Below are 72,089 nucleotides of genomic sequence, written 5' to 3' on the forward strand. Positions count from 1 at the left end.
CGAGACACTCAAGCTGTTTTTTTTTATGTAAAAAAGGCAAAAAGGTGGATTACACCCAGATTTGAACCGTGGAAGACGAAAACCACAGTTCTATTTCTCTGGCCTACACCAGAATCTTTTAAACAGATATATTTGTGTCTGAACACTCACAGACACCCTCAATTTTTTTTGGGGGGGGGAATACCAAAAGGTTAATAAGACGGGTATTTGTACAGTCTGACTGAGGGAAAAAAAAAAAGAGGATTTAGATGAAAAAAAGGATTTTTCCTGGTCCCTGAAACCTGGCGCTATGTCTATCAATTTGAGAAGCAGCACCGAGCACTGTAATGCAGTGTTTGTTTGTATAACCACTGTGTCTCATATACAGCCTGCCTGCCTGATATCTGGGATGGATATTAGTCCTCAGAAGGACTGTTTGTTTGATTTTGCAGGCTTTAGAGACCCTACTCTACCTATTTTGCAGTATAAATCTCTCCCTAGCTCAGCAGCACTCTCCCTAAACTGTCTGATCCGGAGCGACTGTGTCCAAGATGGCGGCGCCCGGTTTTAAATACTCGAGGTGACGCTGCGCGGCCAGCCAATCACTGTAATGCCCACAAACAACATGGCTGCGGCATTACAGTGACTGGCTTGCAATCCCTGCATGTTCATTGACTCTGTAAAGAGGGCCAAACATGCAGGGCGGAGACCCGAGCTCCCGCCCGATAAACCCGAAAATGCTCGGTGCTCGCCGAGCATCCCGAGTAGAGAGATGCTCGGGGGAGTACCGAGCAGTTTCGAGCATGCTCACTCAACACTAGATATTACTTAACATGCCATCCAACTCACATTTTTGACATGCAATAACTAAAGATACTAGTAGAGATGAGCGGTGTTCGACTAGAACTGTTCGCCAATCTCAAATTCGAGCTGTTTTGGGCGGTGTTCGAGTTGTTCGACGAACCCGAACGATTTGCAAAAAATTCGGCTGTTCGAGGTTATGTTCGATAACTGTTCGTGCACCAAAAGCGTGTCCTGCATGTCTGGCGCTATTTAGAGCACCAATCATGCAGGGATTGTCTGCCACTCACTGTAATGCCACAGCCATGGTGGTTGTGGCATTACAGTGATTGCCCAAATCGATGGGAACAGTGCTCACAGTGAAACATGAAAAGCCGGCAATTCAGCAGCGGCATACACCGGTACCCGACAATTTAGAACAGAAAGAATAGAGAATCACACATAGATTAGATAGATAGAAACATGTCAGTCACACATATAAGAAGCACAGTGACAGTGTTGCTTACTGTACTTGTCATTTAGTGTAAAGGATTTATCAAAAAAAATAATAGTGTTTTCATGCACCGTCTCTTTAAAAAAGCCGGCCGGCAATTCAGCATCTGTACCCGACAATTTAGAATAGAAGGAATAGAGAATCACACATAGATTAGATAGATAGAAACATGTCAGCCACATATATACGAAGTACAGTGACAGTGTTGCTTACTGTACTTGTCATTTACTGCAAAGGATTTATTAAAAAAAATAATAGTGTTTTCATGCACCATCTCTTTAAAAAAGCCGGCCGGCAATTCAGCATCTGTACCCGACAATTTATAACAGACAGAATAGAGCTTCACACATAGATTAGATAGATAGAAACATGTCAGTCACATATATAATAAGTACAGTGACAGTGTTGGTTACTGTACTTGTCATTTAGTATTAAAATAAAGAATTTATTATTAAAAAAAATTGGCGTGGGGTTCCCCGTAATTTTAGTCTCTAGCGGAGGTTAAGCAGACAGCTGGGGCAGATGTTTGAAGCCTGGGAAGGGGGTAATACCCACGGAGCTTCCCAGGCTACTAATATCAGCCCCCAGCTGAATACCTAGCCTTTACTAGCTATTAAAATGGAGGACCCCCCCCAAAAAAATGACGTGGGGGTCCCCCCTAATTTAATAGCTAGCAAAGGCTAGGCAGACAGCTGGGGGCTGATATTAATAGCCCAGGAAGGGAACCATGAATATTGGCCCCCTCCCAGGCTAGAAACACCAGCCGTCAGCCGCCCCAGAAATGGCGCATCCATAGGATGCGCCAATTCTGGCACTTAGCCTCGCTCTTCCACGCTGCCCTGGTGCGGTGGCAGGGGGTAATAGGGTTGGGGTTGATGTCAGCTTATAATGCCAGCTGACATCAAGCCCAGGTTAGTAATGGAGAGGCGTCTATAAGACACCCCCATTACTAACCCCATAGTCAAAGTTAAAAGAAAACACAAACACCCAGAATAAAGTCCTTTAATTGAAATAAAGACACATTCCTTTATTGTTCTAAATTAAACCATACTTACCATCACGCCCATTCCAGCTGAAGCCAACGATCTCCTGCAATAAAAGAAAAATAATAAAGCAACCTCATCCTTACCTTTCCATGGTTACCACGACAGCTTCAGCTCTGCTACATCGAGATGACAGGCTGGACCGCAGCAGAACGCTGCCATCCAGCCTGTCATCCCGCAGACACTGAGAAGCGCAGGCATGCTTGCGCTCTGCAGTGTCTGGCTGTGACGGGATAAAGATGAGACGAGTTCATGTCCAATGAACTCGGCGCACCTCATGCACGTCACTGACAGCGTGGGAGAATTCTCCTGCACTCAGCACTTCAGCGTGAGAATTCTCCCACGCTGTCAGTGACGTGATGAGGTCAGCTGAGTTCATTGGACATGAATGAGCTCACCTCATGCACGTCACTGACAGCGTGGGAGAAATCTCACCCTGTAGCGCTGAGTGCAGGAGAATTTTCCCACGCTGTCAGTGACGTGCATGAGGTGAGCTGAGATCATTGGACATGAATGAGCTCACCTCATGCACGTCACTGACAGCGTGGGAAAATTCTCCTGCACTCAGCGCTTCAGCGTGAGAATTTTCCCACGCTGTCAGTGACGTGCATGAGGTGAGCTCATTCATGTCCAAAGAACTCAGCTGACCTCATGTACGTCACTGACAGCGTGGGAGAATTTTCACGCTGAAGTGCTGAGTGCAGGAGAATTCTCCCACGCTGTCAGTGACGTGCATGAGGTGCGCCGAGTTCATTGGACATGAGCTTGTCTCATCTTTATGCCGTCACAGCGAGACACTGAGGAGCGCAAGCATGCCTGCGCTTCTGAGTGTCCGCGGGATGACAGGCTGGATGGCAGCGTTCTGCTGCGGTCCAGCCTGTCATCTCGATGTAGCAGAGCTGAAGCTGTCGTGGGAACCATGGAAAGGTAAGGATGAGGTTGCTTTATTATTTTACTTTTATTGCAGTAGACATTGGCTTCAGCTGGAATGGGCGTGACGGTAAGTATGGTTTAATTTAGAACAATAAAGAATTGTGTGTTTATTTCAATTAAAGGACTTTATTCTGGGTGTTGTGTTTTTTTAAATACTTTACTAGAAATTCATGGTGGTCATGTCTAATATTGGCGTGACCCCATGAATTTCGGGCTTAGGGCCAGCTGATAATGCCAAGCTGGCCTTAACCCCTTTATTACCCAGTGAGCCACCGCACCAGGGCCCTGGATGAGTTGGGTACAGCGCCAGAAGATGGCGCTTCTATGAACGCGCCATTTTCTGGGGCGGCTGCGGACTGCAATATGCAGCGGGTGGGGTCCAGAAAGCTTGGGCCTCCCTGCGCTGCAGATTCCAGCCCCCAGCTGCCTAGTTGTATCTGGCTGGGCACAAAAATAGGGCGAAGCCCCACGCATTTTTTTTTAAATTATTTCATGAAATTCATGGAATAATTAAGAAAAAAAGGGCTTCCCTATATTGTTGTGTCCAACCAGGTACAAATAGGCAGCTGCTGGTTGGGGGCAGCCCGTCCCTGCCTGCTGTACCTGGCTGGACACAAATATAGTGCGAAGCCCCACGTCAATTTTTTTTTCATTATTTCATGAAATTCATGAAATAATGAAAAAAAAATTGATGTGGGGCTTCGCCCTATATTTGTGTCCAGTCAGGTACAGCAGGCAGGAACGGGCTGCTCCCAACCACCAGCTGCCTATTTGTACCTAGTCGGACACAACAATATAGGGAAGCCCTTTTTTTCTTAATTATTCCATGAATTTCATGAATTTAAAAAAAAAATACGTGGAGCTTCGCCCTATTTTTGTGTCCAGCCAGGTACAACTAGGCAGCTGGGGGCTGGAATCTGCAGCGCAGGGAGGCCCAAGCTTTCTGGGCCCCACCCGCTGCAAATTGCAGTCCGCAGCCGCCCCGGAAAATGGCGCGTTCATAGAAGCGCCATCTTCTGGCGCTGTACCCAACTCATCCAGGGCCCTGGTGCGGTGGCTCACTGGGTAATAAAGGGGTTAAGGCCAGCTTGGCATTATCAGCTGGCCCTAAGCCCGAAATTCATGGGGTCACGCCAATATTAGACATGACCACCATGAATTTCTAGTAAAGTATTTAAAAAAAACACAAACACCCAGAAAAAAGTCCTTTAATTGAAATAAACACACAATTCTTTATTGTTCTAAATTAAACCATACTTACCGCCACGCCCATTCCAGCTGAAGCCAATGATCTCCTGCAATAAAAGTAAAATAATAAAGCAACATCATCCTTACCTTTCCATGGCTCCCACGACAGCTTCAGCTCTGCTACATCGAGATGACAGGCTGGACCGCAGCAGAACGCTGCCATCCAGCCTGTCATCCCGCAGACACTGAGAAGCGCAGGCATGCTTGCGCTACTCAGTGTCTGGCTGTGACGGCATCCAGATGAGCCGAGGTCATGTCCAATGAACTCGGCTCACCTCATGCACGTCACTGACAGCGTGGGAAAATTCTCACGCTGAAGCGCTGAGTGCAGGAGAATTTTCCCACGCTGTCAGTGACGTACATGAGGTGAGCCGAGTTCATTGTCGGCTCATCTGGATGCCGTCACAGTCAGACACTGAGGAGCGCAAGCATGCCTGCGCTTCTCAGTGTGTGCGGCATGGCAAGCTGGATGGCAGCGTTCTGCTGCGGTCCAGCCTGTCATCTCGATGTAGCAGAGCTGGAGCTGTCCTGGGAACCATGGAAAGGTAAGGATGAGGTTGCTTTATTATTTTTCTTTTATTGCAGGAGATTGTTGGCTTCAGCTGGAATGGGCGTGATGGTAAGTATGGTTTAATTTAGAACAATAAAGAATTGTGTCTTTATTTCAATTAAAGGACTTTATTCTGGGTGTTTGTGTTTTTTTTTTAACTTTGACTATGGGGTTAGTAATGGGGGTGTCTTATAGATGCCTCTCCATTACTAACCTGGGCTTGATGTCAGCTGGCATTATAAGCTGACATCAACCCCAACCCTATTACCCCCTGCCACCGCACCAGGGCAGCGTGGAAGAGCGAGGCTAAGTGCCAGAATTGGCGCATCCTATGGATGCGCCATTTCTGGGGCGGCTGAGGGCTGGTGTTTCTAGCCTGGGAGGGGGCCAATATTCATGGCTCCCTTCCTGGGCTATTAATATCAGCCCCCAGCTGTCTGCCTAGCCTTTGCTAGCTATTAAATTAGGGGGGACCCCACGTCATTTTTTTGGGGGGGTCCTCCATTTTAATAGCTAGTAAAGGCTAGGTATTCAGCTGGGGGCTGATATTAGTAGCCTGGGAAGCTCCGTGGGTATTACCCCCTTCCCAGGCTTCAAACATCTGCCCCAGCTGTCTGCTTAACCTCCGCTAGAGACTAAAATTACGGGGAACCCCACGCCAATTTTTTTTAATAATAAATCCTTTATTTTAATACTAAATGACAAGTACAGTAACCAACACTGTCACTGTACTTATTATATATGTGACTGACATGTTTCTATCTATCTAATCTATGTGTGAAGCTCTATTCTGTCTGTTATAAATTGTCGGGTACAGATGCTGAATTGCCGGCCGGCTTTTTTAAAGAGACGGTGCATGAAAACACTATTATTTTTTTTAATAAATCCTTTGCAGTAAATGACAAGTACAGTAAGCAACACTGTCACAGTACTTCATATATATGTGACTGACATGTTTCTATCTATGTAATCTATGTGTGAAGCTCTATTCTGTCTGTTATAAATTGTCGAGTACAGATGCTGAATTGCCGGCGGCTTTTTTAAAGAGACGGTGCACGAAAACACTATTATATTTTTTAATAAATCCTTTACACTAAATGACAAGTACAGTAAGCAACACTGTCACTGTACTTCGTATATATGTGGCTGACATGTTTCTATCTATCTAATCTATGTGTGATTCTCTATTCCTTCTATTCTAAATTGTCGGGTACAGATGCTGAATTACCAGCCGGCTTTTTTAAAGAGACGGTGCATGAAAACACTATTATTTTTTTTAATAAATTCTTTGCAGTAAATGACAAGTACAGTAAGCAACACTGTCACAGTACTTCATATATATGTGACTGACATGTTTCTATCTATCTAATCTATGTGTGAAGCTCTATTCTGTCTGTCATAAATTGTCGGGTACCGCTGCTGAATTGCCGGCCGGCTTTTTTAAAGAGACGGTGCACGAAAACACTATTATATTTTTTAATAAATCCTTTACACTAAATGACAAGTACAGTAAGCAACACTGTCACTGTACTTCATATATATGTGACTGACATGTTTCTATCTATCTAATCTATGTGTGATGCTCTATTCCTTCATGTCTAAATTGTCGGGTACCGGTGTATGCCGCTGCTGAAATGCCGGCCGGCTTTTTTAAAGAAAGCGTCTTCTGAGCAGTTTGTCAGCTTTTGGACACCTTTGAAGGTGTTTTCTATGTGTTCCTATGTGTTTTTGTTTGCCTGCCATTGGTTTTAACGGTGTTCGACGGTGTTCTAAGGTGTTCGACGAACAGTTCGACGAACAGTTCCTCGAACATCCCGGTGTTCGACGAACCGAACCGAACCCGAACACTACGGGGGTGGCTCAACACTAGATACTAGTCTGAAACCCGGTTGCTTTTATTTCTAATTTTTTCAGTGTTGAAGTTGCGACATTGATGGGTTTTTAAAACTTCTTTTTGACAATAAAACCATGGCTTCTAACAGAGAAATATGATGCTGTATACCTAGTTTTTAATTAAAAACTATGACTTATCCCACAAAAAAACCCTTGTACATTTATGTTGATGGAAAAAATGAAAAAGTTATGGCTCTGAAAAGAAAGGGAGGAAAAAACTAAAATGCATGAACAGAAAATCGCCCAGACAGAGAGTGGTAAAACCACATCTATTTCTGATAGCCCATGCACGTTTGTGAAGTTTGCTGAAAAACATGTATTACCTTTTAGTGCAAACCATGAAACCCATGAAAAACAGTTTTCATTCCAAAGTTAAGCCACAATTTTTTGTGCATGTATTTAAGTAAATCAACCCCATTCTAAGCCAAACGGCTCAATTCTTTTTGCGCTGTCAATCACTGGCTTGCCTTTCTTGATCTTAAGCATTGTTCGAAAGCAGAGAAAATCTAGTTAGAATGTACAGTACAGACCAAAAGTTTGGATACACCTTCTCATTTAAAGATTTTTCTGTATTTTCATGACTTTGAAAATTGTACATTCACACTGAAGGCATCAAAACTATGAATTAACACATGTGAAATTATATACTTAACAAAAAAGTGTGAAACAACTGAAAATATGTCTTATATTCTAGGTTCTTCAAAGTAGCCTCCTTTTGCTTTGATGACTGCTTTGCACACTCTTGGCATTCTCTTGATGAGCTTCAAGAGGTAGTCACCGGAAATGGTTTTCACTTCACAGGTGTGCCCTATCAGGTTTAATAAGTGGGATTTCTTGCCTTATAAATGGGGTTGGGACCATCAGTTGTGTTGTGCCAAAGTCAGGTGGATACACAGCTGATAGTCCTACTGAATAGACTCTTAGAATTTGTATTATGGCAAGACAAAAGCAGCTAAGTAAAGAAAAACAAGTGGCCATTATTACTTTAAGAAATGAAGGTCAGTCGGTCCGAAAAAATTGGGCAAACTTTAAATGTGTCCCCAAGTGCAGTTGCAAAAACCATCAAGCGCTACAAAGAAACTGGCTCACATGAGGACCACCCCAGGAAAGAAAAACAAAGAGTCACCTTTGCTTCTGAGGATAAGTTTATTTGAGTCACCAGCCTCAGAAATCGCAGGTAAACAGCAGCTCAGATTAGAGACCAGGTCAATGCCACACAGAGTTCTAGCAGCAGACACAGCTCTACAACAACTGTTAAGAGGAGACTTTGTGCAGCAGGCCTTCATGGTAAAATAGCTGCTAGGAAACCGCTGATAAGGACAGGCAACAAGCAGAAGAGACTTGTTTGGGCTAAAGAACACAAGGAATGGACATTAGACCAGTGGAAATCTGTGCTTTGATCTGATGAGTCCAAATTTGAGATCTTTGGTTCCAACCACCGTGTCTTTGTGCGGAGCAGAATAGGTGAACGGATGGACTCTACATGCCTGGTTCCCACCGTGAAGCATGGAGGGGGAGGTGTGATGGTGTGGGGGTGCTTTGCTGGTGACACTGTTGGGGATTTATTCAAAATTGAAGGCATACTGAACCAGCATGGCTACCACAGCATCTTGCAGCGGCATGCTATTCCATCCAGTTTGCGTTTAGTTGGACCATCATTTATTTTTCAACAGGTCAATGACCCCAACACACTTCCAGGCTGTGTAAGGGCTATTTGACCAAAAAGGAGAGTGATGGGGTGCTACGCCAGATGACCTGGCCTCCACAGTCACCAGACCTGAACCCAATCGAGATGGTTTGGGGTGAGTTGGACCGCAGAGTGAAGGCAAAAGGGCCAACAAGTGCTAAGCATCTCTGGGAACTCCTTCAAGATTGTTGGAAGACCATTTCCGGTGACTACCTCTTGAAGCTCATCAAGAGAATGCCAAGAGTGTGCAAAGCAGTCATCAAAGCAAAAGGTGGCTACTTTGAAGAGCCTAGAATATAAGACATATTTTCAGTTGTTTCACACTTTTTTGTTAAGTATATAATTAGTATAATTACTATAAAATAGTTTTGATGCCTTCAGTGTGAATGTACAATTTTCAAAGTCATGAAAATACAGAAAAATCTTTAAATGAGAAGGTGTGTCCAAACTTTTGGTCTATACTGTACATGTAATTTGGCCTGGAAGTGCATTGAAGCCATGCTGATGCGTGGCTAAAGCTTTGATCTGCTACATTTATTTCATGTAGCAAGTGTTAGATTGACATCTCTTTGTTGCAACTATGTCTTCTATTGCCCACAGTACTTCCTTTTCTTTGCACCAGACATTAGTGATGTATTGCACATGTGTTGGACTACTCATGAACACCTTATGCACATGATTTCGCATGCAATATATGTGCTGCAGTGACAGCAACAATATGTCAATTTTGCATTTAGGCTGGGAAGAATGAGCAGTCTGCCCAGCCTAGTTTACATATAATTTTACTTGGTGGTCAGACGGCCGTATGTTCTTTCATGTGCGAGAATCTGGCCGATTATGCTAATGAAACTTTGTCAGAGTTTAGCTGAGTGTCATCTCACAGCAATTTGATTCTCTCACATGAGAGAATTGCAGCACAGGAGTGGAATAAATAGAGAACTTAATTTCTCCATCTTCTCCCTTGTCTCTGTCCCCGTAAGTCGGACTGCACTTGCATAACATCTGAGTGCAGTTTGATGTTTTACTTGTAGACTTGTATGGGTGTGCATGGTCCAACTATCGGATGCACTCGCAACATGCTGCGACTTTTTTCTCTTGCTGAGTCAGCATAAGAAAAAAAGCGCTAGTCTGCACTGCCCCATAGTATAACATTGGGCCGAGTGCTGTCCCATAAAACATCGGCTAGCACTCAGCCGTGTTATAAGCTCATGTGAACGAGCCATCAAAGTGGATTTTCTCTTTAATGTAACGTTAATTTGGAGAAAGAAAGGTAAGCTGAAACTTGTCTGTTAATGCAATGTATCTATTCTTTATAAATCTAGAGACAAATTCCCTTTACACAAAAAAGTGTATTGGGCGATGAAATCCGCTCTCTTCCTTACGCTATAAGAACTTTGAAGCAGCTGTTTCGTTTTGCCTCTTCAGAGCTGTACTCCTAATGACTGGAATGTGTTATGAATATTTTAGCATACTTTGATATATTTTTTTAATTAAACATTACATTTTTACATTCTAAATGTTACAGCTTTTGTATTCTATTCTACAAGTACACAACTTTTAGACTATAGAGTAAAAAATAAAGCGACATTATACATTTGTAATGTATAGAAAATTTTATTATACGTTTGCCACAGTGTAAGTAAGACAAAAATCTGCATGATTGATCATTTCAATAATGTTTGAAAAATGTAAGGCTTGTAAAGGATGTAGAATACATTCAAAAGCAATTGACTTTAATTGTATCGTTGGGACTACTTTGTTGAGCTTGCAGCTGTTTTCTAGCATGAAAAAAGGCAAAGTCCGTGATACACCCTTCAATAATTGCTGAAATTGTAAAATCATTCCATGACTAATCTTCAACTGCTGAATAATTTTATGCTGCTTAAAGCTATGATTTGTATTATTCAACAACCAAGAGACTTTTTATTGCAATGCCTCACTAGGTTTAATTGTTTTCGAAAAAGATATAGAGTGCAAAGAAATTCTGAAACCATAGCATTTTAAGTGATTGCAAGCACAGTAAAACTAATAACAGGCTTTAATACATATCTAGTTTTATACCTTTTCCATTGTATCATATCTACACTATGGTAAAGCCTTCAGAAAGGAGAAGAAACTCAATTGTTGATGCTATAATGGAGCAATGATGCTCGTTCTCTATATTTTTAATAGACTGTATTTCCATTTTGTACAACCTTTTGTTTAATCATCCAGGAATATGACTTGCAATCCTATAATAAACAGCTATAAAAATTGATAAAGCCACTAAATGGTTAGATTAATGGATGGTAACACACAAGGTTTTAGATCATTCATACATGATATAGCATATAACAGAGCTATTCTGTGCCAGAAGCCATACTTTTAAAGTTTAATGCACCCATAATATGGCATTCCATGTAGCCAGAATTATGTCTTTTTGGATTAATTTTGTATCCTTGGAGCTTCATGTAGTTTATGCCAGTTTTCTAGCATAAAACTGTTTGAAATGTAAAATGCACATTTTTTACAACTTTTGTGATTTTTACACCAGTCTTGGCCAGCCCTGCCAACTTTTTGAAAAATAGTCGGAGCTTAGCTTTGAGGGGGCATGTCCGAGTGTGACCGAAAAAGTCATCATCATAATAATTATTTATAGTTATTTATAATTATAACAGAAAAAAACACATGACAGGCGCACATTTCTTGCCATGGCACACTGCAGCTGACAGATGCACCAAATTCACTCCTCTTAATGAATTTGATGCATCTCACTCTAGAGCATCGTTCATCTGGACTAGTTTACAAAATGTCAGTCTTGAGAAATTTTGGTCTTGGGAGTTAAATTGATGACATTGGAATTTGGAGCAACGGTATTCAAAGTGAATTTGGCACATTGAACATACCATTCAGTCCATCAGCAGGATGTTTAAGTGCAGGAGAACGTGAACAGGTTGATATATACCGGTGTATCTCACTAAATTAGAATATCATCAAAAAGTTAATTTATTTCAGTTTTTCAATACAAAAAGTGAAACTCATATATTATATAGAGTCATTACAGAGTGATCTATCAAGTGTTTATTTCTGTTAATGTTGATGATTATGGCCTACAGCCAATGAAAAGTCATTATCTCAGTAAATTAAAATAATTTACAAAAAACACCTGCAAAGGCATCCTAAGTGTTTAAAAAGGTCCCTTAGTCTATTTCAGTAGGCTCCATAATCATGGGGAAGACTGTTGACTTCACAGATGTCCAGAAGGCAGTCATTGACACACTCCACAAGGTCCCAGAGTTCCAATTTTCATTTGGAAATCAAGGTCCCAGAGTCTGGAGGAAGAGTGCTTGAGGTCTAGTGTGAAGTTTCCACAATCAGTGATGGTTTGGGGAGCCATATCATCTGCTGGTGTAGATCCACTGTGTTTTATCAAGACCAAAGTCAGCGCAGCCATCTACCAGGAAATTTAAGAGCACTTCATGCTTACCTCTGCTGACAAGCTTTTTGGAGATGGAAATGTCATTCTCCAGCAGGACTTGGCACCTGTCCACACTGCCAAAAGTACCAATACCTGGTTTAAAAACAACAGAATCACTGTGCTTGATTGGCCAGCAAACTCACCTGACCTTAACCCCATAGAGAATCTATGGAGTATTGTCAAGAGGAAGATGAGAGACAGCAGACCCAACAATGTGTAACATCCCTGGCAGCGTGCTGGCATGGCTTACCATCTCCGACCATGCAAGACCACCAACTTACGTATCAGTCCTGGCTGCACACTCTGCTCCATTATTTGTTTTGTGCATGTCTCTTGTCTGATTGCTTAGGGCGGCAGCGCTGTTACTTCCTGATTCTTAAAGTTACAGTGTGAGCAGTCCTAATGCATCCCGAGCATATTGCTGTGAGTCACTGGATACTTAAACCCCCTCCACCCAGTAAGAGGTGCCTGAGCAACCCTTTTTTTTCAGTGTGTTCTGTGCAACTGAGTTGCCAGGTCTTGTCCTGTATCTTGTCTGCTTCCGCCACCCTGGGGGCTGAGTACCCAGGCCCATTACCTGTATCTGTGACTTCTAGTCAGTTTCCGCAACCCTGGGGGCTGAGTACCCAGGCTCGTTCCTGTATCTTGTTCCAGGTTCAGTTCCTGTCTGAACTGTGTCCTTGCCCGTTACCTGTTTGTCTCTATGTCCGATTCTTCCCTTTTCCTGCAGTGTCTAAACCTGTACCTAACTCTAACTCGTTGTCTCTGTACTTCTGCTTGTGAGTTTTGTGTCCACTCGCTACTTCATTGCAAGTATCTTGTGTGTATTTGGTTCTGCTTGTCCCGTTTCCCTGCCTCCATATCTACCTCCTGTGTTCTAGCTATCTTCCTGTGTTTCCCAGTCTGTTCCATGTGAACAGAGCCCTGTCCTGTCTGCCTGCACCTGTGGTTCCGCTCTGCTCTGCTTCGCTTGTCCTCCGCGCCTGCGGTTCCGCTCTGCTCTGCTCCTCTTGTCCTCCGGCACCTGCGGTTCCACTCTGCTCTGCTCCACTTGTCCTTTGCGCCTGCGGTTCTGCTCTGCTCCACTTGTCCTCTGCGCCTGCGGTTCTGCTCTGCTCCGCTTGTCCTCTTCACCTGCGGTTCCGCTCTGCTTTGCTTGTCCTCCATGCCTGCGGTTCTGCTTTGCTCTGCTTGTCCTCCATGCCTGCAGCTCTGCTCTGCTTGTCCACCACACCTGCAGCTCTGTTCCTGTATCCCAGTCTATACTGGTGCCTGTTTACCTACCTACCAGTACCCGTCTGTCTGTATACCAGCCGTGCCGGCCAGTACCCACCTGTCTGCATACCAGCCGTGCCTGCCAGTACCCGCCTGTCTGCATACCAGCCAAACCTGCTCGTTCCTGCATTCCCCGGTGTGGGTCAACAGCTGTGACCGGGGTCTGACCTGGAGTAGCACTTGGGCCACCTCCCACGTCCCTCCTCGGACCACGGAGTAGATTAAGCCGCCGTGTGTTCGTGGTCGGATCTGGCGAGGCCCCTAGTCATGCCCCTCCAGGCACTCCTCAGTTTGTGGCCCAGTGGGACCACTAACCAAGCTCACGCCAGTCCGTCCGGGCGTTAGCGTAACAGTTTGCTCAGGCCATGGTCCCCGTTGAGCCCCACGGCCCTTCGCTCTCGGAGACATTTGAATCCTTGTCTGGCGAATACGTGCACCAAGGAAAAAAAATTTTTCAAGCTGAGGTCCAGGCGATTTACGCACCAGCCCAAATGGAGCTATCAGCACTCATTCCTGTGGATCCACCACGGTACTATGGGGGATCCAAAACAAAGCCGTGCGTTTGTGGAGCAATGCATGCTGCATTTAATAATAATAATCTTTTTATTTATATAGTGCCAACACATTCCGCAGCGCTTTACAATTCAGACAATTTTACAGACATTAAGGGCACTGTCCCCACTGGGGCTCACAATCTACATTCCCTATCAGTATGGCTTTGGAGTGTGGGAGGAAAACGGAGAACCCGGAGGAAACCCACGCAAACACGGGTAGAACATACAGACTCCTTGCAGATGTTGTCCTTGGTGGGATTTGAACCCAGGACCCCAGCGCTGCAAGGCTGCAGTGCTAACCACTGAGCCACCATGCCGCCAAATTCTATGCTCACTATTTTCCCATGGATCGGGTTAAAGTAGCATTTCTGATGTCCTACCTAGCGGGTGATGCCTTGAATTGGATCACCCCCTATGGGAAGCATGGGATCCTATCGTCTCTGACCCGCAGGCCTTCCTGGTGGCCTTTCTAATGGTCTTTGATGACCCTAACCCTGCTAAACTTCCCTTCCCAATGTCCTGGAGTAGTCCCGATGGGTGATGCGTGTAGGTAGCCCACCAGTTCCCCAGCCTGAAGAGGCTGCTGCCCACGTAGAATCCACACAGGATGAAAATGCTCCGCAGAATACTTCTCTTCCCACCCTTAAGAGGCAGTCCAGACGTGCAAGGCGTAGAGGTAAACCGTCACGTCAGGTTCTGTCCTCCCAAAGACCTCCTGTTCCCCAGCCTGTAGAAGCAGCTATCCGCATAGAATCCATGAAGGTTGACCATGTTCGTCAGGCAAAGCAGAGGCCGGAACTCAGTCATAGAACCGGATTGTGGACCCGCTGCAGTTGTTTGGGACAGCTTGACGGCCTTTTCCAGCAAAGGTTGGAGAGTTCCAAGACATTAGGCCTGTAGGAAAGGCTTCCCTTGGCATTAGCTTTTCCTCTCCACAGATAGAGTCTCCTGGCACGCCATATATTATTCTCTTAAAAAGCTTGGGGTAGGGGTCTAGGGGACCCTTTTATAGCCAAAATCACGGCCCTGTATTGCAATACGTCAGCTAGGCTGAAGATAAATGGAACATTTTCATCACCTTTCATAATCACCAATGGGACAAGGCAGGGATGTCCTCTGTCCCCTCTCTTATACATCCTAGTGACGGAGCACTTGCTCTCATCAATTCGCCAAAACCCCAATATTAGGTGGATTGAGGTGGGAGGCACCGAGTACAAGTGCTCTGCATTTGCTGATGATGTCCTAGTATATATCACTCAATCACATATATCCATCCCTGCTGTTATGGCTGAAATAGATCACTTTGTGACATGGTCAAATTTTAAAATCAATGCAGCGGAGTCTGAGGCCCTCGATTTCTCCCTCCCCAAATCCATACAGGATTCCATCCAGTCCAACTTTCCCTTTGGCTGGCCCTCACAGGGTATCAAATACTTTGGAATTCGTATTCATATAGACCTCTCCCGGCTATGTTATCTTAATTTTGGGCCCTTTATTGAACAACTCCATACAGACCACGGTTGGCAAGTTAGAACTGTAAGATTCACTACGTGAACCACTGGTGTTTTGTGGAAAAGCACATGTACACTGTGTTCCAAATTATTATGCAAAAAGTGTTTAGGAGTGATAAGGGAAGAATTTGTTTGTTTGTCAGTTAAACTCATTGATGTTGATGTGTGTCAGGACTCTTTATATCACTGTAAGCAATTGCAGACACCTGTGCTAATTAGTTTGGCAGGTGTGTCCAATGAAAGGCAAGACTACTTAAGAAGGCTGTCCCACATTATTAAGCAGCCTACATTTTCTGCCAAAATGGGAAAGAAAACGGATGTGTCGGCTGCTGAGAAGCAACAAATTGTGAAGTGTTTAGGTCAAGGCATGACTACAATCAACATTGCCAAGACACTTCATCCTGATCATCGCACAATCAAGAAGTATGTAGCTGATTCACAGTACACACGTGTGCGTGCTGATAAGGGAAAATTGAGGACTCTTTTCTACAGTCAATTACGTCAGGTTAAAAGAGCAGCGGCAAAAAAGCCTTGTCATAGCAGCAGACAAGTTTTTGAAGCTGCTGGTGCCTCCAACGTCCCCTGAACAACAAGAAGCAGGGTCCTTCAGAGGTTTGCAGCTGTGCGTAAGCCATCCTGTCGACCTCCTCTATCCACTGTACACAAGCAGAAACGGCTCCAGTGGGCCAAACAATACATGAAGACTGCGCCAACAAGGAAGAGGTGGAGTAATGTTTTGGGCTGGAATCATGGGGAGAGAGATTGTCCGCCCCTTTAGGATCCCTGAAGCGGTAAAGATGTTCGGTGTGAGAGACATGAGGCCTATTTCCCATGTGTGTGGGACACCGTTCTGCCTAGTGAGGCTGAGTGAAGCCTGGCAGCCTGAAAGGCTGAGACTGGATCCTGTGAGTGGATGCTAGTGGCCTTGGAAGGCAGCGACTTGGTGAAGAGTCCGGAAAGGCGCAGACTGGATGTGTGTGAGTGAAACATTCCATTAGCCTTAGATGGGACGACGGCTAGAGACCCCTACCTGGGAAGCCACAAAGCCTTAGTGGTGGCGGATTAAAGGGACGGCAGCAACTAAACCCGGCAAAGGAAGGGGAGGAGGCCTGACAGGAAGTGGTGGAGGCGGAGCCTGCCGTGTGCTGCAAGAGTTGTGCTGTGTGTGGAGAGAGCTCCTGGGAAGGGAGGAGAGCCAGGCGGAGGTGACCGAGCGGACGGGGAGGACCAGTAGGAGGCGACCGGAGGGACGAGCGCAAGAGAGCGCTGTGGCAGCGTGCAGTGCCGGCCAGCGGAGGGTGCCAGGTGGTGGTGACCAGGAGGTGATCAGGAGGACCGGTAAGAGGCGACCGGAGGGACAAGCGCGCTGTGATAGCGTGCAGCGTCCCTAGAGGAGGTGAGTGAGGGGCAGGAGGCCGCGATAAGCGGCCCTACTGAACCCAAGTGTGTACTGTACTGTATTGTATTTGTATCTGTATTGTAATTGTATTGTATTCCCTAGTCCATATTTAATTGATTACCCCCCGTCCATATTTAATTGATCACCCCCGTCCATATTTAAATTGATTCCCCTGAACACCCCCATCCATATTTAACTGATCCCTCTGACCACATTAAATTGACCCCCCGTCCTCATTTAATTGATCCCCGACCACCCCCATCCATATTAAAGTGATCCCCCTGACCACATTTAAATGATTGACCCCCCCAGCCCATAATTGAGTGATCCCCCTTGTCCTATTTAATAGATTCCCCTTGTCCACTTTTACTCATCCCCAGTCCCTATCTATTTGCCTTATCCCCCACCATATTTAATTAACCCCTGTCCATAATTAATTGATTGATTCCCCAGACCACAATTAATTATTTCCCCAGTCCATATTTATTGATATTATTGATACTTATTGATCCCCAGTCCTTAGTTAATTGACCCACCGTCCATACCTATTTATTTGCTTTACCCCCCATCCTATTTAATTAAACCCCCTGTCCATAATTATTTGATTGATTCCCTAGTCCACAATTAATTATTTCCCCAGTTCATACTTATTGATCCCAGTCCATAGTTAATTGACACACCGTCCATACTTAATTAATCCACCTGACCCACTCAGCTGATCCCCCGTCCATACTTAATTGATACTTAATTGATCCCCCGTCCATACTTAACTGATCCCGCGCCGATATCTAATCGATACACTTGCACATCCCTAATTGATCCCCGTCCATACACCTATATATAAATAATTGTGTTTTGTACTTGTACATATATACTGACTGTATCCCCATATTTAGAATGACGTCCATGTTGGCCGGAGCCGTGCAGTGTACATCTTGCGCAATGTATGCATTCCCTGAGCTACCGCTCGAGGATCCATACTGCTGCGAGAGATGTGAGCATATCGTGCACTTGGAAGCCCAAATCCTGGATCTAAGTGCTCAGATAGCGGTACTGAGGAGCATCGACAACATGGAACGGAGTTTGCTGCTCACCGAGCAGACACTCAATGGGTCAACACTGGGGGTGGAGCTTAGTGTGGAAGCGCAGGCTGAACAGGCAGGGAGCTGGGTAACAGTTAGAAGGGATAGAGGGAAGAAGTATAGGAAGGCTGGTTCAGAACCGGCATTATTGGAGCACGACAGATCCTCTGACCGCCGGGGGAGTGTATGCTCCAGTAATGAGGGGGAGGGGGGAAGTGTAGGGCAGGCTAGACAGGTCCTGGTAGTGGGTGACTCTATTATTAGGGGGACAGATAGGGCAATCTGTCACAAAGACCGGGATCGCCGAACGGTGTGCTGCCTCCCTGGCGCTCGAGTCCGGCACATCGCGGATCGGGTTGACAGGTTACTGGGTGGGGCTGGCGAAGACCCAGCGGTCATGGTCCACATTGGCACCAATGACAAAGTGAGTGGTAGATGGAGGGTCCTTAAAAATGATTTCAGGGATCTAGGTAGGAAGCTTAGGGCAAGGACCTCCAAGGTAGTTTTCTCAGAAATACTACCAATCCCGCGAGCCACACAGGAGCGCCAACGGGAGGTTAGGGAGGTGAATAAGTGGCTAAAGAGTTGGTGCAAGGCAGAAGGGTTTGGGTTCATGGAGAACTGGGCCGACTTCGCTGTCGGCTACAGGCTCTACCGTAGGGACGGGCTGCACCTCAATGGGGAGGGTGCAGCGGTGCTGGGGAAGAAGATGGCTAATAGGTTGGAGGAGTTTTTAAACTAGAGACGGGGGGGAAACCAAGGAAATAGGTGGGATGCGAGGCAAGAAAGGGGGAAGGGGAGAAGTGAATATAATGAGGGTGGAGAGGGGGGTGGGGATAGTACAGTTAGATCATTAGAGAAGAATAGGATGCTAAATAACCCCAAAGTTTTATCTTGCATGCTGACCAACGCAAGAAGCCTGACCAATAAGGCGGATGAGCTGCAGGCGCTTATGTCGGAGGAGAGGTATGACATCGTAGGTATAACAGAGACTTGGCTAGACGATAGCTACGACTGGGCGGTAAATTTAACAGATTATAGTTTATTTAGAAGGGACCGGAAACAGGGGAAGGGCGGAGGAGTCTGCTTATATGTAAAGTCACGTCTAAAGCCCAGACTAAGGGAAGATATAGGAGAGGGAGAAGAGGGGGTCGAGTCCATGTGGGTAGAGATAGAGGGGGCAAAAAATAATAATAAAATATTACTGGGGGTCTGCTATAAGCCACCCAATATAACAGAGGAGAATGAGAAACTGCTATTAGGACAAATAGACAAAGTAGCAAAACATAATGAGGTGATTGTAATGGGGGACTTCAACTACCTGGATATTGACTGGGAAACAGAAACCTGTAGATCGCAGAAAGGAAAAAGGTTCTTGACAAATATCAAGGATAATTATCTCTCCCAACTAGTGCAGGAACCAACGAGAGGGAAGGCCGTGTTGGACTTAATATTGACTAATAGGCCTGATAGAATAACTGAGGTACAGATAGGGGGGCACCTAGGTAATAGTGATCATAATATTATCAATTTCAAAATGCCCTTCAGTAGGGTTATCAATAAGGGAACAACTAAAACATTAAACTTTAGGAGGGCGAAGTTTGATCAGCTGAAAGAAAACCTTCAACTTATAGACTGGGACAAAGTTCTTAATCAAGGAAATACGAATAGTAAATGGGAAACCTTCAAAAGAATTCTGAATACTCAGTGCGAGAGGTATATACCGTATGGGAATAAAAGGGCCAGAAATAAGAGGAAACCAATATGGTTGAACAAGAACGTAAAAGGGGCGTTAAATAGCAAAAAAGAGGCATTCAAGAGATTAAAACAGGAAAACAGCAAGGAGGCACTAATGTGTTACAAGGAAAAAACGAGAACCTGCAAAAAACAAATAAAAATAGCAAAGGAGGAAACAGAGAGACGTATTGCTAGGGAAAGTAGATCAAATCCCAAACTGTTCTTTACGTATATAAATAGTAAAAGGATTAAATCGAATAATATTGGACCGATAAAAAGTGATGAAGGCAAAATCATAGAGAAAGATGAGGATAAAGCTAATCTATTAAATAAATTTTTTTCGTCAACTTTCACAAAGGAAAAAGAACTAACAGGCGAAATGAGAAGTGACAAACTTAATCCTCCACTAAGTATGACAAATCTAACCCAAGCTGGGGTACAGAAACGCCTCAGTAACATTAAAATAAACAAATCACCAGGACCTGATGGCATACACCCACGGGTACTAAGGGAACTAAGTAATGTGATAGACAGACCCTTATATCTTATATTTAAGGACTCTGTTGAGACTGGGTCTGTGCCACTTGATTGGCGACAGGCGAATGTAGTGCCAATATTCAAAAAGGGAGCGAAAAGTGACGCCGGAAACTATCGGCCGGTGAGTCTGACGTCCGTTGTGGGCAAAATTTTTGAAAGCTTCATTAAAGAGGCAATTACGGAGCATCTTGATGCTAATAATCTTTTAATCCCGAACCAACATGGATTCATGAGGAATCGCTCCTACCAAACAAACCTGATTGACTTCTATGAGGAGGTTAGCTCTCGAGTAGATCAGGGGGAACCAGTGGATGTCGTGCATCTCGACTTCTCAAAAGCGTTCGATAGCGTGCCACATAATAGGTTGGCATACAAAATGAGAATGTTGGGGCTGGGGGAAAATGTCTGCAAGTGGGTAGCTAACTGGCTAAAGGATAGAAGGCAGAGGGTGGTTATAAATGGAATATACTCAGATTGGGTAAGCGTCACTAGTGGGGTACCACAGGGGTCTGTACTAGGCCCAATGTTATTTAATATCTTTATTAACGACATAGTCAACGGGATAAATAGTAAAATATCAATATTTGCAGATGACACAAAGTTATGTAAAACAATTAATACAAAAGAGGACAGTGCAGACCTACAGAGGGATTTGGATAAGCTGGGTAGGTGGAGCATTAAATGGCAAATGAGGTTTAACGAGGAGAAATGTAAGGTCATACATATGGGAAGGAAAAATGGAAGTCACCAGTACTCACTGAATGGGAAACCATTGGGGAATTCAGAGATGGAGAAGGACTTGGGCATCTTGATTGATAGCAAACTAAATTGGAGTGCCCAAAGTCAGGCGGCTGCTGTAAGGGCAAACAGGGTAATGGGATGTATCAGAAGAGGTATAGCTGCAAAGGATGAGAACATTGTTCTTCCACTGTACAAAGCACTGGTCAGACCACACTTGGAATACTGTGCTCAGTTTTGGGCCCCACTATATAGAAAGGATATAAATGAGCTTGAAAAGGTACAAAGGAGGGCAACAAAATTAATAAAGGGAATGGAGGGACTGCAATACCCAGAGAGGTTGGCAAAACTACGACTATTCAGCCTGGAAAAGAGAAGGTTGAGGGGGGACATAATAAATGTGTACAAATATGTTAGGGGACAGTATAGAGACCTTGGCCGGGATTTGTTCAAAAGGAGGGATATTACGGTAACAAGAGGGCATTCACTAAGACTGGAAGAGAAAAGGTTTCAGCACCAGCATAGGAAGGGGTTCTTTACGGTAAGAGCAGTGAGAATATGGAATTCACTGAGTGAGGAGACGGTAATGTCGGATTCACTAAACCAGTTCAAGCGGGGACTGGATGCATTTCTAGATACCAGGCAGATTTCTGCATATACTTAAAAATAAAATAAAATAGTAGGTTGATACTCTGGTTTCAGAGTCGGGAGGGAATTTTTCCTCAGGTGAAGATTGGCTAAATCATTTGGGGTTTTTGCCCTCCTCTGGATCAACTTTAGCAATTACAGAACTAACAGGTCGAACTTGATGGACGCAAGTCTTTATTCGGCTTTACTAACTATGTACTATGTAACTCAATAATGAATGTGGAGTTTCTCAAACAGCACTTCCTGTCATCGTTCAAGAAGAAGAACCATGTATTCCGCAGCAAGATCATTTTCATGCATGATAATGCACCGTCTCATGCTGCACATAACACATCTGCATCTCTGGCTGATATGGGCATAAATGGGGACAAACTTATGGTGTGACCCCCATGCTCCCCTGACCTCAACCCCATTGAGAACCTCTGGAGCATCATCAAAAGGAGTGTCTATGATGGCGGGAGGCAGTTCACATCTAAGCAACAGCTCTGGGAGGGTATTCTGTCCTCATGCAAAACAATTGAAGCAGAAACCATCCAAAACCTGACAAATTCAATGGATGAGAGAGTTCAGAAGCTCCTTTTGAACAAGGGGTCCTATGTGCAAATGTAACATCACCTAGAATTAAGCTTTGAGTTGAAAACTGTTTGATTTCAGTTTCTAATAACCTGCTAATGCTTATAATTTCAAAAATGACCATTTTTTTGTTCTTTATTAAAATGAAAAGGTTGATCGAAGAGTATGGGGGATCTAAGAGTGTGGCAACCCAGTAGTCAGGATTATTTCGAATTCTGACAATCTGAGGGTCATGTTGCAGGTAGTGTAGCAAGAAGGCACTCATGTGTCTTGCGCATCTAGGAGCCCCAAAATTATTTTCCGGGCTAGATGCAGCTAAAAATTATTATTAATTTGAAAGCTGGTGGAGCTTAGTATAGATGGCCTAAAATAATCTGTACTGCAAACTGCTACAAGGCCCAAATTATTTTCCAGCCAAGATACAGATAAACATGATTAGTAATTTTAAATCTGGTGGAGTTTAGTATAGATGGCCTAATAGAATTAGTACTGCAAACTGCTACAAGGCCCAAATTATTTTCCAGCCAAGATACAGATAAACATGATTAGTAATTTGAAAGCTTAAAACGGTTGGTGAGGTGATTTTAACAAATCATCAAGCTTTTACTCTCCCCAGGATGACACAGGGGTAGAAAAGTCCTTTCGGATCCATGATTTGTTCATCTTTATGAACGTGAGTCTGTATACATTATCAGTGGAGAGCCGCGTGAGCTTATCTGTCAGCACACCATCAGAAGCGCTGAACACACGTTCAGACAGAACGCTGGCTGCGGGGCACGACAAGATCTCCAAGGCATAAGTGGAGAGCTCCGGCCATTTATTCAGATTGGAAGCCCAAAAAGAACAAGGGTCCAGTGACACAGTCATGGCTTCAATGTTTACTTGGAGATACTCCTGTACCATCGTCTCTAGGCGTTGACTATGTGTCAGACTTCTTGTCTCCTGTGGCCTTGCAAAGGATGGGCTAAAAAAGAGGTGAAATGATTCCGCAAAATTGATGTTACCAGCAGATACAGTGTCTTTTACGTTTTGAGTGCTGAACACTCGACGGTCCCACGGTTGGCAAGTTGGAACTGTGAGATTCACTACGTGCACCACTGGTGTTTTGTGGAAAAGCACATGTAAGATTCTGCAACAGTCTCTGCTGATACTCCTGCATGCGTGCATCTCTTTCTATGGCAAGAATAATTTCTGCAAATTTACTTTTGTACCGGGGATCTAACAGTGTGGCAACCGAGTAGTCAGGATTATTTCTAATTCTCACAATTCGAAGGTCATGTTGCAGGTAGTGCAGCAAGAAGGCAGTCATGTGTCTTGCTCATCCAGGAGCACCAAGTCCCTGTTGTGTTGGTGGCGAGGTAACAATCATGCTTCCTTCCTCTGTCCTCTCCCCCCAACCTCGCAAAACAGAAATGTGATCAAGGTCTCCCTCATCTGATGAGTCTTCCATCAGTTCGTCCACCACTTCTTCCTGGGCTCCTGCACCTTCCTCACTAGTTTGGCTGCTACCTTGCGCCCTGGTAAAACCATCTCCCCCACCGTCATATGCCTGCCGCCTTGGTGCTGCCGACCATCTGGACCTTGCAGATGTTAGCCCTTCCGCATACAACTGCTCCTCCTCTTCTTCCTCCACCTCCTCTTGTGCCACCACCTGACTCCGAATTCAGTTTAACATGTGCTCTAGCATGTAAATCACCGGAATAGTCATGCTGATAATGGCATCGTCAGCTCTAAACATCTTCGTCGCCATTTCAAAACTGTGCAGAAGGGTGCATAGGTCCCTGATCTGAGACCACTCCTCCAGCATGATTTGCCCCACCTCTGGATCTCGTTGGCCCATGCTATACGTCAGAACATATTGCACCAGGGCTTGTCGGTGCTGCCACAGTCGCTGCAACATGTGCAGAGTTGAATTCCACCGGGTAGGCACATCGCATTTTAGCCGGTGAAGTATCAGGCCCAACGACTTCTGTAGAGATGTAAGTCGCTGAGCTGCGGGATGCGAACGGCGGAAGTGAGCACACAGAGACCATGCCCTCTGCAGAAGGCCATCTAGTCCGGGATAGTGGGCTAAAAATTGCTGGACAACCAGGTTGAACACGTGAGCCATACAAGGCACGTTTGTGATGTTGCCCCGGCGAAGGGCCGCACCCAGGTTTGCAGCATTGTCGCACACGTCCTTCCCTGGTTTCAGGTCCAGTGGAGACAACCATTCATGAAACTGGTTCTCCAGAGCTGACCACAACTACTCAGCTGTGTGACTCACATTTCCCAGACATTTCAAAGTAAAAACCGCCTGATGACGTTGAGCCCTGCTGCCAGCATAGTAAGGAGGTGTGCAGGATCCCTTCTGCGCAGTTAGAAAGTTTGTGGCATGACCAGACAGGCTTTGGGTGCAGTGGGAATAACCGAGACATGGTTAGATGGAAGCTATGACTGGGCAGTTAACTTACAGGGATACAGTCTGTTTAGAAGGGATCGAAGAAGTCGGAAAGGGGGTGGAGTCTGTCTATATGTAAAGACGTGTCTAAAGCCTACAATATGAGAGGATGTATGGGAGGGAAATTAGGAGGTCGAGTCCTTATGGGTGGAGATACATGGGGCAAAAAACAATAATAAAATTATCATAGGAGTCTGTTATAAACCACCAAATATAGCAGAAGCCACGGAAAGTCTATTAATGAGACAAATAGACGAAGTAGCAAAAAATAACGAGGTGATTATTATGGGGGACTTCAACTACCCCGATATAGACTGGGAAACCGAAAGCTGTAGATCTCAGAAAGGAAACAGTTTTCTGTCAATTATCAAAGACAATTATTTGTCACAACTTGTGCAGGAACCAACTAGAGGGACGGCACTTTTAGACTTAATATTAACTAACAGGCCAGACAGAATAACTGAGGTGCAGGTCGGGGGGCACCTGGGAAATAGTGACCACAACATTATACAATTCCACATGTGCTTCAGTAGGGTGCCCAGCAAGGGAGTCACAAAAACACTGAACTTCAGGAGGGCAAAGTTTGATCAGCTAAGAGATGCCCTTCACCTTATAGACTGGGATAGTATCTTTAGTAATAGGAGCACGGATAGAAAATGGGAAATTTTCAAAACAGTCCTACATAGTCACTGTAGAAGGTACTTACCTTATGGGAATAAAAGGGCTAGGAATAGGAGGAAGCCAATGTGGCTAAATAAGGAAGTCAAGAGGGCAATGAAAAACAAAAAAAAGGGCTTTCGGTAAACTTAACCAAGAAGGCAGCGAGGAAGCGCTAATATCTTATAGGGAAAAAAACAAAATCTGTAAGAAACAAATAAGAATAGCAAAAGAGGAGACAGAGAGACTAATTGCCAAGGAAAGTAAAACGAATCCCAAACTGTTCTTTAACTATATAAACAGTAAAAGGATTAAAACTGATGGAGTTGGCCCATTGAAAAATAACCTGGGTAAAATCATAGAGGGCGATGAGGGTAAAGCAAACCTACTCAATAGCTTCTTCTCCACTGTTTTCACAAAAGAAAACAATTTATCGGAGGAAATGCAGAGTGATAAAGTAAACCTTCCGCTAAATATCACCCACCTAACCCAGGAGGAAGTTCAGAAACGCCTAAATAATATCAAAATAGACAAGTCACCAGGCCCAGATGGCATACACCCCCGGGAACTAAAAGAATTAAGTAATGTGATAGACAGACCGCTGTATCTTATATTCAAGCACTCTTTATGGACAGGGACGGTCCCACTAGACTGGCGCCAAGCAAATGTGGTACAAATATTCAAAAAGGGGTCTAAAAGTGACCCTGGGAACTATAGACCAGTCAGCTTAACGTCTGTTGTGGGTAAATTGTTTGAAGGATTTCTTAGAGATGCTATTGTAGAATATCTTAATGACAATAACTGTCTAACTCCATATCAACATGGATTCATGAGGGATCGCTCCTGCCAAACAAACCTGATCGCCTTCTACGAGGAGGTGAGCTCACAGCTGGACCGGGGAGAGTCAGTGGATGTTGTATACCTTGACTTCTCCAAAGCGTTTGATACCGTGCCACACAAAAGGTTGGTATATAAAATGAGAATGCTTGGTCTGGGGGATAATGTGTGCAAGTGGGTAAATAGCTGGCTGAGTGATAGAAAGCAGAGGGTGGTTATCAATGGAGTAAGCTCAGGGTGTGTCAGGGTTACTAGCGGGGTGCCTCAAGGGTCTGTCTTGGGCCCTATATTATTTAATATATTTATTAATTATCTAGTGGAAGGGTTGCATAGTAAAATAGCAATATTTGCAGATGATACTAAACTTTGTAAAGTAGTTAATACAGATGAGGATAGGGCACAGCTACAGGAGGATTTAGATAAATTGGGGAGTTGGGCCAAAAAATGGCAAATGGGGTTCAATGCCGATAAATGTAAGGTCATGCACAGGGGAAAGAAAAACAGCAGTCACCCATACATATTAAATGGGAAACCGTTGGGGAAATCTGACATGGAGAAGGACCAGGGCGTCTTGGTTAATAGGAAATTAAATTGGAGTGCCCAGTGTCAGGCAGCAGCTGCGAAGGCAAATAGAGTCATGGCATGCATCAGAAGAGGAATAGGGGAATATGATGAGGACATTGTTCTTCCTCTGTATAAAGCGCTGGTAAGGCCGCACTTAGAATATTGTGCACAGTTCTGGGCTCCGGTGCTCAGGAAAGACATATTGGAGCTAGAGAGGGTACAAAGGAGGGCGACTAAGGTAATAATGGGAATGGAGGGACTAGAATACCCAGAGAGGTTGTCAAAATTAGGCCTATTTACGTTGGAAAAGAGAAGGCTTAGGGGAGACCTCATAAACATGTATAAATACATCAGGGGGCAGTACAGAGATCTCTCCCATGACCTGTTTATACCAAGGATGGTGACAAAGACGAGGGGGCACACTATGCATCTGGAGGAAAGGAGGTTCCTGCACCAGCATAGAAGGGGATTCTTTACGGTCAGAGCCGTGAGACTCTGGAACTCTCTGGGAGAGGAAGTGGTGATGTCCAACTCACTTAATGAGTTCAAGAGAGGCCTGGACGCCTTTCTTGAGAACAATAAAATTACATCTTATGCTTAGTTAATTAATCCAGGGATTTAATCTGACTGCCAGATTGGTGTCGGGAAGTGAATTTTTCCTCAATGATGTAAATTGGCCTATACTGCATGTTTTTTTTTTGCCTTCCCCTGGATCAACGCTGCGGAATAGCTGCGGTGCACAAGAAATAGGCTGAACTGGATGGACGCTTGTCTTTTTTCGGCCTTATAAACTATGGAGGACCGAGAGGAGGTTGAGGAGGCAGAAGCAGTGGAGGAACTTTGAGATAAAGAGCATTGACGCACAACTCGTGGGGACAGCAAGACTTGGACAGCAACCCCTTGTCCTGCTGTCACCATAGTTACCGAGTGCCCAGTCAGCGACATGTAACGCCCCTGTCCATGCCTACTCGTCCAAGTGTCTGTGGTGAAATGCACCCTGTCACACACAGAGTTTCTCAAAGAAGCGGTGATGTTGTGTGCGACATGCTGGTGGAGCGCAGGCACACCTTTCTTTGAGAAGTAGTGCCGACTGGGCATCTGGTACTGGGGCACTGCGACGGACATAAGGTCTCAAAAATCCTCTGTGTCCACTAGGCGGAAAGGCAGCATTTCTGTAGCCAAGAGCTGGCAGATGGTGAAATTCAACCTCTTAGCTTTCTCATGGCTAGGAGGAAATGGTCTTTTACTTGTCCACATCTGAGGGCCCGAGGGCTGGCTGTTGTGCTTAGACGGGGTTGAGAAGGGTGTGCCCGGCAAACTGCTGTTCTGTGAGGAAGATGCAGGCGGACATGATAGGTTGCCTTGATCCAAAGGTGGTGCTATCGATGTCGGACAGCGCTGAACACCAGCTGGTGGTTCCACCTCCAAAGAAAATGATGACCTGCCAATCATGATGGCTGTTGAGGGTAAAGAGGTGCCAGGTCTGCGTCCCAAAACAGGTGTGACCGCTGTCCCCCCAGTCACAGAGGATGAAGAGGCCATAGATGCACAAGATGTGGCAGACGGTGGTTGGTCCGGCCGGCTAGGCCGCATTGTAGCACAATAAGCTTCCCACTGCAACCTATTCTTCATATCCATGTGCCGGTTCATGCATGAAGTACTCAAACTATGTATTTTTTGGCTTCTACTTAGATTTTGCTGACAAATGTTACAGATAACATGAGTTGGGTCATCTTTATCAAAAAAATGCCCAGGCTATGCAAGGCTTAGCACCCATGCGACCTGAAGAGCCACTACGACTTGTGGTCAGAGGCAGAGTTGTGTTTGAGGATGCAGTTGTTGACGTGCTTCCAGTACTACGTCTCTGTCCAGGAAGGCACAACCTGACCACGTCATCACTAGCATCCTCCTCCACCTCCTCTGCTGACCTCATCTCTTGGCTGACTGTGAGTTGACAGTAAGTGAGATCTACAACCTCATCATCATCACCCTGTGTGTTATCACACCCGTCGTCCTCAGAGCCAACCTGTTCCTGCCCTGACAGAAAACTAAAGTTGTTGCTCCAATCAGGTATTTGAGTCTCATCATCGTCTTCCTCATTGTCTCCACCAACAGGAGTTACAGTTTGGGAACGAGGGTCTACATTATGGTCAGAACCTTCTGCGTCTGGTCCTGGATCCGACTCATAAAGATTCTGGGCATCAGTGCAGATTATTTCCTCGTCTGGATTCACAGAAGCTCTGGAGCCGACCTCTGATTCCCAGTCTATAGTATGAGTAAACAGCTCTGCAGACTCAACCATCCGTTCTACCCCATACTCAGACGGGCAGCTGGAGACTTGGGAGCTGTGAGGAAGCAAGTGCGATTGGGGTGACACCTCTGAGGACTGGAGTATTTGTGATGTTGAAGTTGAGGTGGAGGAGAGCCCACTTAAAGGAGCACTTGATATCCGTTGAAGCACCTGCTGTTTTTGCGCCTCATCTGGAATTTGTAGCGATTGGCGTGGCCGTAAGAAAGGGATCTTATCACATTGTCCGCTAAAAGAAGTAGACATCTTAGTTTGTCTGGAAGATGGTCTTTCTTCTGAAGATGTTACTGTTGCTTTAACACCTACCCCATGGACACAACCTTTTTTTCCCTTCGCAACACGCCTTTTTCCCTTTCCACCAGCAGCAGGCCTTTTTCCACTCATTTTGGTGGTTAACTAATTGACAACTCTGGAGTTGTTTGCACAAAAAACAATGGATGGGAACCGAGCAGAGCTGAGTGGCCAAATTGTGGTATTAGCCCAAAAGTATTGGCTGGGTTAGATGTAGAAAAAAATTATATTGAATTTGCAACCTGATGGAGGTCAGTATAGATGGACTAATAGAACAAGTCCCACACACTGCTACAAGCCCAAATATTTTTTCAGAGCTAGATGCAGAAAAAAATTATATTGAATTTGCAACCTGATGGAGGTCAGTATAGATGGACTAATAGAACAAGTCCCACACACTGCTAGAAGCCAAAATATTTTTTCAGAGCTAGATGCAGAAAAAAATTATATTGAATTTGCAACCTGATGGAGGTCAGTATAGATGGACTAATAGAACAAGTCCCACACATTGCTACAAGCTGAAATATTTTTTCAGAGCTAGATGCAGAAAAAAATTATATTGAATTTGCAACCTGATGGAGGTCAGTATAGATGGACTAATAGAACATGTCCCACACACTGCTAGAGGCCTAAATATTTTTTCAGAGCTAGATGCAGAAAAAAATTATATTGAATTTGCAACCTGATGGAGGTCAGTATAGATGGACTAATAGAACATGTCCCACACACTGCTAGAAGCCTAAATATTTTTTCAGAGCTAGATGCAGAAAATAATTATATTTAATTTGCAACCTGATGGAGGTCAGTATAGATGGACTAATAGAACAAGTCCCACACACTGCCAGAAGCTGAAATATTTTTTCAGAGATAGATGCAGAAAAAAATTATATTGAATTTGCAACCTGATGGAGGTCAGTATAGATGGACTAATAGAACAAGTCCTACACACTGCTACAAGCTGAAATATTTTTTCAGAGCTAGATGCAGAAAAAAATTATATTGAATTTGCAACCTGATGGAGGTCAGTATAGGTGGACTAATAGAACCAGTCCCATACACTGCTAGAAGCCTAAATATTTTTTCAGAGCTAGATGCAGAAAAATATTATATTGAATTTGCAACCTGATGGAGGTTAGTATAGATGGACTAACAGAACAAGTCCCACACACTGCTAGAAGCCTAAATATTTTTTCAGAGCTAGATGCAGAAAAAAATTATATTGAATTTGCAACCTGATGGAGGTTAGTATAGATGGACTAATAGAACAAGTCCCACACACTGCTAGAAGCCAAAATATTTTTTCAGAGCTAGATGCAGAAAAAAATTATATTGAATTTGCAACCTGATGGAGGTTAGCATAGATGGACTAATATAACAAGTCACACACATTGCTAGAAGCCTAAATATTTTTTCAGAGCTAGATGCAGAAAAAATTATATTGAATTTGCAACCTGATGGAGGTCAGTATAGATGGACTAATAGAACAAGTCCCACACACTGCTAGAAGCCTAAATATTTTTTCAGAGCTCGATGCAGGAAAAAATTATATTGAATTTGCAACCTGGTGGAGGTTAGTATAGATAGACTAATAGAATGATGCTATGCCCAAAAGATTTTACTTCATTAGGTGCAGTAAAAAAATTTGTATTCTATACAGAGGTGGTGTAGCTTGCAACACAGATAGGCTACTCCACTGACTAACACACTCTGCAATAGGCCAAAATGGATTTGCTTTGCTAGATTTAGCCAAATGCTGTGAAAAAAAACTTGCACAGCACTGGCACAGACCTGCCTGGCAAAAAGTGATAGGAACTGATGTAACCTAGCCCTGAAAAGTACTGCCATTACAATGAGTCTTTACTCCCAACCTATTTATTTAAGAGCACAGACCTGCCTGATAAAAGTCGTAGGAAATTATGTAACCTAGTCCTTAAAACGACTGCAATCACAACTCTTCCCTACTCCCAAGCTATCTGTAGATTTGTGCGAAAATTGGCTTGAAATTAACAAGGTATAGTGCACACAGCAACAGCGGTGCCGTCTAACACGCAGCTGCAGCAGTGAGAAAATGGTGGCGACGGGGAAAATGGCAGGGTCTTATAGGGCAAGGACATGTGACATACACTGCCAATGACACATGCCCTTGCTTGTGTGAAAAAAAGCAGTTCGCTCCGTGTGTGCGCTGCTGATAGGCTGACAGATTGCACCTCCCCACTGTAAATGCGGGAAAGAGAAAAGAAATGGAGATCTTCATTATTTCTGCGGAGATCCATCCCCTGCCCCTCCCCCCGCCCCGCTGTACACTCAAACTGCGTATTAACATTAATTTTCAGCATTACTGAGAAAAAATCCAGTTATGATTTTGGTGCACGAACAGTTATCGAACATAACCTCGAATAGCCAAATTTTTTACAAATCGTTCGTGTTCGCCGAACGGCTCGAACACCGCCCAAAACAGCTCGAATTTGAGATTGGCGAACAGTTCGAGTCAAACACCGCTCATCTCTACTGAAGAGAAACCACGACTTGTGGTCAGAGGCAGAGTTGTGTTTGAGGATGCAGTTGTTGACGTGCTTCCAGTACTACATCTCTGTCCAGGAAGGCGCAACCTGACTTTGCCGTCACTAGCATCTTCCTCCACCTCCTCTGCTGACCTCATCGACTGGCTGACTGTGGGTTGACAGTAAGTGGGATCTCCAACCTCGTCATCATCACCCTGTGTGTTATCACACCTGTCGTCCTCAGAGCCAACCTCTTCCTGCCCTGACAAAAAACTCAAGTTGTTGCTCCAATCAGGTATTTGAGTCTCATCATCGTCTTCCTCATTGTCTCCACCAACAGGAGTTACAGTTTGGGAATGAGGGTCTACATTATGGTCAGAACCTTCTGTGTCTGGTCCTGGATCCGACTCATAAAGATTCTGGGCATCAGTGCAGATCATTTCCTCATCTGGATTCACAGAAGCTCTGGAGCCTACCTCTGACTCCCAGGCTATAGTATGAGTAACCAGCTCTGCAGACTCAACCATCTATTCTACCCCATACTCAGACGGGCAGCTGGAGACTTGGGAGCTGTGAGGAAGCAAGTGCGATTGGAGTGACACCTCTGAGGACTGGAGTATTTGTGATGTTGAAGTTGAGGTGGAGGAGAGCCCACTTAAAGGAGCACTTGATATCCGATGAAGCACCTGCTGTTTTTGTGCCTCATCTGGAAATGGTAGCGATAGGCGTGGCCGTAAGAAAGGGATCTTATCACATTGTCCGCTAAAAGAAGTAGACATCTTAGTTTGGCTGGAAGATGGTCTTTCTTCTGCAGATGTTACTGTTGCTTTAACACCTACCCCACGGACACAACCTTTTTTTCCCTTCCCAACACGCCTATTCCCCTTTCCACCAGCAGCAGGCCTTTTTCCACTCATTTTGGTGGTTAACTAATGGACAACTCTGTAGTTGTTTGCACAAAAAACAATGGATGGGAACCGAGCAGAGCTGAGTGGCCAAACTGTGGTATTAGCCCAAAAGTATTGGCTGGGTTAGATGCAGTAAAACAATTTTATTACATACACAGGTGGTGGAGGTTAGTATAGATGGACTAATAGAACAAGTCCCACACACTGATACAAGCCCAAATATTTTTTCAGAGCTAGATGCAGATAAAAATTATTTTGAATTTGAAACCTGGCGGAGGTTAGTATAGATGGACTAATAGAACAAGTCCCATACACTGCTACAAGCCCAAATATTTTTTCAGAGCTAGATGCAGCTAAAAATTATTTTTAATTTGCAACCTGGTGGAGGTTAGTATAGATGGACTAATAGAACAAGTCCCACACACTGCTACAAGCCCAAATATTTTTTCAGAGCTAGATGCAGATAAAAATTATTTTGAATTTGCAACCCCTGGAGGTTAGTATAGATGGACTAATAGAATTATGCTAAGCCCAAAAGGTTTTACTTGGCTAGGTGCAGTAAAAAAAATTGTAATCTATACCCAGGTGGTGTAGCTTGCAGCACAGATAGGCTACTCCACTGACTAACACACACTGCAAGACGCCAAAAAGGATTTGCTTAGCTAGATTTAGCCAAATGCTGTGAAAAAAACTTGCACAGCACTGGCACAGACCTGCCTGGCAAAAAGTGATAGGAACTGATGTAACCTAGCCCTCCAAAAGGACTGCAATTACAATTAGTCTTTACTCCCAACCTATGTATTTAAGAGCACAGACCTGCCTGATAAAAGTGGTAGGAACTGATGTAACCTAGCCCTCAAAAGGACTGTAATTACAATTAGTCTTTACTCCCAACCTATCTATTTAAGAGTACAGACCTGCCTGATAAAAGTGATAGGAACTGATGTAACCTAGCCCTCAAAATGACTGCAATTACAATTAGTCTTTACTCCCAACCTATCTATTTAAGAGCACAGACCTGCCTGATAAAAGTCGTAGGAAATGATGTAACCTAGTCCTCAAAAGGACTGCAATCACAACTATTCCCTACTCCCAAGCTATCTGTAGATTTGTGCGAAAATTGTCTTGAATTTAACACTCAAAGTATAGCGCACATAACAACAGCGGTGCCGTCTAACACGCAGCTGCAGCAGTGAGAAAATGGTGGCTACGTGGAAAATGGCTTGGTCTAATACGGCAAGGACATGTGACATACACTGCCAATGACACATGCCCTTGCTTGTGTGAAAAAAAGTAGTTCGCTCCATGTGTGCTGTGCTGATAGGCTGACAGACTGCACCTCCCCACTGTAAATGCGGGAAAGAGAAAAAAAAATTTAGATCTTTATTATTTCTGCAGAGATCCATCCCCTGCCCCTCCCCCCACCCCGCTGTACACTCAAACTGCATATTAACATTCATTTTCAGCATTACTGAGAAAAAATCCAGTTATGATTTTGGTGCACGAACAGTTATCGAACATAACCTCGAACAGCCGAATTTTTTTCACATTTTTTTGGGGCTCGAACTCCGCCCAAAACAGCTCGAATTTGAGATTGGCGAACAGTTTGAGTCAAACACCACTCATCTCTAGTGTTTAGTAAATAAATAAATAACCTTTGTTCAAGTTACCACTGGGTCTTCATCTTCTTCGCAGTTGCATCTACGCAACATGGATTCCTGTTAACATGGTTACATTTCATGACGGTGTCACTGAAATTGGCAGCATCCATCAGCAATGAACACAACCTAGCTGCTTTTGATGGAGGTTGCCTGTTGCCGAACACCATGCAGTAGATTACACTTGTAACACAGTTACTCTCTCTCAGGAGCATTCTGTACGGTTTACTCACAGATGCTGGGGAACATCATAACATGGAGAGACACACACTAGAAACAGGTCTATAGTTGCATGCCACAATCTTCCTCACTGTCTCAGGCCACAATAGGTTTATAGTTCAGGCCTCTTATTCCTCACTCTCATGAACACTCTGGATCAAGACAAATGAGAAGGAATCCAGTTATCTGATAGAAATTGACACATGTTCTGAAGACTTAAAGTGATATTGCCATCTCGAAGATGCCATCCCAATATGTTAAAACCTGAAGAACTGAACTGGAATATGATTTGGTGTGCATGCAGCATGTAAGAGCATGTTCACACAAGGCCATTAAACAGAAAAAAACAAAGACAGAAACATAATATACAAATACCATGCAATAAAGAAATAAACCGCATGAAAATAATAAAGGGTACTTAGTTAACATGATTTTGATCAAAATAATGCTAAAGCCATCCTGCCTCATCACGGCGACCCTTATGGGACAGTCCAAACTCTAATATTTAAAACCTTACCGTTTGTCAAGTGACATACATGTGGATAAGGGCTGAGAGACTGAACCACTAGTGGAAGCAGAGACCTGGGAAGCAAGATGAATAAACTTTCCAGCTCAGGAAAAGGGCGGCCACACCCTTATATGCACTTGTGCACATTAGACTGAAAAAACCTGAAGAACTGAACAGGAATGTGAATTGGTGTTCATGCAGCATGTAAGAGCATGTTCACACATGGCCATTAAACAGAAAAAAACAAAGACAGAAACCCAATACACAAATACCCTGCAATAGATAAATAAACCCCGATAGTGCATGAAAATAATAAAGGGTACTTAGTTAACATAATTTTGATCAAAATAATGCGAAAGCCATCCCGCCTCTAAGCCGGCACAATACTTACCCCTCCTCGTGCCTCCGCAGCAGCTCTGGTTTCTTCCGCGTCCTCTGACTGTAACGTCTCAGGTCAGAGGGTGCGGTGACGTCTTACCACCGTGCCCTCTGCTGAGCCGTCGCAGAGCAGGAAGACTCCGGCGTGAAAGAGGAGTCCGGAGCAGTGGCAGCAGGTGAGAAGTGAGCTGAGTATTTGATTATTTTTTCTTTATGTATGGACGCATGGGGCATTATATGATGGGGGGGGGACAAGTGACATCCTGCATGGGGCCATAGGCGGATTATAATGAGGGCAATCTGGGCTACCGCCCTTGGCCCCAGGGCTCCTGGGGGCCCGGGGCATTCATGGCCAGATTGCCCTTATTATAATATGTGTGGCGCCGCGGCACATATTGGCAGAACAGAGACGGGGGGCCCCCGGACTGCTCCCCCAGCAGCAGCACACGGCCGCTGCTTCTTCTTCAGCTGGGCCAGCACTGCACTTGTTAACTTCCCTGTGCTGGCCCGGCCGCGTCACAGCTAGGAGACATGGCCCTGTGCACGGCCGTGTCTGCTAGTGTGACATCACGCAGTGCTTGCCCTGCACTGCTACTTACCACCAGAGAGGAGCTGGACAACGGGAGCTGGGAGATGGTGAGTGTGTGTGTGAGTGTGTGTGTGTGAGTGTGTGTGTGCAGGCAGATATCATTGTGTGATGTCTGTTTATATGTATTTTTGTGTTTCAAATGTGTTTATGCGAGTATGTATATGTCTGTATATGTTTGTGTGTGTGCGTTACAGCGTGCGGCCTCCCGCTGTCTCTGGGTGGGCTCCGTGCGGCCTCCCGCTATCTCTGGGGGGGCGCCGTACGGCCCCCGCTGTCTCTGGGGGGCACGCCGTGCGGTCTCCCGCTGTCTCTTGGGGGCACGCCGTGCGGCCTCCCGCTGTCTCTGGTGGGTGCGCCGTGCGGCCTCCCGCTGTCTCTGGGGGGGCACCATGCGGCCTCCCACTATCTCTGGGGGCACCGTGCGGCCTCCCGCTGTCTCTGGGGGGGCGCCGTGTGGCCTCCCGCTGTCTCTGGGGGGGGCCGTGCGGCCTCCCGTTGTCTCTGGGGGGGGCGCCATGGGGCCTCCCGCTATGTACAGATGGCTACGTGCGGCCTCCCGCTGTGTATAAATGGCTACATACGGTCTCCCGCTGTGTATAGATGGCTCTGTGCGGCCTCCTACTGTGTATAGATGGCGCAGTGTGGCCTCCCGCTGTGTATAGATGGTGCAGTGCGGCCACCAGCTGTGTATAGATGGCTATCTGCTGCCTCCCGCTTTGTATAGATGGTGCCATGCGGCCTCCTGCTATGTATAGATGGTGCCGTGCGGCCTCCTGCTGTGCATAGATGGCGCCGTGCGACCTCCCGCTGTGTATAGATGGCACCGTGCGGCCTCCCGCTGTGTATAGATGGCTACGTGCAGCCTCCCGCTGTGTATAGATGGCACCGTGCGGCTTCCTGTGGTGTATAGATGGCTACATGCGGCCTCCCGCTGTGTATAGATGGCTACGTATGGTCTCCCGCTGTGTATAAATGACACTGTGCGGCCTCCTACTGTGTATAGATGGCGCAGTGCGGCCTCCCGTTGTGTATAGATGGCGCAGTGCGACCTCCAGCTGTGTATAGATGGCTATGTGCGGCCTCCCCCTGTGTATAGATGGCGCCATGCAGCCTCCTGCTGTGTATAGATGGAGCCGTGCGGCCTCCTGCTGTGTATAGATGGCACCGTGCGGCCTCCTGCTGTGTATAGATGGCATTGTGTGGCCTCCCGCTGTATATAGATGGATACGTGCGGCCTCCCGCTGTGTATAGATGGCACCATGCGGCCTCCCGTGGTGTATAGATGGCTACGTGCGGCCTCCCGCTGTGTATAGATGGCTACGTATGGTCTCCCGCTGTGTATATATGGCACTGTGTGGCCTCCTACTGTGTATGGATGGCGCAGTGCGGCCTCCCGCTGTGTATAGATGGCGCAGTGCGGCCTCCAGCTGTGTATAGATGGCTATGTGCGGCCTCCCGCTGTGTATAGATGGCACTGTGCAGCCTCCTACTGTGTATAGATGGTGCAGTGCGGCCTCCCTCTGTGTATAGATGGCGCAGTGCGGCCTCCAGCTGTGTATAGATGGCTATGTGTGGCCTCCCGCTGTGTATAGATGGCGCCATGCAGCCTCCTGCTGTGTATAGATGGTGCCGTGCGGCCTCCTGCTGTGTATACATAGCGTTGTGTGGCCTCCCGCTGTATATAGATGGCTACGTGCGGCCTCTCGCTGTGTATAGATGGCGCTGTGCGGCCTCCCGCTGTGTATAGATAGCGTCGTGTGGCCTCCCGCTGTGTATAGATGGCCACGTGCGGCCTCCCGCTGTGTATAGATGGCTACGTGCGGCCTCCCGCTGTGTATAGATGGTGCTTTGCGGCCTCCCGCTGTGTATAGATGGCACCGTGCGGCCTCCTGCTGTGTATAGATGGCTACGTGCGGCCTCCTGCTGTGTATAGATGGCACCGAGTGGCCTCCCGCTGTGTACAGATGGCTACGTTCAGCCTCTTGCTGTGTATAGATGGCACCATGCGGCCTCCCGCTGTGTATAGATGGCTACGTGCGGCATCCTGCTGTGTATAGATGGCACCGTGCGGCCTCCCGCTGTGTATAGATGGCTACGTGTGGCCTCCTGCTGTGTATAGGAGGATTGTGGCAGCTCATAGTGTGTAAGGTCTCATACTGTATATAGGGGATGTCAGCATACTTAATTGTGCTCAATATTAAGTCATACTATTAATATTGTGCCAAATTAATTTCACATGAACTATCACATGATCTATTACAGGGGATCATGTGACATGTCACGTGATACATCAGGTGTGTGTGTGTGGGTGGGCCGCGCCTTCTAAAGTGCCTGGGGCCCTTGCTACTCTTAATCCACCCCTGCATGGGGCATTATATGGGGGGGAGTGACATCCTGCATGGGGGATAATATGGGGGGGAGTGACATCTTGCACGGGGCATTATATGGGGAGAGTGACATCCTGTATGGGGCACTATATGGGTGGAGAAATGACATCCTGCATGGGGCATATGGGGCATTATATGGGGGGAGTGACATCCTGCATGGGACATTATATGGAAGGGGGAGTGACATCCTGCATGGGGCATTATATGGGGGGGAGGAAGTGACATCCTGCATGGGGCATTATATGGGGGGGAAAAAATGACATCCTGCATTGGGCATTATATGGGAGGGAAAAATTATATCCTGCATGGGCCATTATATGAGAGGGAAGTGAGATCCTGCATGGGGCATTATATGGGGGGGAGTGACATCCTACATGGGGCATTATATGGAGGGGGGAGTGACATCCTGCATGGGGCATTATATGGGGGAGAGGAAGTGACATCCTGCATGGGGCAAGATATGTGGGGGAGAAATGACATCCTGCATTGGGCATTATATGGGAGGGAAAAATTATATCCTGCATGGGCCATTATATGAGAGGGAAGTGACAGCCTGCGTGGGGCATTATATGGGGGCCAGTATCCTGTATGGAATGTTATAAGGGGGCCAGTATCCTGTATGGAGCGTTATATGGGGGCCAGTATTCTGTATGAAGCGTTATATGGGGGTCAGTATTCTGTATGGAGCATTATATGAGGTCCATGATTCTGTATGGAGCATTATATGGAGTCCATTATTCTGTATTGAGCAATATATGGGGCCCATAATACTGTATAGAGGACTATGTGATGCCCATAATACTGTATGGAGGACTATATTGTCCAGTCTGCACTGTGTGCTGCAAGGATTTGCCGGTTTCTGAGCTATTGTAGAATTTACAATAGATATCGCTCATGTAATGTAAGAAGTGAAATCTTTGGCCTTGTACTATATATATATTCTCTGCGGTATCTGTGCATCATGAATCGTGGTATGTGTTAAAGGGGCCCACTGAGACTCTCCCAGGACCCACAAAAACCTGGAGCTGGCCCTGTGTGCAATTACAGAGATTCTCACAGAAAGAGCAGGGCCTATGGCTTAGAAATGTGCTGTGTATCGGTTGTACTGTGCTTCATGCAGACCTTCAATCTATTTTGCACTTGCTAATGTGATCAAGCAAGCAAGAAAGCCCTTGTAGGCCACTTTTTGTTTTTGTGGGGTTGAAATTCAGCTATCTCAGAAGCTCTGCACTGACAACAGTGCAGAGCTTCTGAGTGCAGATCACAAAACACTTCTTTTTTCAGTTGCTAATATGATAGTGCAATCTGTGTTAGCCCAGTTTGTCATTTTTTTGGTGGATGAGCTTCAGCTTTATGCACTGTAAAACAAATATTTTTTTTCTGTTGCTAGTAGTGTTGAGCTACCCCCGTAGTGTTCGAGTTCGGTTCGGTTCGTCGAACACCCGTATGTTCGCCGAACTGTTCGTCGAACACCTTCGAACACCGTTAAAACCAATGGCAGGCAAACAAAAATACATAGGAACACATAGAAAACACATAGAAAACACTTCAAAGATGTCCAAATGCTGACAAACTGCTCAGAAGACACAACTACCAAAAGGAAAAGTGACAAGTACATATAGTCATGCGAAGAGAAAAGAGGTGGAGGAGTAAAAGGAGGGGGAGACACAGATATAGGCATGTCATGCCCTTCTAAAACCAAAAAAGTGCGAAGCCGACGCTCTGCCAGTCCGTTCCTGCCCGTGCGACCTCCGTGTCGCCGGGTTTGTGCCAGAGCTGCGGTGGACACTGACGGCCAGCCCCCCTCTCCCAATACTGGTGCCTGTCCGCTGGTGGGTCGAGCAAGCCCCCCTGCGGTGGAGGCAGGTCTAAGCTTTTTAATTTAAATTGTCTCTCTAATTTGAATGAGTACAATTTAAATCCTTTTACAAGGATCTATTGGAGGGCAAGTCTGATGCCAGCAGCTGCAGGAATTCCAGCTCCAGTAGCGTCCAATAAAGCTGCTGCAGTTAAAAAGCTTTTATAAGGATCGAGCTTGGCGGTCCACCGCAAGGCGTCCTACTGCCAGTCCCTGCCCCTGTGCCTTGGGGTGTCTCCCCGATGCTCTTCAGTGAGTGTCCCGGGGGCCCGAACCATTTCCTTTGAAAAAATGAAGTGTCCAAACTACAGGTGGTGTAGCTTGCTAAACAGCTGGGATAATCCGCAGACTAGCAGACACTGCTACTAGGCACAAAGTATTTCCTGGGCTAGATGCAGTTAAAAATTTGTAATTAGATACTCTCGTTGAATGCTGAGAAAGCATTCCATAGAGTCTCCTGGCACGCCATATATTATTCTCTTAAAAAGCTTGGGGTAGGGGTCTAGGGGACCCTTTTATAGCCAAAATCACGGCCCTGTATCGCAATACGCCACCTAGGCTGAAGATAAATGGAACATTTTCATCACCTTTCATAATCACTAATGGGACAAGGCATCGATGTCCTCTGTCCCCTCTCTTATACATCCTAGTGACGGAGCACCTGCTCTCATCAATTCGCCATAACCCCAATATTAGGTGGATTGAGGTGGGAGGCACCGAGTACAAGTGCTCTGCATTTGCTGATGATGTCCTAGTATATATCACTCAATCACATATATCCATCCCTGCTGTTATGGCTGAAATAGATCACTTTGTTGCATGGTCAAATTTTAAAATCAATGCAGCGAAGTCAGAGGCCCTCGATGTCTCCCTCCCCAAATCCATTCAGGATTCCATCCAGTCCAACTTTACCTTTGCCTGGCCCTCACAGGGTATCAAATACTTAGGAATTCATATTCATAGAGACCTCTCCCATCTATGTTATCTTAATTTTGGGCCCTTTATTGAACAACTCCATACAGACCACGGGTGGCAAGTTAGAACTGTAAGATTCACTACGTGAACCACTGGTGTTTTGTGGAAAAGCACATGTACACTGTGTTCCAAATTATTATGCAAAAAGTGTTTAGGAGTGATAAGGGAAGAATTTGTTTGTTTGTCAGTTATACTCATTGATGGTGATGTGTGTCAGGGCTCTTTATATCACTGTAAACAATTGCAGACACCTGTGCTAATTAGTTTGGCAGGTGTGTCCAATTAAAGGCAAAACTACTTAACCCTCCGTCACATACAACAGGCCTGACAGGCACATCTCTTTTACTTCCATTTCTCCTTCCTCACCAGATTGTGAGGAAATCCCCTCCCTCCAGGTATTCTCCTGTCTATAGCAGCTCTGAGAAACCTCATACCACAGTTGGATTGCAGAGCTTCAGGAGGACAGATATAACTACGCTAATCTCTCAGGCTCATTGTATGTGAACACGTCATACTCAATAAGGTTGGTATTTTATGTTTTTATTCATCACAATTGTTTATTTAGCTTGTTTTATGAATGTATAGCACAAAGTGTGAGGATATTTCATAGAAATAAGGCAGATTAAAAAAGAAAGTGTGCTGCTCAGGCATATACAGTAGTTCCTTAACACATATTCCTTCTCTTGCTTCAGATTATCTGCTGCAATGGAGAGGAAAATGTACAATTTATCAAAAAACTTTGATGTTGAGGAAGTAACAAACATGCTGTTAGATGAAGCAGACCCCACAATAAATGAGGATTTAGGAGAGGAAAGTGAGATTGATTCTCATGATGAGGTGGAAGTATGTGAAGTGGATTCTGAAACAGAGCAAGATGGTGACAGTGATGAGGATGAAGATGTAGAATCTTATTATATGGGAAAAGATAAAAAAACCCAATGGAACAAGAAGCCACTCCAGAAAAAACGTAGGGAACCTCAAAACATTATTACTCACCTTCCTGCAGTTATAGGAACTGCAAGTAATGCAAAAACTGCAGTTGAATGCTGGAATAGTTTGTTCACAGATGACATTCTGGACTCTATTGTCACATATACCAACCAATATATAGACATTATAAAGGACAAGTTCATCTGCAACAGAACCATCAAGGCCACAGATGAAATAGAACTGCGTGCTTTTTTTGGATTATTATACCTTGCAGGAGCTTATAGGGCAAATAGACAAAGTTTGGAGGAAGTTTGGAGTAAAGATGGGGATGGAGTTGAAAAATTTGGCCTTGTTATGTCCATAAACAGATTCAAGCTTCTAATTCGTTGCCTTCGGTTTGACGACAGAACTACCCGAACCGAACGTAAAACACATGACTGACTTGCTCCAATTCGTGATATATTCCAAAAATTTGTTGAAAACTGTAAAAAAAGCTATTGCCCTGGGGAGAATCTCACTATTGACGAAATGCTCCCTTGTTTTCGTGGTAAATGTGCCTTTCGTCAACATATTCCATCAAAGCCTAACAAATATTGAATAAAAATGTATGCCCTTGTTGATGCCAGTAAGACCTACACTTACAACCCCTAAGTTTATGTAGGAAAACAACCAGAAGGTCCTTACTGTGTCAGCAACAAACCCAGTGATGTTGTAAAAAGACTGGCTGAGCCCTTATTTGGATCGGGTCGCAATATAACAGCTGACAATTGGTTTTCAAATTGTGATCAGATTGATTATCTGAAAATGCAGAAGCTTTCATATGTCGAAACTGTAAGAAAAAATAAAAAAGAATTGCCTACACAGTTTGTAAGTGTGAAAGGGAGACAACAGTACAGCAGTATGTTTGCATTCCATAATGGAAAGGTTTTGGTTTCCTATGTACCACAAGCAAAAAAAATTGTACTTCTTCTATCAACACTTCATGATGATGATGCCATCGATCCTGGGACTGAGGCACAAAAAAAAACATTTTATAATGCAACCAAAGGGGGTGTTGATACAGCTGATCAGATGTGCTCAACTTTCAACGTCAGCAGAAGCACCAAACGCTGGCCAATGGTCATATTTTTTGCTATGTTGAATTTGGGTGGTATAAATTCACAAGTCATTTACCTTGAAAACAAGCTTGAACCACTCCGTAGACGATTCTATCTGAAAAAATTGGCCCATGAACTAGTGCTTGGAGAGCTACGCAGGAGAAGTATGAAAACAATCGGTATCCCCTCTCGCCTTCAAGTTCAGCTCAAAAGATTCCGCCCAGAAGATGATAGTGAAAATTCACCACCTGCACCACCTCCCAAAAGAAGGAGATGCACCACTTGCACCACGGAAAGCGGAATCAGAAGGCTTTCTAATTATGAATGTCACAAATGTCATAATGCAATCTGCCTGACACATGCAAAAATTAGGTGTAATTCTTGCTCTTTGCTCTGCAAGTGTAATTTTTCTGGGGAAACTTCAGGATTTAATTCTGATTGAATATGTGTTTAACAGTACTTAAGGTACCTTAAAATTAAGTTTGTTTCCATAAATTTTCTTTGTAGAGTTTTTTGACAGAGTCGAACTGGGGACTATTTGGCGGGAGTTTTGAAATGTTTGTATTTCATAGTTATTAGTTTTATGTTAAGTAAATGGTTTTTTTTTTGCACCTGATTATGTGTAGTCTCTTTTATTACATCTATGAAGGTCACTGATCACTTTTAGAGCACTGAAATTGCAAACATTAGATATTATAGGTATTTTTCTAGCCTGCGCCTGACAGTCACATTGTATGTGAACTCGTTAGAACAGATATTGTATATGACGGAGGGTTAAGAAGGCTGTCCCACATTATTAAGCAGCCTAAATTTTCTGCCAAAATGGGAAAGAAAAAGGATGTGTCGGCTGCTGAGAAGCAACAAATTGTGGAGTGTTTAGGTCAAGGCATGACTACAATCAACATTGCCAAGACACTTCATCCTGATCATCACACAATCAAGAAGTATGTACCTGATTCACAGTACACACGTGTGCGTGCTGATAAGGGAAGATTGAGGACTCTTTCCAGTCAATTACGTCAGGTTAAAACAGCAGCGGCAAAAAAGCCTTGTCATAGCAGCAGACAAGTTTTTGAAGCTGCTGGTGCCTCCAACGTCCCCCGAACAACAAGATGCTGGGTCCTTCAGAGGTTTGCAGCTGTGCGTGAGCCATCCTGTCGACCTCCTCTATCCACTGTACACAAGCAGAAACGACTCCAGTGGGCCAAACAATACATGAAGACTGACTTCAAAACTGTTTTGTTCACCGATGAGTGCCGTGCAACGCTCGATGGTCCAGATGGATGGAGTGGAGGATGGCTGATTGATGGACACCCCATGCAAACACGGCTACTGCGCCAACAAGGAAGAGGTGGAGTAATGTTTTGGGCTGGAATCATGGGGAGAGAGATTGTTTGCCCCTTTAGGATCCCTGAAGGGGTAATGATGAACTCCATAATGTATGTGGAGTTTCTCAAACAGCACTTCCAGCCATGGTTCAAGAAGAAGAACCGTGTATTCCGCAGCAAGATCATTTTCATGCATGATAATGCACCGTCTCATGCTGCACATAACACATCTGCATCTCTGGCTGATATGGGCATAAAAGGGGACAAACTTATGGTGTGACCTCCATGCTCCCCTGACCTCAACCCCATTGAGAACCTCTGGAGCATCATCAAAAGGAGTGTCTATGATAGCGGGAGGCAGTCCACATCTAAGCAACAGCTCTGGGAGGGTATTCTGTCCTCATGCAAAACAATTGAAGCAGAAACCATCCAAAACCTGACAAATTCAATGGACGAGAGAGTTCAGAAGCTCCTTTCGAACAAGGGGTCCTATGTGAAAATGTAACATCACCTAGAATAAAGTTTTGAGTTGAAAACTGTTTGATTTCAGTTTCTAATAACCTGCTAATGCTTATAATTTCAAAAATGATCATTTTTTTGTTCTTTATTAAAATGAAAAGGCTGATCGAAGAGTGTGGGGGATATAAGAGTGTGGCAACCCAGTAGTCAGGATTATTTCGAATTCTGTCAATCTGAGGGTCATGTTGCAGGTAGTGCAGCAAGAAGGCACTCATGCGTCTTGCGCATCTAGGAGCCCCAAAATTATTTTCCAGGCTAGATGCAGCTAAAAATTATTATTAATTTGAAAGCTGGTGGAGCTTAGTTTAAATGGCCTAATAGAATCAGTACTGCAAACTCCTACAAGGCCCAAATTATTTTCCTGCCAAGATACAGATAAACATGATTAGTAATTTTAAATCTGGTGGAGTTTAGTATAGATTGCCTTATAGAATCAGTGCTGCAAACTGCTACAAGGCCCAAATTATTTTCCAGCCAAGATACAGATAAACATGATTAGTAATTTTAAATCTGGTGGAGTTTAGTATAGATGGCCTAATAGAATCAGTACTGCACACTACTACAAGGCCCAAATTATTTTGAAGCCAAGATACAGATAAACATGATTAGTAATTTGAAAGCTTAAAACGGTTGGTGAGGTGATTTTAACAAATCATCAAGCTTTTACTCTCCCCAGGATGACACAGGGGTAGAAAAGTCCTTTTGGATCCTTGATTAGTTCATCTTTATGAACATGAGTCTGTCTACATTATCAGTGGAGAGCCGCGTGCGCTTATCTGTCAGCACACTACCAGCAGCGCTGAACACACGTTCAGACAGAACGCTGGCTGCGCGGCATGACAAGATTTCCAAGGCGTAAGTGGCAAGCTCCGGCCATTTATCCAGATTGGAAGCCCAAAAAGAGCAAGGGTCCAGTGACACAGTCAAGGCTTCAATGTTTACTTGGAGATACTCCTGTACCATCGTCTCTAGGCGTTGACTCTGTGTCAGACTTCTTGCCTCCTGTGGCCTTGCAAAGGATGAGCTAAAAAAGTGGTGAAATGATTCCGCAAAATTGATGTTACCAGCAGATACTGTGTTTCTGTTACGTTTTGAGTGCTGAACACTCGACAGTCCCACGGTTGGCAAGTTGGAACTGTGAGATTCACTATGTGCACCACTGGTGTTTAGTGGAAAAGCACATGTAAGATACTGCAACAGTCTCTGCTGATACTCCTGCATGCGTGCATCCCTTTCTATGGCAGGAATAATTTCTGCAAATTTACTTTTGTACCGGGGATCTAACAGTGTTGCAACCCAGTAGTCAGGATTATTTCTAATTCTCACAATTTGAGGGTAATGTTGCAGGTAGTGCAGCAAGAAGGCACTCATGTGTCTTGCGCATCTAGGAGCACCAAGTTCCTGTTGTGTTGGTGGCGAGGTAACAATCATGCTTCCTTCCTCTGCCATCTCCCCCCAACCTCGCGCAACAGAAATGTGATCAAGGTCTCCCTCATCTGATGAGCCTTCCATCAGTTCGTCCTCCACCTTTTCCTGGGCTCCTGCACCTTCCTCACTAGTTTGGCTTCTACCATGCGCCCTGGTAAGTCCATCTCCCCCACCCTCACATGCCTGCCGCCTTGGTGCTGCCGACCGTCTGGACATTGCAGATGATAGCCCTTCCGCATACAACTCCTTCTCTACTTCCTCCACCTCCTCTTGTGCCACCACCTGACTCCGAATTCTGTTTAACATGTGCTACAGCATGTAAATCACCTGAATAATCATGCTGATAATGGCATCGTCAGCACTAAACATCTTCGTCGCCATTTCAAAACTGTGCAGAGGGGTGCATAGGTCCCTGATCTGAGACCACTCCTCCAGCGTGATTTGCCCCACCTCTGGATCTCGTTGGCCCAGGCTATACGTCAGAACATATTGCACCAGGGCTTGTCGGTGCTGCCTCAGTCGCTGCAACATGTGCAGAGTTGAATTCCACCGGGTAGGCACATCGCATTTTAGCCGGTGAAGTGGCAGGCCCAACCACTTCTGTAGAGATGTAAGTCATTGAGCTGCGGGATGCGAACGGCGGAAGTGAGCACACAGCGACCATGCCCTCTGCAGAAGGCCATCTAGTCTGGGATAGTGGGCTAAAAATTGCTGGACAACCAGGTTCAACACAAGAGCCATACAAGGCACGTGTGTGACATTGCCCAGGCGAAGGGCCGCACCGAGATTTGCAGCATTGTCGCACACGGCCTTCACTAGTTTCAGGTCCAGTGGAGACAACCATTCATGAAACTGGTTCTCCAGAGCTGACCACAACTCCTCAGCTGTGTGACTCACATTTCCCAGACATTTCAAAGTAAAAACCGCCTGATGACGTTGAGCCCTGCTGCCAGCATAGTAAGGAGGTGTGCAGGATCCCTTCTGCGCAGTTAGAAAGCTTCTGGCATGACCAGACAGGCTTTGGGTGCAGGTGGAGGACTGAGAGGAGGTTGAGGAGGCAGAAGCAGTGGAGGAACTTCGAGATAAAGATTATTGACGCACAACTCGTGGGGACGGCAAGACTTGGACAGCAGCCCCTTGTCCTGCTCTCACCATAGTTACCCAGTGCCCAGTCAGTGACATGTAACGCCCCTGTCCATGTCTACTTGTCCAAGTGTCTGTGGTGAAATGCACCCTGTCACACAAAGAGTTTCTCAAAGAAGCGGTGATGTTGTGTGCGACATGCTGGTGGAGCGCAGGCACACCTTTCTTTGAGAAGTAGTGAAGACTGGGCATCTGGTACTGGGGCACTGCGATGGACAAAAGGTCTCGAAAATCCTCTGTGTCCACCAGGCGGAAAGGCAGCATTTCTGTAGCCAAGAGCTTGCAGATGCTGAAATTCAACCTCTTAGCTTTCTCATGGCTAGGAGGAAATGGTCTTTTACTTGTCCACATCTGAGGGACCGAGGGCTAGCTGTTGTGCTTAGACGGGGTTGAGAAGGGTGTCCCCGGCAAACTGCCGGTCTGTGAGGAAAATGCAGGTGGACATGTTAGGTTGCCTTGATCCAAAGGTGGTGCTATCGATGTCGGACAGGGCTGAACACCAGCTGGTGTTTCCACCTCCAAAGAAAATGATGACCTGCCAATCATGCTGGCTGTTGCGGGTAAAGAGGTGGCAGGTCTGCGTCCCAAAACAGGAGTAACTGCTGTCCCCCCAGTCACAGAGGATGAAGAGGCCGCGGATGCACAAGATTTGGCAGACGGTGGTTGGCCTGGCCGGCTAGGCCGCATTGTAGCACAGTGAGCTTCCCACTGCAACTTATGCTTCATATCCATTTGCCAGTTCAAGCATGAAGTACTCAAACTATGTGTTTTTTGGCCTCTACTTAGCTTTTGCTGACAAATGTTACAGATAACACGAGTTGGGTCATCCTTATCGATCTGAAAAGATGCCCAGGCTAAGCAAGGCTTAGCACCCATGCGACCTGAAGACCCACCACGACTTGTGGTCAGTGGCAGAGTTGTGTTTGAGGATGCAGTTGTTGACGTGCTTCCAGTACTACGTTTCTGTCCAGGAAGGCGCAACCTGACCTCATCGTCACTAGCATCCTCCTCCACCTCCTCTGCTCATCTCAACGACTGGCTGACTGTGGGTTGACAGTAAGTTGGATCCCCAACCTCGTCATCATCACCCTGTGTGTTATCACACCCGTCGTCCTCAGAGCCAACATCTTCCTGCCCTGACAAAAAACTCAAGTTGTCGCTCCAATCAGGTATTTGAGTCTCATCATCGTCTTCCTCATTGTCTCCACCAACAGGAGTTACAGTTTGGGAACGAGGGTCTACATTATGATCAGAACCTTCTGCGTCTGTTCCTGGATCCGACTCATAAAGATTCTGGTCATCAGTGCAGATCATTTCCTCGTCTGGATTCACAGAAGCTCTGGAGCCGACCTCTGATTTCCAGGCTATAGTATGAGTTAACAGCTCTGCAGACTCAACCATCTGCTCTACCCCATACTCAGACGGGCAGCTGGAGACTTGAGAGCTGTGAGGAAGCAAGTGCGATTGGGGTGACACCTCTGAGGACTGGAGTTTTTGTGATGTTGAAGTTGAGGTGGAGGAGAGCCCACTTAAAGGTGCACTTGATATCCGTTGAAGAACCTGCTGTTTTTGTACCTCATCTGGAATTTTTAGCGATTGGCGTTGCCGTAAGAAAGGGATCTTATCACATTGTCCGCTAAAAGAAGTAGACATCTTAGTTTGGCTGGAAGATGGTCTTTCTTCTGCAGATGTTACTGTTGCTTTAACACCTACCCCACGGACACAACCTTTTTTTCGCTTCCCAACACGCCTATTCCCCTTTCCACCAGCAGCAGGCCTTTTTCCACTCATTTTGGTGGTTAACTAATTGACAACTCTGGAGTTGTTTGCAAAAAAAACAATGGATGGGAACCGAGCAGAGCTGAGTGGCCAAACTGTGGTATTAGCCCAAAAGTATTGGCTGGGTTAGTTGCAGTAAAACAATTTTGTTACATACACAGGTGGTGGAGGTTAGTATAGATGGACTAATAGAACAAGTCCCACACACTGCTACAAGCCCAAATATTTTTTCAGAGCTAGATGCAGATAAAAAATATTTTTAATTTGCAACCTGGTGGATGTTAGTATATATGGACTAATAGAACAAGTCCCACACTCTGCTACAAGCCCAAATATTTTTTCAGAGATAGATGCAGATAAAAATGATTTTTAATTTGCAACCTGGTGGAGGTTAGTATAAATGAACTAATAGAACAATTCTCACACACTGCTACAAGCCCAAATATTTTTTCAGAGCTAGATGCAAATAAAAATTATTTTTAATTTGCAACCTGGTGGAGGTTAGTATAGATGGACTAATAGAACAAGTCCCACACACTGCTACAAGCCCAAATATTTTTTCAGAGCTAGATGCAGATAAAAATTATTTTTAATTTGCAACCTGGTGGAGGTTAGTATAGATGGACTAATAGAACAAGTCCCACACACTGCTACAAGCCCAAATATTTTTTCAGAGCTATATGCAGATAAAAATTATTTTTAATTTGCAAACTGGTGGAGGTTAGTATAGATGGACTAATAGAACAAGTCCCACACACTGCTACAAGCCCAAATATTTTTTCAGAGCTAGATGCAGATAAAAATTATTTTTAATTTGCAACCTAGTGGAGGTTAGTATAGATGGACTAACAGAACAAGTCCCACACACAGCTACAAGCCCAAATATTTTTTCAGAGCTAGATGCAGATAAAAATTATTTTTAATTTGCAACCTGGTGGAGGTTAGTATAGATTGACTAATAGAACAAGTCTCACACACTGCTATGAGCCCAAATATTTTTTCAGAGCTAGATGCAGATAAAAGTTATTTTTAATTTGCAACCTGGTGGAGGTTAGTATAGATGGACTAATAGCACAAGTCCAACACACTGCTACAAGCCCAAATATTTTTTCAGAGCTAGATGCAGAAAAAAAATATTTTTAATTTGCAACCTGGTGGAGGTTAGTATAGATGGAGATGGACTAATAGAACAAGTCCCACACACTGCTACAAGCCCAAATATTTTTTCAGAGCTAGATGCATATAAAAATGATTTTTAATTTGCAACCTGGTGGAGGTTAGCTTAGATGGACTAATAGAACAAGTCTCACACACTGCTACAAGCCCAAATATTTTTTCAGAGCTAGATGCAGATAAAAATTATTTTGAATTTGCAACCTGGTGGAGGTTAGTATAGATGAACTAATAGAACAAGTCCCACACACTGCTACAAGCCCAAATATTTTTTCAGAGCTAGATGGAGATAAAAATTATTTTTAATTTTCAACCTGGTGGAGGTTAGTATAGATGGACTAATAGAATGATGCTATGCCCAAAAGGGTTTATTGGCTAGGTGCAGTAAAAAAATTGTATTCTATACACAGGTGGTGTAGCTTGCAACACAGATAGGCTACTCCACTGACAAACACACACTGCAAGAGGCCAAAAAGGATTTGCTTAGCTAGATTTAGCCAAATGCTGTGAAAAAAACTTGCACAGCACTGGCACAGACCTGCCTGGCAAAAAGTGATAAGAACTGATGTAACCTAGCCCTCTAAAGGACTGCAATTACAATTAGTCCCTACTCCCAACCTATCTATTTATGAGCACAGACCTGCCTGATAAAAGTCGTAGGAAATGATGTAACCTAGTCCTCAAAAGGACTGCAATCACAACTATTCCCTACTCCCAAGCTATCTGTAGATTTGTGCGAAAATTGGCTTGAAATTAACACTCAAAGTATAGCGCGCATGTAATGGGTCTGGGAGGTGGAACCTCTGAGCAACTTATACAAGGGGGCGGTCCTTGTACGGAAGCGGGTGGCTCCCAGGGAAGACAGGCAGGTAGTCACGGCAAGTGACAGGGACAGTCTCTGGGTAGAAGGGCAGGTAGTCACCGCAAGTGACAGGGACAGTCTCTGGGTAGAAGGGCAGTTAGTCACAGCAAGTGACAGGGACAGTCTCTGGGTAGACTAGCAGACAGGTAGCAGGTGGACGCTCCCAGGTGAGCGGGCAAAAGTCTCTGGACGGGCAGGTGGTCACAGCAAGTGACGGCAGAGCCTCCAGGTAGGCTAGCAGGCAGGTAGCAGGTGAGCGCTCCCAGGTGAGCGGGCAAGAGTCTCTGGACTGGCAGGTGGTCACGGCAAGTGACGGCAGAGCCTCCAGGTAGGCTAGCAGGCAGGTAGCAGGTGAGCGCTCCCAGGTGAGCGGGCAAGAGTCTCTGGACTGGCAGGTGGTCACGGCAAGTGACGGCAGAGCCTCCAGGTAGGCTAGCAGGCAGGTAGCAGGTGAGCGCTCCCAGGTGAGCGGGCAAGAGTCTCTGGACTGGCAGGTGGTCACGGCAAGTGACGGCAGAGCCTCCAGGTAGGCTAGCAGGCAGGTAGCAGGTGAGCGCTCCCAGGTGAGCGGGCAGGCTTGTCCATGGACAGACTGACAGGTGTCGGAAGGCAGACCGTCGGACCGCAGGCTTGCAAGCAGGTAAGCGGATATCAGGCAGGTATCAAGCAGGAATCCAGCAGGTGACTGGCAGGTAACAGGCAGGAATCTGGCAGGTGACTGGCAGGTAACAAGCAGGAATCTGGCAGGTGACTGGCAGGTAACTGGTAACGGGACCTGAGGGCTGAAGCAGAGTGAAGGCTTTGCAACAACATTGCTCGGGCACCTCCATTTTGGAGGAGGTGCCTTATATATGGTGAGGTCCTCCGGCCATTGGCCGGGGACTCTCTTAGGACGGCGCGCGCGCCCTAAGCACAGTGGCCGGGAAGCAGCGCACGCTGCCAGCAGAGCGGTAGGAGGACGCGGGCACGGAGCGAAGAGGTGAGGGGAACAGCGTCCCTGCCTAGCAGGAGGCAGGGACGCCGATGCTACAGTACCCCCCCCTTTAGACCCCCCCTTTTTAGGCCAGACAGAAATTTATCAAGGATGAGAGGGGCATGGATGTTCTCTCGGGGCTCCCAAGTTCTCTCCTCAGGACCAAACCCCTTCCAATCTACCAGAAAAAAGGTTTTTCCTCTTATCCTTTTGGTGGCCAGAATGTTCTCTACCTCAAACTCGGTTTCAGCGGAAACCGGTGCAGGAGGCGTACCTGTAGACTTGGAAAAAGAGTTAAGTACCACGGGTTTGAGGAGAGATACATGGAAGGAGTTAGGGATCCGCAAGTTGGCCGGGAGTTTCAATTTATAGGCCACTGGGTTGATTTGTTTGATAACTTCCAGTGGGCCGATGAACCGAGGCCCTAACTTGTAGGAAGGAATCTGGAGCCGGACATACTTGGACGAGAGCCAGACTTTATCTCCAGGACGGAATTGTGGAGGATCCAGGCGTTTTTTGTCAGCGTGTTTTTTCATCCGCTCGGACGACTGAAGGAGTGCGGATCGGGTACTCTCCCAAATGGAGGAAAATTTGCTAACGAGAGATTCCGCAGCCGGATTGTCCACCGAGGTGGAGACGGGAAATGGGATCCGAGGATGCTGACCGAAGACTACAAAAAACGGGGATTTGGAGGAAGATTCGCTCTCGTGATTATTGTAAGAGAATTTGGCCCATGGCAGGAGATCCACCCAGTCTGAATGGTGGGCATTAACGAAGTGCCGGAGGTAACTGGTCAGGATCTGATTGATCCGCTCCACTTGACCATTGGACTGTGGGTGGTATGCGGAGGAGAAGTCCAGGGTGACGTCTAGCAGCTTACATGTGGCTCTCCAGAAGCGTGAGGTGAACTGGACCCCACGATCCGACACGATGTGGAGGGGCAGGCCATGGAGACGGAAGATGTGGCGGATAAAGTCTTTAGCCAGCTCGGGTGCAGACGGGAGGCCTGGCAGGGGAATGAAATGAGCCATTTTGGAAAAGCGGTCAGTGACCAACCAAATGACCGTACAACCGGCAGAGACAGGGAGATCTGTTATGAAGTCCATAGCTATATGCTGCCAGGGGGCAGCAGGTACTGGAAGAGGAAGGAGGCGACCAGCTGGCAGGTGTCTCGGAACCTTGTTGCGGGCGCAGGACACACAGGCAGAAACAAAGTCTATTACGTCCTTGTGCAGGGTAGGCCACCAGTAGTGCCGGGTGATAAGCTGGAGGGTCTTTTCTGACCGGCGTGGCCAGCAAGCTTAGACGAGTGACCCCAGTGTAGGATCTTCTACCGATCAGGGACCGTTACGAACGTCTTACCGGGAGGGAGACGATTTAGACTCACGGGGGCCACCTGCTTTACTCTGGCTGGATCGATGATGTGTTTAGGTTCCTCCTCAAGATCAGACACCAGGAAGGATCGGGACAAGGCGTCAGCTTTGATGTTTTTGTCAGCCGAGCGAAAATGAAGAACAAAATCAAAGCGAGCAAAAAACAAGGACCACCGGGCTTGGCGCGGGTTAAGTTTCTGGGCACTCTGGAGGTAAGCAAAGTTCTTGTGGTCCGTGTAAATTATTACTGGGTGAAGAGCCCCCTCGAGCAGGTAACGCCACTCCTCCAATGCCAGCTTAATGGCCAATAACTCTCGGTCTTCTATAGAATAGTTGCGCTCGGAAGAGGAGAAGAGTTTGGAGAAGAAGCCGCAAGTTACCATTCTCTCGGAAGACGATTTTTGGGTAAGTACCGCTCCGGCTCCAGAGGAGGAGGCGTCAACTTCCAGGAAGAATTGCTTGTTGCCGTCCGGGCGATGCAGCACCGGGGTGGAAGAGAAAGCCTGTTTTAAGGAAAGAAAGGCTTCCTCTGCTTCGGGCGGCCATTCTCTGGGATTAGTGCCCTTACGGGTGAGCGCAGAGATAGGGGCAGTCCGGGATGAGAAGTGCGGTATGAAGAGGCGGTAGTAGTTGGCGAAGCCCAGGAACCGCTGAATAGCCTTCAACCCCTCTGGTCGAGGCCACTTCTCGATGGCAGACAGTTTCTCAGGATCCATTCGTAGGCCGGTCTGAGAAATTATGTAGCCCAAAAACGGAAGCGAGGTCTGCTCAAAGAGGCACTTCTCATATTTAGCGTAGAGGTGGTTCTGCCTGAGCCTGAGCAGAACCTGACGAACATCCCTCCGGTGTGTGGGGAGATCCGGAGAGAAGACCAAGATGTCGTCCAGGTACACCACTACGCAGGAGTAGAGAAGGTCCCGGAAGATGTCATTGACCAACTCTTGAAAGACGGCGGGAGCGTTACAGAGACCGAAAGGCATTACCAGGTATTCATAGTGGCCGTCCCGGGTGTTGAATGCCGTCTTCCATTCATCCCCCTGACGGATACGGACCAGGTTATACGCCCCACGGAGGTCCAGCTTGGTGAAGATTCTAGCCCCCCTCAGACGGTCAAATAATTCCGGAATGAGCGGAAGGGGGTATTTATTCTTCACCGTGATCTGGTTAAGGCCTCTATAGTCTATACAGGGACGGAGTGAGCCGTCCTTCTTTTTGACGAAGAAGAAGCTTGCTCCCGCCGGGGAAGTAGATTTCTGGATGAATCCCCGGGCCAGATTATCCTCAATATATTCTGACATGGATCGGGTCTCAGCAGCGGACAAAGGGTAAATGCGCCCACGGGGAGGAGTAGCGCCAGGCATCAGGTCGATTGGGCAGTCGTATGGTCTATGAGGGGTAATGTCTCTGCCTCCTTTTTATTAAAGACGTCCGCATAAGACCAATAAGGAGCCGGAAGATCAGGTAGATTGGCTGGAGTAGGAGAAGGACGGACAGGATGGACGGGAACTAAACAAGTCTTATGGCAGTCCTGTCCCCAGCGAAGGACTTCTCCGGTCTGCCAATCAAGCACGGGTGCATGTCTCTGAAGCCAAGGTAGGCCTAGTAAGAGGGCGTGAGAGAGTCCAGGCAGAACATGAAAGAAGATGCTCTCAGAGTGCAGCATTCCCACCTGCAGGGTTATGGATTCGGTGATGAGTTGGATGGGATGTGGTAAGAGGCCCCCATCCACGGCAGCGACAGATAAGGGTACAGCTAGAGGTTTGGTGGGAATGCGGTATTTCTCTACCAGAGACTGAGAAATGAGATTTCCAGCAGCTCCAGAGTCAAGTTGGGCTAGTTCAAAATAACGGTTCTCCCTGCAGATGATAGAGACCGACAGCAACAGAGATGGAGAGGGTTTACTCTTGTCTAGGACGACCTCTCTGAGCGATCATAGACACAGGCGTTTCCCGACCTCTCCTGGCAGGAACGGATCCGGTGCTCCTTACTGCCACAGTAGAAGCAGCTCCCCTCGGCACGGCGTAACTCTTGACGGGTTTTGACCATCTTGGTCTCGTCGACCTGCATAGGCTCGGGTGAGTGCGCCTGGGGAGTAGCGGGAGAAGTGACAGGTTTCTGAAAGGTAGGGGCTAGACGTGGAAACCTCCTCTCACGGGTGACCTCTTTGGCGCGTTCCTGGAACCGGATGTCAATCCGGGTGGCAAGAGTTATTAAGTCGTCGAGAGTGGTAGGTATGTCCCGACCGGCGAGTTCATCTTTAATACGGCCGGACAGATCTTCCCAAAAGACAGACACCAGGGCGTCGTTATACCAGGCCAGCCCCGAGCTTGAGCGGGGTCGCCTCCGAAGCGAGGAGGTGCAGAAAGCCGGGGTCCGGGGCAGGATGCTATGGTATTGGTGGGCAGCGGCGCTGCCGGGCTGCGAGTCATGACACTAGCGGTGGTTGCTGGTGGAGCAATCAGAGTGTCCAGGCGAGAATTGACATTCCGCAGGTGACTCAGGATGGACTCCTGTTGGGACCTCTGACGGGACAGTTCATGACATAGGTCCGAGAGCGAGGGATCTTGGGTGCCACCGGGTTCCATGGCCCGAGCAAACTGTAACGGGTCTGGGAGTCGGAACCTCTGAGCAACTTATACAAGGGGGCGGTCCTTGTAAGGAAGCGGGTGGCTCCCAGGGAAGACGGGCAGGTAGTCACGGCAAGTGACAGGGACAGTCTCTGGGTAGAAGGGCAGGTAGTCACGGCAAGTGACAGGGACAGTCTCTGGGTAGAAGGGCAGGTAGTCACAGCAAGTGACAGGGACAGTCTCTGGGTAGACTAGCAGACAGGTAGCAGGTGGACTCTCCCAGGTGAGCGGGTAGGCTGGTCCATAGACAGACTGACAGGTGTCGGAAGGCAGACCGTCGGACCGCAGGCTTGCAAGCAGGTAAGCGGATATCAGGCAGGTATCAAGCAGAAATCTGGCAGGTGACTGGCAGGTAACAGGCAGGAATCGGGCAGGTGACTGGCAGGTAGCAAGCAGGAATCTGGCAGGTGAATGGCAGGTAACTGGTAACGGGACCTGAGGGCTGAAGCAGAGTGAAGGCTTTGCAACAACATTGCTCGGGCACCTCTATTTTGGAGGAGGTGCCTTATATATGGTGAGGTCCTCCGGCCATTGGCCGGGGACTCCTTAGGACGGCGCGCGCGACCCCTTTAAGAGAGGGGGAGCGCGCGCGCGCCCTAAGCACAGTGGCCGGGAAGCAGCACGCGCTGCCAGCAGAGCGGGAGGAGGACGCCGGGCACGGAGCGGAGAGGTGAGGGGAACAGCGTCCCTGCCTAGCAGGAGGCAGGGACGCCGACGCTACAGCGCACAGCAACATCGGTGCCGTCTAACACGCAGCTGCAGCAGTGAGAAAATGGTGACTATGTGGAAAATGGCTGGGTCTTATAGGTGCAAGGACATGTGACATATACTGCCAATGACACATGCCCTTGCTTGTGTGAAAAAAAGCAGTTTGCTCCGTGTGTGCACTGCTGATAGGCTGACAGATTGCACCTCCCCACTGTAAATGCGGGAAAGAGAAAAAAAATGGAGATCTTCATTATTTATGCAGAGATCCATCCCCTGCCCCTCCCCCCGCCCCGCTGTACACTCAAGCTGCGCATTAACATTAATTTTCTGCATTACTGAGAAAAAATCCAGTTATGATTTTGGTGCACGAACAGTTATCGAACATAACCTCGAACAGCCGAATTTTTTTCAAATCATTTGTGCTCGCCGAACGGCTCGAACACCGCCCAAAACAGCTCGAATTTGAGATTGGCGAACAGTTCGAGTCGAACACCGCTCATCTCTAGTTGCTAGCTACAGTCCACCAAAGATTTTTTTTTGTCGCAGACATGTTACATTCTGTTATAAGTAGAGATGAGCGTTGTTCTACTCGAACTGTTCGCCAATCTCAAATTCGAGCTGTTTTGGGCGGTGTTCGAGCCGGTCGGCGAACACGAACAATTTGAGAAAAATTCGGCTGTTCGAGGTTATGTTCGATAACTGTTCGTGCACCAAAATCATAACTGGATTTTTTCTCAGTAATGATGAAAATTAATGTTAATACGCAGTTTGAGTGTACAGCGGGGCGGGGGGAGGGGCAGGGGATGGATCTCTGCAGGAACAATGAAGATCTCCATTTTTTTTTCTCTTTCCCGCATTTACAGTGGGGAGGTGCAATCTGTCAGCCTATCAACAGCGCACACATGGAGCGAAGTGCTTTTTTTCACACAAGCAAGGGCATGTGTGATTGGCAGTGTATGTCACATGTCCTTGCCCTATAAGACCAAGCCATTTTCCCCGTCGCCACCATTTTCTCACTGCTGCAGCTGCGTGTTAGACGGCACCGCTGTTGCTGTGTGCGCTATACCTTGTTAATTTCAAGCCAATTTTCGCACAAATATACAGATAGCTTGGGAGTAGGGAATAGTTGTGATTGCAGTCCTTTTAAGGACTAGGTTACAGCATTTCCTACGACTTTTATCAGGCAGGTCTGTGCTCTTAAATAGATAGATTGTGGGAGTAAAGACTAATTGTAATTGGAGTCCTTTTCAGGACTAGGTTACATCAGTTCCTATCAGTTTTTGCCAGGCAGGTCTGTGCCAGTGCTGTGCAAGTTTTTTTCACAGCATTTGGCTGAATCTAGCAAAGCTAATCCTTTTTGGCCTATTGCAGAGTGTGTTAGTCAGTGGAGTAGCCTATCTGTGTTGCAAGATATACCACCTGTGTATAGAATACCAATTTTTTTACTGCACCTAGTGAAGTAAAATCTTTTGGGCATAGCATCATTATATTAGTCCATCTATACTGACCTCCATCAGGTTGCAAACTGAATATAATTTTTTTCTGCATCTAGCTCTGAAAAAATATTTGGGCTTCTAGCAGTGTGTGGGACTTGGTCTATTAGTCCATCTATACTGACCTCCATCAGGTTGCAAATTAAAAATAATTTTTTTCTTCATTTAGCTCTGAAAAAATATTTGGGCTTCTAGCAGTGTGTGGGACTTGTTCTATTAGTCCTTCTATACTGACCTCCAGCAGGTTGCAAATTGAATATAATTTTTTTCTGCATCTAGCTCTGAAAAAATATTTGGGCTTCTAGCGGTGTGTGGGACTTGGTCTATTAGTCCATCTATACTGACCTCCATCAGGTTGCAAATTAAAAATAATTTTTTTCTGCATCTAGCTCTGAAAAAATATTTGGGCTTCTAGCAGTGTGTGGGACTTGGTCTATTAGTCCATCTATACTGACCTCCATCAGGTTGCAAATTGAATAAAAAAAATTTCTGCATCTAGCTCTGAAAAAATATTTGGGCTTCTAGCGGTGTGTGGGACTTGGTCTATTAGTCCATCTATACTGACCTCCATCAGGTTGCAAATTAAAAATAATTTTTTTCTGCATCTAACCCAGCCAATAGTTTTGGCCTAATACCACAGTTTGGCCACTCAGCTCTGCTCGGTTACCATCCATTGTTTTTTTGTGCAAACAACTCCAGAGTTGTGAATTAGTTAACCACCAAAATGAGTGGAAAAAGGCCTGCTGCTGGTGGAAAGGGGAATAGGCGTGTTGGGAAGGGGAAAAAAGGTTGTGTCCGTGGGGTAGGTGCAGAAGAAAGACCATCTTCCAGCCAAACTAAAATGTCTACTTCTTTTAGCGGACAATGTGATAAGATCCCTTTCTTACGGCCACGCCAATCGCTACAAATTCCAGATGAGGCACAAAAACAGCAGGTGCTTCAACGGATATCAAGTGCTCCTTTAAGTGGGCTCTCCTCCACATCAACTTCAACATCACAAATACTCCAGTCCTCAAAGGTGTCACCCAAATCGCACTTGCTTCCTCACAGCTCCCAAATCTCCAGCTGCCCGTCTGAGTATGAGGTAGAACAGATGGTTGAGTCTGCAGAGCTGTTTACTCATACTATAGCCTGGGAATCAGAGGTCGACTCCAGCGCTTCTGTGAATCCAGACGAGGAAATGATCTGCACTGATGCACAGAATCTTTATGAGTCGGATCCAGGACCAGACGCAGAAGGTTCTGACCATAATGTAGACCCTCATTCCCAAACTGTAACTCCTGTTGGTGGAGACAATGAGGAAGACGATGATAAGACTCAAATACCTGATTGGAGCGACAACTTTAGTTTTTTGTCAGGGCAGGAACAGGTTGGCTCTGAGGACGACGGGTGTGATAACGCACAGGGTGATGATGATGAGGTCGGAGATCCCACTTACTGTCAACCCACAGTCAGCCAAGAGATGAGGTCAGCAGAGGAGGTGGAGGAAGATGCTAGTGACGACGAGGTCAGGTTGCGCCTTCCTGGACAGAGACGTAGTACTGGAAGCACGTCAACAACTGCATCCTCAAACACAACTCTGCCTCTCACCACAAGTCGTGGTGGCTCTTCAGGTCACATGGGTGCTAAGCCTTGCATAGCCTGGGCATTTTTTCAGATCGATAAAGATGACCCAACTCGTGTTATCTGTAACATTTGTCAGCAAAAGCTAAGTAGAGGCCAAAAAATACATAGTTTGAGTACTTCATGCATGAACCGGCACATGGACATGAAGCATAAGTTGCAGTGGGAAGCTCAGTGTGCTACAATGCGGTCTAGCCGGCCGGGCCAACCACCGTCTGCCATATCTTGTGCATCCGCGGCCTCTTCATCCTCTGTGACTGGGGGGACAGCAGTCACACCTGTTTTGGGGCGCAGACCTGCCACCTCTTTACCCGCAACAGCCAGCGTGATTGGCAGGTCATCATTTTCTTTGGAGGTGGTAACACCAGCTGGTCTTGAGCGCTGTCCGACATCGATAGCACCACCTTTGGATCAAGGCAACCTAACATGTCCGCCTGCATCTTCCTCACAGACCGGCAGTTTGCCGGGGACACCCTTATCAACCCCGTCTAAGCACAATAGCCAGTCCTCGGTCCCTCAGATGTGGACAAGTAAAAGACCATTTCCTCCTAGCCATGAGAAAGCTAAGAGGTTGAATTTCACCATCTGCAAGCTCTTGGCTACAGAAATGCTGCCTTTCCGCCTGGTGGACACAGAGGATTTTCGAGACCTTATGTCCGTCGCAGTGCCCCAGTACCAGATGCCCAGTCGGCACTACTTCTCAAAGAAAGGTGTGCCTGCTCTCCACCAGCATGTCGCACACAACATCACCGCTTCTTTGAGAAACTCTGTGTGTGACAGGGTGCATTTCACCACAGACACTTGGACGAGTAGGCATGGACAGGGGCGTTACATGTCGCTGACTGGGCACTGGGTAACTATGGTGACAGCAGGACAAGGGGCTGCTGTCCAAGTCTTGCCGTCCCCACGAGTTGTGCGTCAATCCTCTTTATGTCATTTTTCCTCCACTGCTTCTGCCTCCTCAACCTCCTCTCGGTCTTCCACCTGCACCCAAAGCCTGTCTGGTCATGCCACAAGCTTTCTAACTGCGCAGAAGGGATCCTGCACACCTCCTTACTATGCTGGCAGTAGGGCTCAACGTCATCAGGCGGTTTTTACATTGAAATGTCTGGGAAATGTGAGTCACACAGCTGAGGAGTTGTGGTCAGCTCTGGAGAACCAATTTCATGAATGGTTGTCTCCACTGGACCTGAAACCAGGGAAGGCCGTGTGCGACAATGCTGCAAACCTGGGTGCGGCCCTTCGCCGGGGCAATGTCACACACGTGCCTTGTATGGCTCACGTGTTGAACCTGGTTGTCCAGCAATTTTTAGCCCACTATCCCAGACTAGATGGCCTTCTGCAGAGGGCACGGTCGCTGTGTGCTCACTTCCGCCGTTCGCATCCCGCAGCTCAGCGACTTACATCTCTACAGAAGTCGTTGGGCCTGCCACTTCACCGGCTAAAATGCGATGTGCCTACCCGGTGGAATTCAACTCTGCACATGTTGCAGCGACTGTGGCAGCACCGACAAGCCCTGGTGCAATACGTTCTGACGTATAGCCTGGGCCAACGAGATTCAGAGGTGGGGCAAATCACGCTGGAGGAGTGGTCTCAGATCAGGGACCTATGCACCCTTCTGCACAGTTTTGAAATGGCGACGAAGATGTTTAGTGCTGACGATGCCATTATCAGCACGACTATTCCGGTGATTTACATGCTGGAGCACATGTTAAACAGAATTCGGAGTCAGGTGGTGGCACAAGAGGAGGTGGAGGAAGTAGAGGAGGAGGAGTTGTATGCGGAAGGGCTAACATCTGCAAGGTCCAGACGGTTTGCAGCACCAGGGCGGCAGGCATGTGAGGGTGGGGGAGATGATTTTACCAGGGCGCATGGTAGCAGCCAAACTAGTGAGGAAGGTGCAGGAGCCCAGGAAGAAGTGGAGGACGAACTGATGGAAGACTCATCAGATGAGGGAGACCTTGATCACATTTCTGTTGTGCGAGGTTGGGGGGAGAGGACAGAGGAAGGAAGCATGATTGTTACCTCGCCACCAACACAACAGGGACTTGGTGCTCCTGGATGCGCAACACACATGAGTGCCTTCTTGCTGCACTACCTGCAACATGACCCTCGAATTGTGAGAATTAGAAATAATCCTGACTACTGGGTTGCCACACTGTTAGATCCCCGGTACAAAAGTAAATTTGCAGAAATTATTCCTGCCCTAGAAAGGGATGCACGCATGCAGGAGTATCAGCAGAGACTGTTGCAGAATCTTACATGTGCTTTTCCACAAAATACCAGTGGTGCACGTAGTGAATCTCACAGTTCCAACTTGCCAACCGTGGGACCGTCAAGTGTTCAGCACTCAAACCGTAACAGAACCACAGTATCTGCTGGTAACATCAATTTTGCGGAATCATTTCACCACTTTTTTAGCCCATCCTTTGCAAGGCCACAGGAGACAAGAAGTCTGACACATAGTCAACGCCTAGAGACGATGGTACAGGAGTATCTCCAAGTAAACATTGAAGCCACGACTGTGTCACTGGACCCTTGCTCTTTTTGGGCTTCCAATCTGGATAAATGGCCGGAGCTAGCCACTTACGCCTTGGAGATCTTGTCATGCCCCGCAGCCAGCGTTCTGTCTGAACGTGTGTTCAGCGCTGCTGGTGGTGTGCTGACAGATAAGCGCACGCGGCTCTCCACTGATAATGTAGACAGACTCACGTTCATAAAGATGAACAAATCATGGATCCGAAACGACTTTTCTACCCCTGTGTCATCCTGGGGAGAGTAAAAGCTTGATGATTGGTTAAAATCACCCTACCAACCGTTTTAAGCTTTCAAATTACTAATCATGTTTATCTGTATCTTGACTGGAAAATAATTTGGGCTTTGTAGCAGTGTGCAGCACTGATCCTATTAGGCCATCTATAATAAGCTTCACCAGATTTAAAATTAAAAATAATTTTTAGCTGCATCTAGCCCGGAAAATAATTTTGGGGCTCCGAGATGCGCAAGACACATAAGTGCCTTCTTGCTGCACTACCTGCAGCATGACCCTCATATTGTCAGAATTCGAAGTAATCATGACTACTGGGTTGCCACACTCTTAGATCCCCCAAACTTTTCGATCAACCTTTTCATTTTAATAAAGACCAAAAAAATGGTCATTTTTGAAATTATAAGCATTAGCAGGTTGTTAGAAACTGAAATCAAACAGTTTTCAACTCAAAACTTTATTCTAGGTGATGTTACATTTTCACATAGGACCCCTTGTTCGAAAGGAGCTTCTGAACTCTCTCGTCCATTGAATTTGTCAGGTTTTGGATGGTTTCTGCTTCAATTGTTTTGCATGAGGACAGAATACCCTCCCAGAGCTGTTGCTTAGATGTGAACTGCCTCCCGCCATCATAGACACTCCTTTTAATGATGCTCCAAAGGTTCTGAATGGGGTAGAGGTCAGGGGAGCATGGGGGTCACACCATAAGTTTGTCCCCTTTTATGCCCATATCAGCCAGAGATGCAGATGTTTTATGTGCAGCATGAGATGGTGCATTATCATGCAGAAAAATGATCTTGCTGTGAAATACACGGTTCTTCTTCTTGAACCATGGCAGGAAGTGCTGTTTGAGAAAATCCACATACATTATGGAGTTCATCTTTAGCGCCTTCAGGGATCCTAAAGGGGCCGACAATCTCTCTCCCCATGATTCCAGCCCAAAACATTACTCCACCTCCTCCTTGTTGGCGCTGTAGCCGTGTTTGCGTGGGGTGTCCATCAACCAGCCATCCTCCACTCCATTCATCTGGACCATCGAGCGCTGCACGGCACTCATCCGTGAACAAAACAGTTTTGAAATCAGTCTTCATGTAATGTTTGGCCCACTGGAGCCGTTTCTGCTTGTGTGAAGTGGATAGAGGAGGTCGACAGGATGGCGTATGCACAGCTGCAAACCTCTGAAGGACCCTGCATCTTGTTGTTCGGGGGACGTTGGAGGCACAAGCAGCTTCAAAAACTTGTCTGCTGCTATGACAAGGCTTTTTTGCCGCTGCTCTTTCAACCTGACGTAATTGCCTGTAGGAAAGAGTCCTCAATTTGCCCTTATCAGCACGCACACGTGTGTACTGTGAATCAGCTACATACTTCTTGATTGCCAAGACACTTCATCCTGATCATCGCACAATGTTGATTGTAGTCATGCCTTGACCTAAACACTCCACAATTTGTTGCTTCTCAGCAGCCGACACATCCTTTTTCTTTCCCATTTTGGCAGAAAATGTAGGCTGCTTAATAATGTGAGAGAGCCTTCTTAAGTAGTCTTGCCTTTCATTGGACACACCTGCCAAACTAATTAGCACAGGTGTCTGCAATTGCTTACAGTGATATAAAGAGCCCTGACACACATCACCATCAATGAGTTTAACTGACAAACAAACAAATTCTTCCCTTATCACTCCTAAACACTTTTTGCATAATAATTTGGAACGCGGTGTACATGTGCTTTTCCACAAAACACCATTGGTTCACGTAGTGAATCTTACAGTTCTAACTTGCCAACCGTGGTCTGTATGGAATTGTTCAATAAAGGGCCCAAAATTAAGATAACATAGATGGGAGAGGTCTCTATGAATAGGAATTCCTAAGTATTTGATACACTGTGAGGGCCAGGCAAAGGGAAAGTTGGACTGGATGGAATCCTATATGGATTTAGGGAGGGAGACATCGAGGGCCTCAGACTTCGCTGCATTGATTTTAAAATTTTACCATGTAACAAAGTGATCTATTTCAGCCATAACAGCAGGGATGGATATATGTGATTGAGTGATATATACTAGGACATCATCAGCAAATAGAGAGCACTTGTACTCGGTGCCTCCCACCTCAATCCACCTAATATTGGGGTTATGGCGAATTGATGAGAGCAGGTGCTCCGTCACTAGGATGTATAAGAGAGGGGACAGAGGACATCCCTGCCTTGTCCCATTGGTGATTGTGAAAGGTGATGAAAATGTTCTGACGCACCCCCTGGGCCTTGGGACACCCGGAGCCGGACCCTTTTTGGTGGATGCTGGTGGTTGTAGTCTTCGTGGCGGCGATCCGGTTCCGTGGCTCAGGGCGGTCAAACCAGTGGCGGAACTATTTATGTGGTTTTGATGTTTAAATGTCCGACTACGCCACCCGTGGATTGCGGTCAGAGTGAACCGCCGCTACAGGGCAGACCGCTAAGGCTGGTGTTGTGGGTGCAGCAGAGCGTAGCATAACTCCCCACGGGAGGAGTATAGCCTCAGGGCAGTGTATGCGGAGGATGGGGGTGATGGTGCAGGGCAGCAGCAGTAACGACACGGAGTCAGTGATGCAGTTCAGGGCCTTTACTCACAGTTCTTATTATCCAGACCACGTCTGCAGGTAACGGCTGCCCACGTCGTACTGTGCTCACCAGGTGAGGGGCTCAGACAACTCCCCGATAACTTTGGAGCGCTTCACAGGACCCCCTTTGTGTGTCCTTTGTCTGGCCTTTCTTACCAACACTTCTGTCCGGCTGCCTCGGGCCTCCTCTTGGTAAACTTGGCACCAGTTTCCCTGACCCTATGTGGTGCCTTCCTAGCGGGTGGAGCAAGGGGCTGCGCCACATAAAATGTCAGAGCCTCCGGTTTCTAGCTGAGGGTCGTTTCCTGCCTCCACTAGTTCGGGGACCGGTCTCCCCCTTTGGCCTGACCCCTCCACGCAGGTGGATTCGGGCGTGCAGTGGCGACTCGCCCGTCCGCACCCCTGGGATCCCTTCATTCCTCGTTCCTGGAGCCTTCTCCGCTCCTCTTCCTTCCTTCTCCCTCTTGCAGGCCTGGGCCTCTGTTACTAGGCCCGCCTCCGGAGCAGAGCTCATGCAGAGCCCCTGCTCCCTGCCACTTCTGCTCAGACTTCTCTGCACTGAACTAAGATGGTGCCCACCTTTTATACTCCCTTCTCAATGCACCCAGGAACTGCTTCCTCCCTGCTCCTGCACTGCAGGGTTCCCCTTCCTCAGTGTTCCCTCCCCCCACTCCAGCCAGGGACAGGGACTGTCGTGCCCATCTCAGGGGCATATTGGTCGCCCTGCCCCACGGCAATGTGGTGTAATGCATGCAGGTGTCGGGTCCTGATCCACACTCCATCCTTATCTGAGAGTGAGATATCACACCTCTGGGTGAGGTGCAATACGTCTGTAGCAACCGAGCCCTCGGTGCTACAGTTCCATTTATCTTCAGCCTAGGTGACGTATTGTGATACAGGGCCGTGATTTTGGCTATAAAAGGGTCCCCTAGACCCCTACCCCAAGCTTTTTAAGAGAATCATATATGGCGTGCCAGGAGACTCTATGGAATGCTTTCTCAGCATCCAACGAGAGTATCTACTTACAAATTTTTAACTGCATCTAGCCCAGGAAATACTTTGTGCCTAGTAGCAGTGTCTGCTAGTCAGCGGATTATCCCGGCTGTTAAGCAAGCTACACCACCTGTAGTTTGGACACTTAATTTTTTCAAAGGAAATGCTTCGGGACCACGGGATACTTAGTGAAGAGCATCAGGAGGCACCCCAAGGCATAGGTGCTGGGACTGGCACTAGGATGCCTTGCGGTGGACAGCCGAGCTCGATCCTTATAAAAGCTTTTTAACTGCAGCAGCTTTAGTGGACGCTACTGGAGCTGGAATTACGCGGCTGCTGGCATGAGACTTGCCCTCCAATAGATCCTTGTAAATGGATTTAAAGTGTATTCATTCAAATTAGAGGGACAATTTAAATTAAAAAGCTTAGAGCTGCCTCCACCACAGGGGGGCTCTCTCGACCCACCAGCGGACAGGCACCAGTATTGGGAGAGGGGGGCTGGCCGTCAGGGTTCACCGCGGCTCTGGCACAAACCCGGCGACACGGAGGTGGCACGGGCAGGAGCGGACTGGCCGTCTCGGCTTCTCACTTTTTGGATTTTAGAAGGGCATGACATGCCTATATCTGTGTCTCCCCCTCCTTTTACTCCTCCACCTCTTTTCTTTTCGCATGACTATATGTACTTGTCACTTTTCCATGTGTTAGTTGTGTCTTCTGAGCAGTTTGTCAGCTTTTGGACACCTTTGAAGGTGTTTTCTATGTGTTTCTATGTGTTTTTGTTTGCCTGCCATTGGTTTTAACGGTGTTCGAAGGTGTTCGACGAACAGTTCGACGAACAGTTCGGCGAACACACGGGTGTTCGACGAACCGAACCGAACTCGAACACTACGGGGGTGGCTCAACACTAGTTATAAGCCACCTAGTGCTTTTAGTGGCGGTGAAATTCAGCTGTATTCAGAGCTTGTGCAGAGTCAAAAAAAAATATTTTTTGCTGTTGCTAATGTTATACAGAAGCCTAGATCTGAGTTTGAAATAGTTTGAAGAATATCTGATATGTTATACAGGCATCATCCACAGTTAAAAAATACTTTGTTCAGTTCCTAACGTTATACAGCAGGGACATCTTAGTTTGAAATAGTTTGGAGAATATCTCCTATGTTATACAGGCGTCATCCCCAGTAAAAAAAAATACTTTGTTCAGTTTTTAACACTATACAGCAGGAACATCTCAGTTTGAAATAGTTTGGAGAAAATCTCCTATGTTATATAGGCGTCATCCAGAGTTAAAAAAATACTTTGTTCGGATAGTAACGTTATACAGCAAGCCATATCTTACCTTGTCATTTAGTGCCGCTAAAATTCAGGTGTGTGCAGAGCTGTTGCAGAGGAAAAAATGTATTTTTGTTTTGCTAATAGGGTGCTCCTACTACAGTATTTGAGCAACATGAGTAGGAAAAAGAGAGGTCTTGGTGGAAGGGGGAATAGGCTTGGTGTTCAAGGTATACGTGGGGCAGATGGTAATGTTAGTGAAAGCACTAGTGAACAAACACCGTCATTTCCTATCCAAAGACAACCGACAACCTCTGTTACTGGACGGGCTACTCCACTCCCTTTCTTTCGCAGCTGCACAGTGATACACCTTGTTGATAAGGGCCAGAAAGAGCAGGTGCTCCAGTGGATGACAAACGCTCCTTCACGTGGCCTCTCCTCTTCTTCCTCCACCTCAACATCACACACAGTACAGTCCACAGAGGTGGCACCCCAATTACCCTTGCTTCCATCCATGTCACAACCATCCAAGCGCCCAACTGACTGCAGCGAGTCTGTAGAACTGTTTACCCATTTTATACCATGGGCATCAGAAGTGTACTGCAAACATTCACAGAGTCAAGAAGAGGAGGAAAGCATCTGCACCGATGCCCAATTTTTTTTTTTACGTTGGATTCGGGGCAGGATGGAGTAGGATCCGAGCAGGTTCCTGACCCTCGACACCAGACGATAACCACCGGGGAGGTGATCGTGATGAGACCCTGATACCTTTTCTCATGCGGACTGTACTGTGCTGTCAGGCCTATGAGAGGAGAAGGTTCACTCTGAGGGCGAGGAATGGGATAACATATTGGATGATGACGAGGTTGAAAATCCTACTTGGTGTGAACCCAGAGTCATGCAGCCGAGAAGGTTATCTGAGGAAGTGGAGGAGGAAGATGAGGAGGTTGCCTTCTGCCCTATGGCACAGACACGGAGTGATGCAAGCATAAGGAGCACTTCATCCTTAGCCACAACTGTGGCTGTCGCCAGCAGCGGTCACGGGTGTGCAGCTCGGAGGGGTGGCAAGGGTTGCCTAGCCTGGGCCCTTTTTTGAGACCGCAAAGGATGAGCCAACTCACGTTATCTGCACACTTTGCAAGAAAAAACTCGGTAGAGGGAAAAAGTGCAATAATTTGACTACTACATGCATGAACCTTCACATGCGCACACAACGTGCGTTACGCTGGGAATCTCACTGTGCTAAAATGCAGACAAGCGGACCGCAACAACCATCAGCTGCCCCATGAACCGCATGCGCTGCTTCTTCCTTCTCCTCTGTTACCATGCCAAGTATTGGCACGCAGGTCTCCCACTGCAAAACTTCTGGTTCTCTACCCGCTCCAGTCAGGCTGAGTGAGAGTCCGTCAGCTGTAACGGAAGCAGACATGCCTGCTGTGTTTGTTTCATCGAGCACACCACAAGTTTCTCAATCCACCGTAACATCTGCACCTCACTCACAGTTCAGCAGTTTGTCCGTTTCACCATACACCGCCCTCTCTCAGCATCACAGCCAGCCCTCGGTCCCGCAGTTGTGGCCACGTAAAAGATTATTTCATCCTATACATGACAAAGCTAAGAGGTTGAATTCCACCATCTCAAATCTGTTGGCCATAGAAATGCTGCCTTTCCACCTGGTAGATACAGATGGTTTCCGAAATCTGATGGCTGTCACAGTCCCCAAGTACCAGTTTCCCAGTCGCCATTACTTCTCTAAGAAAGCTGTGCCTGCACTACACAAGTATGTCGCAGGCAAGATCACCCATTTCTTGACTAAATCTATATCTGCCAAGGTGCATTTCACCACAAAAACCTGAATGAGTAAGCATGGTCAAGGGCATTACATCTCACTGACTGGGCACTGGGTGAATCTTGGAATCCCCAAGGCTTGCAGAAGAAACCTCTGTATTTCACACTTCCTCCACTGCTTCTGCATCCTCCACTTCCTCTAGGGCCTCCAGCTGCGCAATCAACCTCTGCCTTAACGAGACACGCGTTCCAACAGTGCAGAGCGAATCCACACCACCTCCATACTGCGCAGCCAGGGAACACCGCAATCAGGCAGTCTTCAAATTAATATTCCTTGGAGATCGCTCTCCAGGCATAGTTTCAGCAATGGCTGTCTACGCTGAACCTGAAGCCAGGGAAGGCCGTGTGCGATAACGGTGCGGCCTGTTGGCGGCCCTACACCGAGGCAAACTCACACAAGTGCCTTGCATGGCTCACGTCCTCAACCTGGTGGCACAGCGATTTCTTTGTCAATATCCCGGCCTTGATGAGCTTTTTCAGAAAGTACGGAAGCTGTGTGTTTACTTCCGCCATTCGCATCCCTCATGTCATCGACTTGCATCGATACAGAGGTCTTTCTCCATGCCAGTTAACAGGTTGATATGCGATGTGCTGACGCGGTGGAATTCTACTCTGCACAAGTTGCAGCGACTGTAGCAGCAGCAACGAGCCCTGTCGCAGTATGTCATGTCGTATAGCCTAAGCCAACGCAGTATGGACATGGGGCATATCATATTTACAGAGTGGGACCAGATTAAGGACCTTTGCACCCTTCTGCACAATTTTGAAATGGCTACTAAACTAGTTAGCACTGACAATGCCGTCAGAAGCATCACTATTCCGGTCATCTATATGCTGGAGAAGACTTTGAATAGCATGTGGCAGGAGCTTGTTGTCCCAGAAGAAGAGGAGGATGCGGAAGGCATAAGAATGTCTCAAAGTTCCAGACCATTGTCACACAGGCGGATGCCAAATGATGGTGGCTTCCAGCGATCGAGGGGGTTTGGTGATACCAGACATACTGTTAGTGAAGGTACAAGAGCAGAGGAATAAATGGAGGAGGAAGAGGTGATGGGCGAGCAACAGTCAGACGATGAAGAGGATAATCATCCTCTCTCTGTGTAACGTGGTTGGCAGGAGGGGACGGAGGAAACATGCATCAGTGTTACGAAGCCAATAATAGAGTCTGGCTTTGGACCACCTGGAAGAACCTGACATATGAGTGCCTTCTTGCTGCATTTTCTGCAACATGATCCCCGTTTAGTTAGAATTCGAAGTAATGCTGACTATTGGGTTGCCACTCTGTTAGATCCACATTATAAGAGTAAATTTTGCCAGATGCTTCCTGCCCTGGAAATGGACATGCTAATGTTGGAGTATCGAAACAAGCTTTTAAACTACCTTAATAGAGCTTTTCCCCAAGTTAGGAGTGAGGCACACAGCGTGCATCGAAGCTGTAGTCTTTCAACCTCCGGCATGTCAGTTCATCAACACCAAATCATTAGCAGCAGAGAAAGTGGCAGAAGCAATTTCTGTGAGTCCTTTCACACATTTTTTAGACCAGCTCGTGCACCAGCACAACAGAGTACAAGTCTGACACGTGAAGAACAACTGGAGAGGATGGTGGAGGACTATCTAGACCTCAATATGAATACCTTCAGTGAGGATTTTGACCCTTTTACATTTTGGTCTTCAAACATGGATAAATGGCCTGAGCTCGCCTGTCATGCCTAGGAGGTTTTGTCTTGCCCGGAAGCCAGCGTTCTCTCAAAATGTGTGTTCAGTGCTGCTGGTGGTGTCCTGACGGATAAGCGCTCCTGGCTGTCCCATGAAAGTGTTGACCGTCTAACTTTCATCAAGACGAACAAGTCATGGATCTCAAAGGTCTTTTGCACCCCAACTGCAGACTGTACAGAGTAGGCGATGTTGTAGTTTTTAGTGTGCTGCATTGATCTTGCGGAATTGCAGTCTGTGATATGGCTTGTGTGCCTGCTCTTGCTGCAGCTGAAGGTTTTAGGCCTAATTTTTTGAAATGTGGGGAATCCTGAGTGGGTCTCCATCTATTGGGTTGGCTGTAGTGGAAGAGGTGTCGTTCCTAATAGTACAATTTCTACTGTACTAAATTGATGCCACTTTGTTGGTGTCTGCCAGTAATTTTTGGAAATGTGGGGAATCCTGATTGGGTCTCCATCTATTGGGTTGGCTGTAATGGAAGAGGTGTCGGTCCCCATTTATACTACTTATACTCTTGTGAAATTGATGCCACTTTGGTGGTTTTAGGCCCAAATGTTTTCAAATTGGAACAGTCCTGATTGGGTCTCCATCTGCTGTGTTGGCTGTAGAGAAAGAAGAGTCATTCCTAATTGTACAAT

Source organism: Phyllobates terribilis, unplaced genomic scaffold (assembly GCF_046119375.1).
Source record: "Phyllobates terribilis strain yellow unplaced genomic scaffold, ASM4611937v1 Scaffold_1__5_contigs__length_1240528914, whole genome shotgun sequence".
NCBI lineage: Eukaryota > Metazoa > Chordata > Amphibia > Anura > Dendrobatidae > Phyllobates > Phyllobates terribilis.